The sequence below is a fragment of the Lolium perenne genome, chromosome 5 (genome assembly GCF_019359855.2).
Source record: "Lolium perenne isolate Kyuss_39 chromosome 5, Kyuss_2.0, whole genome shotgun sequence".
In the NCBI taxonomy this organism is placed as follows: domain Eukaryota; kingdom Viridiplantae; phylum Streptophyta; class Magnoliopsida; order Poales; family Poaceae; genus Lolium; species Lolium perenne.
The window spans coordinates 6325167-6397255 of NC_067248.2; the positions used below are offsets into that span (position 1 = coordinate 6325167).

Consider the following 72089-nt stretch of genomic DNA (forward strand, 5'->3'; position numbering starts at 1 on the left):
CCCACACATTCAACGATAACTTAGTGATCGATTGAACCATTTACATACGATACTGATTCCCTTTGTCACGCGATACTTTACTTGTCCGAGGTTCGATCATCGGTATCTCCATACCTTGTTCAACCTCGTTACCGACAAGTACTCTTTACTCGTACCGTGGTATGTCATCTCTTGTGATCTTAATCACATGCTTGCAAGCTAATCAGACGACATTCCACCGAGAGGGCCCAGAGTATATCTATCCGTCATCGGGATGGACAAATCCCACTCTTGATCCATATGCCTTAACTCACACTTTCCGAATACTTAATCCCATCTTTATAACCACCCATTTACGCAGTGGCGTTTGATGTAATCAAAGCATCCTTCCGGTGTAAGTGATTTACATGATCTCATGGTCGAATGACTTAGGTAACTATGTATCGAAAGCTTATAGCAAGTTTGAACTTAATGACGTGATCTTATGCTACGCTTATATGGGTGTGTGTCCATTACATCATTCATCTAATGACATAACCTTGTTATTAATAACATCCAATGTTCATGATCACGAAACCATGATCATCTATTAATCAACAAGCTAGTTATACAAGAGGCTTACTAGGGACTCCTTGTTGTTTACATAACACACATGTATCAATGTTTCAGTTAATACAATTATAGCATGGTATGCAAACATTTATCATAAACACAAAGATATATTATAATAACCACTTTATTATTGCCTCTTGGGCATATCTCCAACAGTCTCCCACTTGCACTAGAGTCAATAATCTAGATTACATTGTAAGGTACCTAACACCCATGGCATTCTGGTGTTGGTCATGCTTTGCCCTAGGGAGAGCTTTAGTCAACGGATCTGCCACATTCAGATCTGTGTGTACTTTGCAAATCTTTACTTCACCATCTTCGATGTACTCGCGAATCGAATGAAAACGCAGCTTGATATGCTTCAGCTTCTTGTGTGACCTTGGTTCTTGTGCATTGGCGATGGCACCCATGTTGTCACAATAAATGACTAATGGGTCCAATGCACTAGGAACCACACCAAGCTCAACAATGAACCTCTTCATCCATACCGCTTCCGATGAAGCCTCCGAAGCCGCTATGTATTCAGATTCAGTTGAAGACTTCGCCACCGTGCACTGCTTGGAACTCATCCAGCTAACTGCAGCACCATTCAATGTAAACACGTACCCAGACTGAGACTTAGAGTCATCAGGATCAGTGTTCCAACTTGCATCGGTGTAACTGGTTACAACGAGCTCTTGGTCACCGCCATAACAAAGAAACATATCCTTAGTCCTTTTCAAGTACTTCAGGATATTCTTGACCGCTGTCCAGTGTTCCATTCCTGGATCACTTTGATATATGCTGGTCAAACTAACAGCATGTGCGATATCCGGTCTAGTACACAGCATGGCATACATGATAGAGCCTACTGCCGAGGCATAGGGGATCTTGTTCATCCTCTCTCTTTCTTCTGCCGTAGCCGGACCTTGAGTTTTACTCAAGACCTTACCTGGCAACATAGGCAAGAACCCTTTCTTGCTTTCATCCATTCTAAACTTCTTTAGAATCTTGTCCATGTATGTACTATGTGAAAGCCCTATTAGGCGTCTTGATCTATCTCTATAAATCTTGATGCCTAAAATGTACGCTGCATCACCAAGGTCTTTCATTGAAAAACACTTATTCAAATAACCTTTAACACTGCTTAGTAGTTCTATATCATTCCCAATCAATAATATGTCATCTACATATAATATCAGGAATGCTACCGAGCTCCCACTCACTTTCTTGTAAATACAGGTCTCACCATGAGTCTGTATAAACCCGAAGTCTTTGATCACCTTATCAAAGCGTCGGTTCCAACTCCGGGATGCTTGCTTCAGTCCATAAATGGAAGCTGAAGTTTGCATACCTTGTCAGCATTTTTAGGATCGACAAAACCTTTGGGTTGTACCATATACAACTCTTCCTCAATGTCACCATTAAGGAACGCCGTTTTGACATCCATCTGCCAAATCTCATAATCGAAAAATGCAGCTATTGCTAACAAAATCCTCACAGACTTTAGCTTCGCTACAGGTGAGAAAGTCTCATCGTAGTCAACTCCTTGAATTTGTCGGAACCCCTTCGCGACAAGTCGAGCTTTATAGACAGTAATATTACCATCAACATCTGTTTTTCTCTTGAAGATCCATTTATTCTCGACAGCCTTGCGGCTATCAGGTAAGTCTACCAAAGTCCATACTTGGTTATCATACATGGATCCCATTTCAGATTACATGGCTTCTTGCCATTTGTTGGAATCTGGGCTCATCATTGATTCTTCATACGTCGCAGGGTCTTCATCATTGTTGTCCACAATCATGACATTTAGACAGGGATCATACCAATCAGGAGTGGTACGTTCCCTCGTCGATCTGCGAGGTTCATTAGCTTCCTCGTTCGAAGTTTTATGATCATCATCATTTGCTTCCTCTCCTGTCGGTGCAGGCTGCACAGGAACATCTTCCGGCACTGCGCTACTCTGATCTATGAGAGAAGGTTCAACAACCTCGTCGAGTTCTACTTTCCTTCCAGTCACTTCTTTAGTGAGAAACTCCTTCTCAAGAAAGGATCCGTTCTTGGCAACAAAGATTTTGCCTTCGGATCTGTGATAGAAAGTGTACCCAATTGTTTCTTTAGGGTATCCTATGAAGACGCATTTCTCCGCTTTGGGTTCTAGCTTGTCAGGTTGTAACTTTTTTACATAAGCTTTGCAACCCCAAACTTTAAGGAACGACAGCTTAGGTTTCTTACCAAACCATAATTCATACGGTGTCGTTTCAACGGATTTAGATGGTGCCCTATTTAAAGTGAATGCGGATGTCTCTAAAGCATAACCCCAAAACGATAACGGCAAATCGGTAAGAGACATCATAGATCGAACCATATCCAAGAGAGTTCGATTACGACGTTCGGACACACCATTGCGCTGTGGTGTTCCCGGCGGTGTCAATTGTGAAAGTATTCCGCATTTTTTTAAATGCATGCTAAACTCATAACTCAGATATTCGCCTCCGCGATCAGAACGCAGAAACTTAATCTTCTTGTTACGTTGATTTTCTACTTCACTTTGGAATTCCTTAAACTTCTCGAAAGTTTCGGACTTATGTTTCATAAAGTAAATATACCCATATCTACTCAGATCATCCGTGAAGGTTAGAACATAACGATAACCACCGCGCGATGCTACACTCATTGGTCCGCACACATCGGTATATATGATTTCCAACAAGTCTGTAGCTCGCTCCATTGTACCAGAGAATGGAGTCCTAGTCATTTTTCCCATTAGACATGCTTCGCATCTATCAAGTGACTCAAAGTCAAGTGACTCAAGAAGTCCATCGGAATGGAGTTTCTTCATGCGCTTCACTCCAATATGACCAAGACGACAGTGCCACATATAAGTAGAATTATCATTCAATTTAATTCGCTTAGCATCAATGTTATGAACTTGTGTATCACTACTATCGAGATTTAACAAGAATAAACCATTCAACTCAGGTGCATGACCATAAAAGAAATTATTCATATAAATAGAACAACCATTATTCTCTGACTTAAATGAATAACCGTCTTGCATTAAACAAGATCCAGATATAATGTTCATGCTCAACGCAGGCACCAAATAACAATTATTGAGGTTTAAAACTAATCCCGAAGGTAGATGTAGAGGGAGTGTGCCGACGGCGATCACATCGACCTTGGATCCATTTCCAACGCGCATCGTCACCTCATCCCTCGCTAGGCTTCGTTTATTCCGTAGTTCCTGTTTTGAGTTACAAATATGAGCAACCGAACCAGTATCAAATACCTAGGCACTACTACGAGAACCAGTAAGATAGACATCAATAACATGTATATCAGATATACCTTTCTTTTTGACAAGGCCGCTCTTCAGATCAGCCAAGTACTTGGGGCAATTACGCTTCCAGTGCCCCTTCTCCTTGCAGTAATAGCACACAGTATCAGGTTTAGGGCCAGCCTTAGGCTTCTCAGGAGGCGCAGCAACTTTCTTGCCGCCCTTCTTGAAGTTGCCCTTCTTAGGCTTGCCCTGCTTCTTGAAACTGGTGGTCTTGTTGACCATCAACACTTGGTGCTCTTTCTGTATCTCCACCTCAGCAGATTTCAGCATGGAGAAGAGTTCAGGTAACTCTTTGTTCATGTTCTGCATGTTGTAGTTCATCACAAAGTTCTTGTAACTAGGTGGCAGTGATTGGAGTACATGATGAATACCCAGCTTGTTAGGAATCACTATCCCCAAGTAACTGAGCTTCTTCGCATGCCCGGACATAGCGAGCACGTGCTCACTAACGGAGCTACCCTCTTCCATCATACAGCCAAAGAAGTGTTTCGAGGCCTCATAGCTTTCCACGGCCGCATGAGTTTCAAAGATAGCTTTTAGCTCATGGACCAGCTCATAAGGGTCGTGGTGCTCAAAACGCTTTTGGAGCTCCGCCTCTAGGCTGCACAGGATGGCACACTGAACTTGAGAGTACCGAGTTACCCGAGTCTCGTAAATATTCTTTTCTTCCTCGGATACTGCAGGTGGTGGTGGGGAACCTAGCGGTGCTTCAAACACAAATTGCAGATTTCCACCAGTGAGGAAAATCCTCACATGACGGAACCAGTCGGTGAAGTTGCTACCATTGCTTTTAAGCTTTTCTTTCTCTAGGAACTGGTTAAAATTGATGGAGGGGGGCGCCATGATCTACAACATATTTGCAAAGAGTTTAGACTAAGTTTATGATAAATTGAGTTCAAATTTTAATTCTTAAATTAACTAGGTGAACTCCCACTCAAAACAACATCCCTCGCATTGTCTTAGTGATCACACGAACCAAATCCACTACACCAATTCCGATCATCACGAGAAAAGATGTAGCTTCAAAGGCGAACACTCAAAGTGTTCATCATATCATTCATATGACTCATGCTCTACCTTTTGGTATCCCGTGTTCCGAGACCATGTCTGTACATGCTAGGCTCGTCAAGGCAACCTTAGTATCCGCGTGTGCAAAACTGGCTTGCACCCGTTGTATGCACATGTAGAATCTATCACACTCGATCATCACGTGATGCTTCGAAACGACAAGTCTTAGCAACGGTGCATACTAAGGATGAACACGTTATTATCTTGATATTTAGTGAGAGGGATCATCTTATAATGCTACCGTCACGATCTAAGCAATACAAGATGCATAAAAGGATTAACATCACATGCAATTCATATGTGATATGATATGGCCCTTTTGTCTTTGCGCCTTTGATCTTCATCTCCAAAGCACGGACATGATCTCCATCATCAACGGGCATGATCTCCATCATCGACGGCGTAGCGTCAAGGTCAATGGCGCCGTCTTCATGGTTGTTCTCCCATGTAGCAACTATTACAACTACTTTGAAATAATACCTCAACATGAAATATAAAGACAACCATAAGGCTCCTGCCGGTTGCCACAATACAATAATGATCATATCATACATATTCATCATCATATCATGGCCATATCACATCACCAAACCCTGCAAAAACAAGTTAGACGCCTCTAATTTGGTTTGCATATTTTACGTGGTTTAGGGTTTTCGAGTAAGATCCAATCTACCTACGAACATGAACCACAACGGTGATACTAGTGTTGTCAATAGAAAGAGTAGATTGAATCTTCACTATGGTGGGAGAGACAGACACCCGCAAAGCCACTTATGCAATACAAGTTGCATGTCAAGCGTGGAGCAAATCTCATAAACGCGGTCATGTAAAGTTAGCCCGAGCCGCTTCATCCCACCATCCCGCAAGATGCAAAGTACACGAACTAAAGACAACAAAAACATCAACGCCCACAAAACCATTGTGTTCTACTCGTGCAACCAATCTATGCATAGACACGGCTCTGATACCACTGATGGGATTCGTAGCATAGAAAACAAAAAATTTCCTACCGCAAGAACGAATAACAAGCCAAGATCCAATCAAGAAGATGGTAGCAACGAGAAGATCATGAGACTAACCCTCGAAGATTCCAAAGCCTACGAGATTAGATCTCGTTGTTGATGTAGTCGATCACTTGCCGCTTGCAAAAGCGCGTAGAAGATCTTGACGGTGCTAGAGTCGGGCAGCACCTCCGTACTCGGTCACACGTTCGGTGTTGATGACGACGTCCTTCTCCCCGTTCCAGCGGGCAGCGGAAGTAGTAGATCCTCCTCGGAATCCCGACAGCACGATGGCGTGGTGGGGGTGGTGGTGGAGATCTCCGGCAGGGCTTCGCCTAAGCGCTACGGGAGAGAGGTGGAGGAGGTAGTGGTGCTAGGGTTTGGGAGAGAGGGAGGGGTGCGGCCAAGGGCTGAATTGATGTGGCCGGCCAGCCCCCTGATTTCTACGCACGCTTCTATTCCTGTAGACAGTGTTGGGCCCCCAAGAGCAGAGGTTTGTAGAACAGCAGCAAGTTTCCCTTAAGTGAATCACCCAAGGTTTATCGAACTCAGGGAGGTAGAGGTCAAAGATATCCCTCTCAAGCAACCCTGCAATTAAGATACAAGAAGTCTCTTGTGTCCCCAACACACCTAATACACTTGTCAGATGTATAGGTGCACTAGTTCGGCGAAGAGATAGTGAAATACAAGTAATATGGATGATTATAAGTAGTAATTGCAATCTGAAATAAAAACGGCAGCAAGCGAACATGTAGCAGAACTTGTTGGAAACAGTGTTTCAATGCTTAGAAACAAGGCCTAGGGATCCTACTTTCACTAGTGGACACTCTCAACAATGATCACATAATTGAATAAATAAATGCTACTCTCAAACACTCTCTTGTTGGATAACAAACACCATTCATTGTGTAGGGCTACAAAAGCACACCTCAAGCCGGAGTAAACAAGCTCCACAACTTCATAAAGGAATCACACACGATGCGCACACTGTCACCATCACACCGTGGAGAGTGAATCCGGAGTTCATATTAAAGTAACCTCTAGAGTGCATAATAGACCGTTGCAATTTAGACCGAGTACTAACATAGCATACACACTGTCAACAATAGCTATGAAAGGGGGAATAGATCACATCAATACTATCATAGTAATAGTTAACTTCATAATCTACAAGAGATTACAATCATAACCTACGCTAAGTACTACATGATGCACACACTGTCAACTTTACATCATGGAGGAGGAATAGACTACTTTAATAACATCACTAGAGTAGCACATAGATTAATAGTGATACAAAGCTCATGATCACATAAAGATAACACCATGGGAGAGAGAGATGAACCACATAGCTACCGGTAGAGCCCTCAGCCTCGGGGGAGAACTACTCCCTCCTCATCATGGGAGACAGCAACGGCGATGAAGATGGCGATGGAGTTGGATTCCGGGGGCACTTCCCCGTCCCGGCGGCGTGCCGGAACAGAGACTTCTGTCCCCCGAACTTGGCTTCGCGATGGCGGCGGCTACGTAACTTTTCGTGGCGGAAGACCGATCGTGTTAGGGTTTTCGGAGACGGAGGAATATATAGGCGAAGGGGCGATGTCGGTGGAGTCCCGAGGGGCCCACCCCATATGGCGGCGCGGCCAGGGGTGGGGCCACGCCCCCCTATGGTGTGGCCGCCTCGTGGCCCCTCTTCGTCTCCTCTTCGGTGTTCTGGAAGACTCCGTGGAAAATAAGACCGTGGGCTTTTGTTTCGTCCAATTCCTAGAATATTTCCTGTGTAGGATTTCTGAAACCAAAAACAGCAGAAAACAGGAACTGGCGCTTCGGCATCTTGTTAATAGGTTAGTGCCGGAAAATGCATAAAAATGATATAAAGTGTATATAAAACATGTGAGTATTGTCATAAAACTAGCATGGAACATAAGAAATTATAGATACGTTTGAGACGTATCAAGCATCCCCAAGCTTAGTTCCTACTTGCCCTCGAGTAGGTAAACGATAACAAGGATAATTTCTGAAGTGACATGCTACTATCATAATCTTGATCAATACTATTGTAAAGCATATGAGATGAATGAAGTGATTCAAAGCAATGGTAAAGATAATGACTAAACAACTGAATCATATAGCAAAGACTTTTCATGAATAGTACTTTCAAGACAAGCATCAATAAGCCTTGCATAAGAGTTAACTCATAAAGCAATAGATTCTTAATAGAAGGTTTTGAAGCAACACAAAGGAAGATATAAGTTTCAGCAGTTGCTTTCAACTTTAACATGTATATCTCATGGATAATTGTCAACACAAAGTAATATGATGAGTGCAATAAGCAAGCATGTAGGAATCAATGCACACAGTTGACACAAGTGTTTGCTTCTAAGATGGAAAGAAGTAGGTAAACTGACTCAACATAAAGTAAAAGAAAGGCCCTTCGCAGAGGGAAGCAGGGATTACTCATGTGCTAGAGCTTTTTATTTTGAAAACATGTAAACAATTTTGTCAACGGTAGTAATAATTCATATGTGTTATGCATAAAACATCCTATAAGTTGCAAGCCTCATGCATCGAATACCAATAGTGCTCGCACCTTGTCCTAATTAGCTCGGATTTCCATGGATTATCATTGCATTACATATGTTTCAACCAAGTGTCACAAAGGGGTACCTCTATGTCACCTGTACAAAGGTCCAAGGAGATAGATCGCATTTGATTTCTCGTTTTTGATAAATCTCAACTTGAGGACATCCATACCGGGACAACATAGAAAACAGATAATGGACTCCTCTTTAATGCTTAAGCATTCAACAACAGATAATATTCTCATAAGAGATTGAGGATTAGTGTCCAAGCTGAAACTTCCACCATGATACATGGCTTTGGTTAGCGGCCCAATGTTCTTCTCTAGCAATATGCATACTCAAACCATTCAACTCATGGCAAATCACCCTTACTTCAGACAAGACGAACATGCATAGCAACTCACATGATATTCAACAAAAGAACAGCTGATGGCGTCCCCAGAAACATGGTTACCGCTCAACAAGCAACTTATAAGAAATAAGATACATAAGCGACATATTCTTTACCACAATAGTTTTTAAGCTACTTTCCCATGAGCTATATATTGCAAAGACAAGGAATGAAATTTTTAAAGGTAGCACGCAAGCAATTTACTTGGAATGGCAGAAAAATACCACATAGTAGGTAGTTATGGTGGACACAAATGGCATAAGTTTTGGCTCAAGGTTTTGGATGCACGAGAAGCATTCCCTCTCAGTACAAGGCTTTGGCTAGCAAGGTTGTTTGAAGCAAACACAAGTATGAACCGGTACAGTAAAACTTACATAAGAACATATTGCAAGCATTATAAGACTCTACACTGTCTTCCTTGTTGCTCAAACACTTTTACCAGAAAATATCTAGACCTTAGAGAGACCAATCATGCAAACCAAATTTCAACAAGCTCTACGGTAGTTCTCCACTAATAGGTTTTAACTACATGATGCAAGAGCTTAAACATGATCTACTTTGAGAGCTCAAAACAATTGCCAAGCATCAAATTATTCAAGACAATATACCAACTACCACTTGAAGCATTTTCTGTTTCCAACCAAATAGCAAGAAACTCTCAAAACAAATATAAGTGAAGTAAGAGAGTACTTTCTATAAAATAACTAATAGCTCTGAACAAGAGATACATGAAAACCAAGAGCTAGAAGCTACACAGTGCGAAAACTGAATACTCAACAAATATAAGTGAAGAATAGGAGTATTCAAATGAAAAAGCGGAGCGTGTCTCTCTCCCAAACAAGATAGATAGGATCCAATTTATTCAGAGAACTAAGATAACAAAACGAAAATAAAAGCACACAGACGCTTCAAGTAAAGCACATAAGATGTGACCGAATAAAAATATAGTTTCACTAGAGGTGACCTGATAAGTTGTTGATGAAGAAGGGGATGTCTTGGGCATCCCCAAGCTTAGACGCTTGAGTCTTCTTGAAATATGCAGGGATGAACCACGGGGGCATCCCCAAGCTTAAACTTTTCACTCTTGTTGATCATATTATATCATCCTCCTCTCTTGATCCTTGAAAACTTCCTTCACACCAAACTCAAAACAATTTCATTAGAGGGTTAGTGCGTAATCAAAAATTCACATGTTCAGCAAGGACACAATCATTCCCAACATTTCTGGACATTACCCAAGGTTACTGAAATTTAAAGGAGCAAAGAAACCCGCTCAAACACAGTAAAAGAGGCAATGCGAAATAAAATGCAGAATCTGTCAAAACAGAACAGTCCGTAAAGACGAATTTTTTCGAGGCACTTAACGTGCTCAGATGGAAAAGCTCCAGTTGAATGAAAGTTGCGTACATATCTGAGGATTACTCACGAATTTTTTCAAGATTTTTAGATTTTCCTACAGAGAGAACAACTCAAATTCGTGATAGCTAAAAATCTGTTCCTGCGCAGAAATCCAAATCTAGTATCAACTTTCTATCAAAGACTTTACTTGGCACAAAAATGCAATAAACATGATAAGGAGAGGTTGCTACAGTAGTAACAACTTCCAAGACACAACAAAACAGTAGCAAAATAAAACATGGGTTATCTTCCAAGAAGTGCTTTCTTTATAGCCATTAAGATGGGCTCAGTAATTTTAATGATGCTCTCGCAAGAAATAAGAGTTGAAGCAAAAGAGAGCATCAAAAGCAAATAAGAAACACTTTTAAGTCTAACCCACTTCCTATGAAAAGGAATCTTGTAATTAAATAAGTCATGTAAGCATAATGCAATAAGCATAGGAAAACAAGACAAGCGCAACTTCAAGATTTTCAGCAAAACGAGAGTTGTTTTAGTAACATGAAAATCCCTACAACCATATTGTCCTCTCTCATAAAGATTTTCAGTAGCATCATGAACAAACTCAACTATATAACTATCACATGAAACATTCTTATCATGAGCTACATGCATAAAATTATTACTCTCCACATAAGCATAGTCATTACTATTAATTGTAGTGGAAGCAAATTCAATAAAATAGCTATCATTATTATTCTCATCACCATAATCATCATATATAGGAGGCATATTGTAATCATAATTAATTTTCTCCTCAATGGTAGGTGGACTGAAAATATGATAGTCATCATTGTAATCATCATATATAGGAGGTAAAGTATCATCAAAGTAAATTTTCTCCTCCATGCTTGGGGGACTAAAAATATCATGCTCATCAAAACCAGCTTCCCCAAGCTTAGAATTTTCCATAGCATTAGCAACAATGGTGTTCAAAGCATTCATACTAATAACATTGCCATTAGCATGCATATAAAGTTCCATAGGTTTTTTAATTTTCTCTTCAAACACCTCATGTCCTAATTCAATATAAATTTCATAAAGATCTCTAATTTTTTTGTTGTTTTCCATTAAGCCTAACTAGTGAAATAAAAACAATAAACAAAAAGATGCAATTGCAGGATCTAAAGGAAATAACTTCGAGCACTCACACACCGGCAACAGTGCTAGGAAATAGCTTAGTAGTCGGAGGATGTGAATACCTTTTACCTTACCTCCCCGGCAACGGCGCCAGAAAATAGCTTGATGTCTACGCACGCTTCTATTCCTGTAGACAGTGTTGGGACTCCAAGAGCAGAGGTTTGTAGAACAGCAGCAAGTTTCCCTTAAGTGAATCACCCAAGGTTTATCGAACTCAGGGAGGTAGAGGTCAAAGATATCCCTCTCAAGCAACCCTGCAATTAAGATACAAGAAGTCTCTTGTGTCCCCAACACACCTAATACACTTGTCAGATGTATAGGTGCACTAGTTCGGCGAAGAGATAGTGAAATACAAGTAATATGGATGATTATAAGTAGTAATTGCAATCTGAAATAAAAATGGCAGCAAGCGAACGTGTAGCAGAACTTGTTGGAAACGGTGTTTCAATGCTTAGAAACAAGGCCTAGGGATCCTACTTTCACTAGTGGACACTCTCAACAATGATCACATAATTGAATAAATAAATGCTACTCTCAAACACTCTCTTGTTGGATAACAAACACCATTCATTGTGTAGGGCTACAAAAGCACACCTCAAGCCGGAGTAAACAAGCTCCACAACTTCATAAAGGAATCACACACGATGCGCACACTGTCACCATCACACCGTGGAGAGTGAATCCGGAGTTCATATTAAAGTAACCTCTAGAGTGCATAATAGACCGTTGCAATTTAGACCGAGTACTAGCATAGCATACACACTGTCAACAATAGCTATGAAAGGGGGAATAGATCACATCAATACTATCATAGTAATAGTTAACTTCATAATCTACAAGAGATTACAATCATAACCTACGCCAAGTACTACATGATGCACACACTGTCAACTTTACATCATGGAGGAGGAATAGACTACTTTAATAACATCACTAGAGTAGCACATAGATTAATAGTGATACAAAGCTCATGATCACATAAAGATCACACCATGGGAGAGAGAGATGAACCACATAGCTACCGGTAGAGCCCTCAGCCTCGGGGGAGAACTACTCCCTCCTCATCATGGGAGACAGCAACGGCGATGAAGATGGCGATGGAGTCGATGGAGATGGATTCCGGGGGCACTTCCCCATCCCGGCGGCGTGCCAGAACAGAGACTTCTGTCCCCCGAACTTGGCTTCGCGATGGCGGCGGCTACGTAACTTTTCGTGGCGGAAGACCGATCGTGTTAGGGTTTTCGGAGACGGAGGAATATATAGGCGAAGGGGCGATGTCGGTGGAGTCCCGAGGGGCCCACCCCATATGGCGGTGCGGCCAGGGGTGGGGCCGCGCCCCCCTATGGTGTGGCCGCCTCGTGGCCCCTCTTCGTCTCCTCTTCGGTGTTCTGGAAGACTCCGTGGAAAATAAGACCGTGGGCTTTTGTTTCGTCCAATTCCGAGAATATTTCCTGTGTAGGATTTCTGAAACCAAAAACAGCAGAAAACAGGAACTGGCGCTTCGGCATCTTGTTAATAGGTTAGTGCTGGAAAATGCATAAAAATGATATAAAGTGTATATAAAACATGTGAGTATTGTCATAAAACTAGCATGGAACATAAGAAATTATAGATACGTTTGAGACGTATCACCCCCCTCTCCTCCTCTTTATATAGGTGGAATCCCTAGGGTTTGCCCAAAAGATCTGAATAAGACCCCAATTCAAAAACTGCCATATGGACGAAACCTAGAGGGACAGGGACTCTCCCTTTCCCCCTTAGTTGGCCGGCCAAGGAGGTGGAGTCCATGGTGGACTCCACCTTCCCACTTGGTTGGCTGGTTAGGGTTGGTGGAGTCCTTCTGAGACTCCACCTTCCATGGTGATTTCTTCCGGAAGGTTCTAGAACATTCTAGCGCCTTCCATAAATGCACCGGATCATTTTCCAAACTTGGAAAGTGACTTCCTATATATGAATCTTATTCTCCGGACCATTCCGGACCTCCTCGTGATGTCCTGGATCCCATCCGAGACTCCGAACAACATTCGAACTCCATTCCATATTCCATATCCACTTAAAACGACATCAAACCTTAAGTGTGTCACCCTACGGTTCGTGAACTATGCAGACATGGTTGAGACTCTTCTCCGACCAATAACCAATAGCGGGATCTGGAGATCCATAATGGCTCCCACACATTCAACGATAACTTAGTGATCGATTGAACCATTTACATACGATACCGATTCCCTTTGTCACGCGATACTTTACTTGTCCGAGGTTCGATCATCGGTATCTCCATACCTTGTTCAACCTCGTTACCGACAAGTACTCTTTACTCGTACCGTGGTATGTCATCTCTTGTGATCTTAATCACATGCTTGCAAGCTAATCAGACGACATTCCACCGAGAGGGCCCAGAGTATATCTATCCGTCATCGGGATGGACAAATCCCACTCTTGATCCATATGCCTCAACTCACACTTTCCGAATACTTAATCCCATCTTTATAACCACCCATTTACGCAGTGGCGTTTGATGTAATCAAAGCATCCTTCCGGTGTAAGTGATTTACATGATCTCATGGTCGAAGGACTTAGGTAACTATGTATCGAAAGCTTATAGCAAGTTTGAACTTAATGACGTGATCTTATGCTACGCTTATATGGGTGTGTGTCCATTACATCATTCATCTAATGACATAACCTTGTTATTAATAACATCCAATGTTCATGATCACGAAACCATGATCATCTATTAATCAACAAGCTAGTTATACAAGAGGCTTACTAGGGACTCCTTGTTGTTTACATAACACACATGTATCAATGTTTCAGTTAATACAATTATAGCATGGTATGCAAACATTTATCATAAACACAAAGATATATTATAATAACCACTTTATTATTGCCTCTTGGGCATATCTCCAACATAGGTATACCTGGATCTCCAAGCTTCTTTGGAATCTTGCCATTAAAAGAATAGTTAGAAAGCATAGTGGAGATTTCCTCATTTCGAATCTTCCTTTTATTAGAGACAATATCTTTCATATATTCGGAATAAGGAGGCAATTTAATAGCATTAGTCAAAGGAATTTGCAAAAACAAAGGTTTCATCCATTCACAGAACTTGTTATAGTGTTCTTCCTCCTTTGATTTGTGTTTCTTATCAGGAAAATGCATTGGTTTTTGCACCCAAGGTTCTTTCTCACTACCATGTTTATTAGCAACGAAATCTTCCTTAGTGTACTTTCTATTCTTAGTATGTTTTTCAGGTTCCTTTTCACTTTCTTCTTTATCAGAAGCATCACTTTTATCATCACCACTTTCAGTTTCAGCATCAGAGATAGATATACTGTTAGGATCTTTAGCAGGTTCAGAGGGTTCTACAACGGTTTTATGCTTCTTCTTCTTTTTCTTAGATTTAGTCCTAGCATCATTAACTCGTTGAGAATCTTGTTCAATTCTTTTTGGATGTCCCTCAGGATATAGAGGATCCTGAGTAGAAGCACCACTTCTAGTGCTGATTTCATAAGCATGTTTTTCCCTAGAAGCATTAACTACCAAATCTTTTTGAACTTTAGTGAGCTGATCAATTTGTGTTTGAACCATTTGAAAATGTTTAACAAGCATTGTAACATCATTAGAGGTTCTTTCCACAATATCATGCAAATTATTAATAGCTCTAGAATTTTCCATTAGATGATTTTGCACTCTCTTATTAAAGTTATCTTGCTTAACAACATAATTATCAAATTCATCTAAGCATTGACCAGGAGGTTTGGAGTAGGGAATATCTCTACTATCAAAACGTTGGAGAGAGTGTACCTCAATAATGGAAGGACGAGGAGTTGGCTTACATAATTCTTCTATAGGTGGTAGATTCTTCACATCTTCAGATTTAATACCCTTCTCCTTAAGAGATTTCTTGGCTTCCCTCATCACTTCATCATTTAATTCAATCATTCCCCTTTTCTTCGGTGTTGGTGTTGGCGTAGGGGTCGGCTCAGGGGTAGTCCAATCATCATAATTTTAGCTTATTTTGGCCAATAATTTCTCAGCTTCAGCAGGAGTCCTTTTCCTGAAAACACAACCAGCACAACTATCCAGGTATCTCCTAGATTCAACAGTTAGCCCATTATAGAATATATCAAGGGGTTCATTCTTAGCTAATGGAACTCTAGGTAGTGCTCTAATTAGAGAACAAAATCTTGCCTAGGATTCAGGCAATTTTTCTCCTTCTATCTGCTCAAAGTCAAAGATTTTCTGCAAAGCAGCATGTTGAGCACTAGCAGGGAAATATTTCTGAAAGAAAGCATTAACCAAACCAATAGGACTATCAATAGATCTAGGAGACAAATTAGCATACCAAATTTTAGCTGCTTTTTTCAAAGAGAAAGGGAAAATTTTAGTGACAAAGTAAGTGCATTTCTTAATATCATCATAGAATAAATTGCTCAAAGTAGAAAGTTCATTCATATGTTTCATAGCACTTTCATTTTCAATACCACAGAAAGATTCTTTCTCAACAATAGATATATAAGATAAATCCAAAGAGAAATCATAATCCCTATCCCTAATGTTTATTGGGAGATGTGGCAAACTTAGCATCAGGAGACAGTTTATATCTAACAGCTCGTCTTGCAAGAAGACTTTTAATAGCACTTGCATCACTAGTAGCATGAAATTCATCAATGAAGTCATCATCAAGTTCAATAAAAGCTTCATCAAGATCATCACTAGGATCCCCTCTAGATTCAGGTGAACCAACATGTGTAATGGTATTATCAATTTGTTTAGCCCTATTAATTGTAGCATCTAGGAAAGGACCTAATGAACCACTCTCATCAAGCACAATAGAAGTATCATCAAAACTTTCAGATTCAGCAGAAGTAGCAGTATGTGTATGTGGTAAAGTAAGAATCTTACTCATAACAGATGGCGAATCAAGAGCAGCAGAGGTGTTCAGAGTTGTACCTCTTCTTGTAGTGGATGATCATATAGGGAATTTCTCACGAGGCTTCCCCATAATGAATGGATGGCGGCGAACAATATCACTTCCAAGTGGACTTATAAATAAAGCTATGCTCCCCAGCAATGGCGCCAGAAAATAGTCTTGATGACCCACAAGTATAGGGGATCGCAATAGTCTTCGAGGGAAGTAAAACCCAAATTTATTGATTAGACACAAGGGGAGCCAAAGAATATTTATAAGCTTTAACAACTGAGTTGTCAATTCATATGCACCTGGAAATAGACTTGCTCGCAACAGTTTATCAGTAGTAATAGTTTTATAGCAGTGGTAGTAGTAAAGTAACAACAATAATGAAATAAAAACAGCAGTAGAGATGATTGAAGTAGACAGCAGGATTAAAATACTGTAGGCATAGGGATGGATGAACGGGCGCTGCATGGATAAGAGAGTTCATATAATAAGCAAGACATGGGCATTACAAGTATAATGATAAAACCATCCTAGTATGAAGTAATCATAGGCGTGTGTTCCTATTTAGTCGTGTGTGCTCGTAACGAGAAACTTGCACACCATCTTTTGTCCTACCAGCCCGTTGCAGCGGGCCTCAAGGGAAACTACTGGTAATTAAGGTACTCCTTTTGATAGAGTACTGGAGCAAACCATTAACACTCCGTGAATACACGTGATCCTCACATCATAGCCATCCCCTCCGGTTATCCCAATTGTTGTCACTTTGGGGCCTCGGGTTCCGGACAACGATATGTGTATACAATTTGCAGATATGATCAAAAACAATAATTATCATAATGAATCAATAACATGTTCAGATCTGAGATCATGGCACTCAGGCCCAAAGTGACAAGCATTAAGCACAACAAGTTGCAACAATGTCATAAATACTAATAACGGATACTAGGCACTATGCCCATAACAATCTTATAGCTATTACATGAACGATCTCATCCAATCCCTACCATCCCCTATAACCTACAGCGGGGAATTACTCACACATGGATGGGGGAATCATGGATAGTTGATGGAGAGGCGTCGGTGATGGCGATGACGATGATCTCCTCCAATTCCCCGTCCCGGCAGGGTGACAGAACGGAGTTTTTGGTCCGCGGATTGGGGTTTCTGGTGGCGGCGGAGCAGCGGAACTCTTTCTGGAAAAACGTCGAACCCTCCGATGTTTTTAGGGTCAGAGGCTTAATATAGTCCGGAGGAGAGGTCGAGGGGGTGGCCGAGGTGGCCACACCACCCCTAGGCACGGCCTGGGCTGGCCCGCGCCTAGTCTAGGTGTGGGCCCCTCGTGCCCCTTCTCCGTCTCGTCTTCTGGCTCCGTGAGTCTTCAGGTGAAATATGGATTTTGCGATATTTTCTGGGAATTTTCCTGAAAGTTGGATTTCTGCACAAAAACGAGACACCAGGGCAATTCTGCTGAAAATAGCGTTAGTCCGCGTTAGTTGTATTCAAAACACACAAATTAGAGGGCAACCAATAGCAAAAGTGTTCGGGAAAATAGATACGTTTTGGACGTATCAACGAGCTGCTCCAGGATGACGAGATGGAGGCCACCATCCTCCTTCTCTTCGTGAAGGAGATGGAGGACCACGCGCAGCTGCTGAATCGGAGGTGCGGCTCAGTGATTGGCCGCAACTATATCTAACGGAATCGCCTCCTCGGCCACGAGCAGCTGATGGAGGACTATTTCGCTGAGGTACCTACCTATCTGCCTCATCTATTCCGTAAGAGGTATCGCATGCGCCGTAGTTTGTTCGTCAATATCGTCAAGGCCTGCGAAGCCAACTCGAATTACTTCAAGCAATGTAGAAATATTGTCGACGTGATGGGTTTCAGCCCGTTCTAAAAAATATCGGCTGCCATGAGGGTGATTGCGTATGGCATCCCTGCGGACTACACCGATGAGTATCTTTGAATTGGCAAAGATACAACCACAAAGTCCATTCGTAGGTTTGCTCGCATGATTATCAAGTTGTTTGGGCCAACCTATCTCCGAGCTCCCAATGAGGATGACACAAAAAATTGATGGAGATAAATGAGAAAAGAGGTTGGCCTGAAATACTTGGCAGTCTTGATTGTATGCATTGGACATGAAAGAATTGTCCCAAGGCATGGCATGTCATGTACCGTGGGAAGAGCAAAGATGATACCATTGTACTCGAGGCCGTCGCATCACAAGATTTGTGAATTTGGCATTGTTTTTTGGGTTGTCGGGAACACTCAATGACATCAACGTGCTTCAAAGATCCTCTTTGTTTGCCAAACTAGCAAATGAGGAAGCACCCACTTACAATTACAAGGTCATGAACAATGAATATACAATGGGATATTACCTAACCGATGGCATTTATCCGGATTGGATAACTTTTGTGAAGTCTATGAAGGATCCCCAAGACAGAATAGAAGCTGAATTTGCCAAAGCTCAAGAAGCAGCTCGCAAGGACATTGATAGAGCTTTTGGTGTTTTGCAAGCAAGGTTTGCCATTGTTCGTGGCCCAGTCCGATTTTGGGACAAAAAACCCTTGTGAACATCATGACATGTTGTGTGATTCTTTACAACATGATCATCGAGGATGAAAGAGAGTTGAGCCTGCCCTGCTTCTATGACAACGTTGGCACCCGAGTGCAACCCCAACGCAATCCGGATCGTATTGAAGCTTTCCTTGAAACGCATCCGAAGATTGAGAATGCCAATACCCATGTTCAGCTCATTTATGATCTGAAAATGCACCACTGGCAACGATATGACCGTCGCCGTTGATCCTACCATTCCATTCATTTATGTGTGAGATGTATCATTGTTGAGACATTTGTTCATTTGTTTGATTTTTTGAAAATTATTGTAATTTGGTTGAGACATTTCTTCATTTGTTCATTTTTCCCCAAACTGCTGTAATAATTTGGTTCAGACATTTGTTTATCTGTTGTAACAATTTGAATGATTATTTTATTAATTATGATCGATTGTTGTATATGTTGCATATGAATTATATGAAAATCCATATTTTTACGAGTTATTAAAACATAATATTCTGTTATACAGTTTTAGTTATGGATTCTGCTAACATGCTCTTAGAGCATCTCCAACAGGCGCACTAAAAATCGGCGCGCTAAACATCGCTTCCGCTGCGCTGTAAACGGATAGCGCGCGCTGCGCAGAAATTTGCCCCGCCGGATGCTCCATTTTGCAGTGCGCGTTGGCGCGGTAAAAAAGATCCTCCGCCGGGCGCTCCATTATGCAGCGCGCAGTGCGGCGCAAACAACAAACACACACAAGTATGCATCAAAGAAGATTAAACAACCACATAAATTCACAAACAAAATGTACCATACAAATACAACAAATTGTTCACAACAAATACAACAAGTACATGAAATTGTTCACACCAAATACAACAAGTATGCAACTATTGTTGTCCATTCCAATTCCACCATTCTTCCATGAGATCTTTTTGGAGCTCATCATGTGTGTCGTTGGAGCGAATGGCATGGTACGAGGCAATGAACCGGACAATCCTATGTGCGGACCTCCTCACTTGCACGGGAACCCCCATCAACTCGTAGTGGGTATGATCCACATCTTTCCCACGATCATCCTCTATAATCATGTTATGCATGATGACACAAGCGGTCCAAAATCTAGCCGGCCCTCTCACAATAGCAAATTGAGCTTGCAAAATTCCAAATGTTCTCTCTACATCTTTCCTAGCCGCCGCTTGTGCATTGTGGAATTGGGTTTGCTTCTTACCTCGTGGTTGAATAACCGGCTTCACAAATGTTTGCCACCTTGGATATATGCCATCGGCGAGGAAGTAGCCATAGTTGTACTTGTGGCCATTTGCTTCAAACTCCACCAATGGACATTCCCGCATTGCAAGTCTTGTCATTAGTGGTGACCGTTGAAGAACATTGATGTCATTGCAAAACCCGGGCATTCCAAAAAATGCATGCCATATCCAAGTCTCTTGATCGGCGACCGCTTCAAGGACTATGGTGGCATCCTTCTTGTACCATTTGAATTGTCCATGCCATGCTGCTGGACAATTCTTTCAACTCCAATGCATACAATCAATGGAACCAAGCATACCAGGAAACCCCCGGTTGGCGTTGATCTCCAAAAGCCTTGCCGTGTCTTGAGCATTGGGGGCTCTCAAGTATGTGGATCCGAAAACATTCACAATTGCAACGACAAAGCGCTTCACACACAAGATAGAAGTGCTCTCTCCTATGGCCAAATGATTATCAACTAGATCCACCGGTATACCATATGCCAACATACGCAAGGCGGCGGTCACCTTTTGATATGTGCTATGACCAAGTTCTCCGGCGGCATTTCTCCTTTGCTCAAAGAACCGATCATACTTGGTCACCTCCGTTGCGATGTGCTTGAACAAGTTGATGCTCATCCGAAAACGCCGCCGAAAATAGCTTTCAGGAAATATCGCATTATCATTAAAATACGACCGCATCAACTTCTCATGCCCTTCAATCCTTTCTCTCCACAACTTCTGTCTACCGAACACCGATCCACCAATTTTTGGCTTCTTGACGGCGCGGTATGCTAATAGTAGCGATATGTTCTCCTCTTCCTCTTGGTCGTACTCATCATCTGATGAATCGTACAATAAACTCTACAAATATACATATGAACTTACTTAACTACAACTATAGTAGCTAATGGGCGAGCAAAATCATGGCGGCCGGCCGGCCGGCGGAGGCGCATACCTTCCGAGCAAATCGGCGAGCATCTTGGCTGCGCCATGTCGCTAGCAACCTCGAAGACGACGACATGGCGACGGCGGCGCGGGGTCTGTAGAGGAGAAGGCGCGGGTGAGGCGGGGAGAAGCGCCGGCTTGTCCCCGTCGGTGGCGACATCGCTCGGTCGCTACAGCGCGGCGGAGCGGCCGCTACTGCCGGCAGGAGGCGCGGGCGAGGTGGATCTACGGCGCGGTGGCGAGCAACAGCGGGGCCGGCGGCGGAATCGACCGGAGGCGGCGCGGTGAGAAATGGAGGGCGCGGGGGGGGGGAGGAAGGGAATTTCCAGCCGTTGGGTATTCGCGCGTGCGCCAAGCGATGCCGCGCGCTGTAGCCGACGCGTCACATTTGACGCTCGTGATTAAGCAAAACGCCGCGCGTCCTAAATTTTTTGCAGCGTCGCGCCGTTTGGCGCGCCTGCAGGAGGAGCGATTCCGCCTCCGCGGGCTGCAAATCGGCGGCTAATACAGAGGGCGGCGTATATAGGGCGCCTGTTGGAGATTCGTTGGGTGGGTGATGGTGGACATCGGAAAGGAAACCGGGAAACGAAAACGTTGTCGCCGCCTCCCATCCCTCCAGCCGCCGCCATCAGGTACGAATCGATCTTCCGACAATGCAGACCTCTTGCCTCCCCGCCGCTCGTAACCCTAGTTCCGCTTTGCCCCTCCCCAACGATGGGATCCCAATCAGCCACCATAACAACAAATCTAGACACCCTAGTATGCGCGCGTATGTGCTCCCCCATGCCTAGTTTCGTCCCTGATCCCGTCCTGTCCACACGCGCTCTGTCTCTCGATCGAGCTCGCTTCTTCAGTTCAATTCAATCGGCTAAATATATACTACGGGTTTATTTTCCGCCTAGCTAGGTTGCAAAGATGCTGCCCGAGACAGGTGTTCCCGCGAGCAGGAAACGAAAAATCGGCACAGATGATGGAGGTGAGCGAGCCATTGTTTCTGCCACTTCTTCCCTGCTAATTTATTGCACGATTTGTACGGCTTTATAACCGCACCCGCCTTTGTGTTGTGTGCAATGCTCCCTGAACCAGGAGATCTGCATCTGGCAAGCCCTTGTGGAGAAGAAGAGGAAGTCGGCAGCTCGAACGATTCCGGTCAAGGAGTCAGTGAGCAAGTTGCTTCAAACTGGGCTGAAAGTGTTGTATCGCTCACTTCGTCTGATGAGGGTGATTACTTATGCACATCAGTTAACTTTGCATGTTTTTTTTATGTAATCACTCTGCATATAGTCCGTGACTGAAAATTAATTTCTTGTGCAGGTGGTTCCATACATCCTGCGTGCACAGGCATAGTATTTCACCACACCAAAACTAGAGCATGTCTTCTGACTTCATTGAGCTTGTTTAGATCTAGGGATGATGAGAGAGAGATCAGTTTCAGAACGGAGGTCGGTACTGCCAATATTTTCGTATTATCTATTGCTTGCCTATTTAAGATTAACGGTAATCATTCTGCTAACCTCTATTATACATGTTCTGTCGCTTCATCACCAGACTAAAGTGCGCCTTCCAAATGATTCAGTTGTCAATGGAATTCCGATTTTCCACGACGTAAAAAACAATCTTTCTGTTGTCAGTGTGTTGCCAAAAGGTGTTGTTCTTCGTGCCGCGTGTCTAGATCATCAGCAACAGTTTGAGTCTCACAGTCAACTAGTCTCTCTTCGGCGCTGCTTCATCTCAGGAGAATTAATGACTACAGCTACGATGTTGGCTGGCGATCCAACAAGTGCTGATCCTGAAGAGGTTGTGGTCTCAACATGTGAAATTTCTATGGTGCCCTGTTGATTTCTCTTTTACTTCTGTACATAGTGAAAATAAATATTGATATAGATGACTCAATTTACCATTATATGCACCAAAATTCATATTTTGTCACACCAAAACGTTACTCTCCATCAATTATGCAAACCTCGTTCAACAACACCGTTTTTAACGCTTGGCTGAGCATCACTTTATTCCTTTTCTAGGCTGCAGCTGAAGGACTCTTCGTTGATTCTTTTGGGAACTTTGTTGGGTTGAACTGCTATTCTAAAGAAGGGAATACTTTCATACCAAGGAGTACAATTCTGGAATTCGTGGCCAGGTTTCAGAAAGCATGCACCAAAAAGTATGTACTCCGCACTCTTTGCACTTACGAACTACATAGTCTCAAGTTGGCTTTCACATATGTAGGGAAATTTGTAATAGTAGGAATTCTAATTTAATTGTGCCTTGTTGTGATGTCATGCCATGATTTTGCTTTCCTTGTTTTCATTATTGGCACAGTACACAGCAGAGCACATTTAGTGTCTGATTCCAATTTCTCCTTTTGTCTTTGCAGTCCCTCTTTATCATTTCAGTTTGCACAGTTTTGTATTTATATGCACGTATGATGCATGGTCTACTTTTTCTGGAGTTACTCTTATGAGTTAACCAAATTCTGCAGGAGGGCTAGATCAGCTGATCTTAGACGTAAAATCGGCTCGCAGTATGAGCTCCCCATGAAAAAGTTTGGATTAAAAGGAAGAGCAATCAAGTTGAAAGCATGGTCCCCATCTCATATGTCTGGCTTAGAAGGTGAGAAGTGCACACTCGCTCCTTAAGTACTGCTAAATTATGAACTATCTGGATAACCATCACCATAATGGTAAATTTACAACGACATTTGTAGTTTCCTTGCCAGTGGTGGTGCAGATTTAACTAGTTTTATGATAGTATCACTCGATGTTAGTATGTTAATTAATAGTACTAAATTCAAGGATATGGAATGTGATAATATAATCATGTCCTGTACTTCATTGCACTTTTTAGTGGTTTAAATTCTGCTTACTCCTCTTTGTCTCTGTCTTTTCAATATTAGGCAGCTCAACACTGGAAAAGAAACAGTCTGCATGTCATTACTGTGATCCAGAAGGTCAATCAGGTTGGACCTATGCCACTTCTAATGTCACTATCATTGGTATTCCATTATAGTACATAGTTATTAATTGCTTTACGTTGTGGCACCAGCACCTGGAGACCGTTTGAAACGTTTATTCCCTGGTCCTAGTTGGCCAGCTGATGGTGATGGTGGTAAGTCTCTGCCTTCTTGCTACTCCATCCGTCTCAAAAAAAGCTGCTCAACTTTTACTAGATTTGAATATACAACTTTATCTAGATACGGATGTATATAGACAATTTTAGTTAATATGTCTATATACATCAGTATCTAGATAGTGTTGTACATTCAAATCTAGAAAAAGCTGAGCAGCTTTTTAAGGAACGGAGGGAGTAATAGTTACACATATATATGCGTGGTTAATCACTCCACCATGTTTCACCAGTATCCAAGGAGGCTGCTAGGAATAAGTTAAGGTCCAGAGGTTATCCTGTCCCAGTTAAGCACGATGGTGAGTTTTTCCTTTTCTCGTGCTGATTACTCTATTTCACTGCACACTTTCAGTTCACTACCTTAACTACTGCACCCTGATTCTGCAACCAGGTGGCATGCGTTTGCTTTGTAATTTTGAAGAGGAATTTGCCGAAGATAACTGGAGTAAACTCACAGAACGAGTTGCTTCGCATCTGTCTCAAAGTGTTGTCGCGCTGGCTTCATTCAGAGGTACTGAGTATATAATAAGCTCATCACTCTTCGCCCTTTATTCTTTTTCATGTGCCATTACTAACTACAGTAATCTCAATTATTCCTTTTGTAGGTGATAAAAGGTTTTTTGCTTGCACAGGCATATTTATAGACTGCAATGAGTTAACCACAAGAGTTCTGACCTCGGCAAGTTTGGTTAGAAATTCTGATGATGAAGATAAGGTTGCTGACAACTTGAAGGTAGGTACTGCTAATAATAGTTAACCTGTAATATACTAGTTTATTATGACACAGTTGGTCAATCTCACTAGCTTTATCGTATCAGATTGAAGTGTGTCTTCCAGATAATGAACATGCCACAGGCACGTTGCAATATCAGGATTTATGTTACAACATCGCCATCATTACCATTGTGGGTTCTCACTGTACTCAGACAGCGCAAATCTATGATCAGTTGCAAACTGAACCTCATGGGGAAGTAGCAGCTGTAGGGCGCGTCTACGAATCAGGCAATTTAATAGCCACAGGTGGCACTTTGATTGACAAGCCAAGTGAACTCGATTGCAAAGAGCTTAAGATGTCCACTTGCAAAATCACAAAGGTGCTAGATGCGTTAATTTGTACATCCTGAATCAGTTACGGTTTGTAAATATCATCTTTCTTTACTTGCTACTTTTGTTTTTGTGCTAGGCTGGGATTGGAGGGCCTCTTATTGATTTTGATGGGAATTTTATTGGCATGGACTTCTACGGCTTGGAAGAAACTCCGTACCTTCCCAGAAATGTAGTGCTCGAAGTCTTGAGGAGTTTCGATGCAAAGTATGTTAATTTCTTTATCCATGTAGATTTTTTTATGGTTTGCAACTGCTTTTTTCTGCACCATAGTATTCAAGCTGGAGGGAAGCATTTGCCTTCACTAGAATTTTGTCATATTTTTAGTCACTCTAAATGAATTTTGTGATCTTCTTAGTGTTCCTGTAAATGAATTTTGGGTCATTACAACCTAAAATCAGAATTTAGACATATGAACTTTTGTGCATGCTTTTGATCTTTTCATGATATTTATTGTTCAAGCCTTTTGAAATTAAAGAAATTATGTTCTTTCTGCAGGTCTGGCGCTACTGATTTGATCAACGATCATAACCCAAACAGGTATTACTCCTTCAGTGATACATACTACCTCCGATTCAAGGAATAAGGCGCCCTCGCTTTACGTGCTTTTCGTTTGACCAAGAATTACTTCAAATATATAAAGATTATTTGTATGAAATTAGCATCATTAGAAAGTGCTTTTCAATACGAATCTAACAATACTAATTACATACAATATAATCAAGATTTTGTTGCTCAATTTTTATGGTCAAAGTTCGTCTTGAAATACGCGTGCGCCTTATTCCTTGGGACGGAGGTAGTATTTCATATGTATGTTTAAATGCTATTACCTCCGTTCCGAAATGTAAGCCTTTTTAAAAAGGCTTACATTTCGGAACGGAGGTAGTGTTATTAAACATCTTATTTTTGCTTCTAACTTGTTAACAGATGGCCTGTGCCTAAGCCTTTTTGGTGCTATCCGATATGGCACATCTTATTTTCATATGATATCTATATAAGATTATGGTTGTTGATAGTTTTTTCTAAAAGTTTGGTCAAATTTTACTTAGCTTGACTTTCTGAAAATAATATAGCCCTTATTCATTGGAATGGAGGTAGTAGTAGTATTCAACATCTTATTTTTGCTTCCAACTTGTTAACAGATGGCCTGTTCCTAAGCCCTTTTGGTGCTATCCGATATGGCACATCTATATGGGGGAAGGTGTAGATGACCAGGACCTACCCCGGCCTATATGGACGTGATTATCGTAACCATCTGTTCTCCTAAGTGTGAGATTTTGTGGGGGTGGAAGATACCAGACCGTACTGCTATATACGTATGTTTATATTGCATATTTTAGTTTCATATGGAAGTTGGTTTGTCAATCAAGATACGGAGTAGTATATTTATGTATAGGCTTGTTGCTAGATCAATGTCTGGTTGTCAAATACACTTTCGTGTTTTGTACTTCTATAGGTATGATTTTGTGAATATATTAAGAAGACATCCACAGAATCCACGAGTGTGCGCCATAGCCGTCTCAAGTCTCCATACTCCAGAATCTGTCTAGTCTGTGTTCGGCTGGTAAGGACAAAAGACAGACATGGCTGTGCGCTTAGATAGGCTGTAAAACTGAGATACATGTATGGGCCTGTATGAGGTCCAAGAAAGGAGTGCGGGAATCCTTCGGATATCTCTGATTAAAAATGGGTCCTATTCTGGGGGTTGCTTTACACCGACCTGGTCGGTGGCGAGCGAGGAGCCGCACACCTCCCGGGTCGTTGTTTGGCCCGGTCCACGATCCTGACCGTCTGTTTTCAGTTCCGCTGGTCCGACGTGGCTTGCTGGGCCCGGCCCAACAGCATCAGGTAAACGTTTTTCTTTTTTCGTTTCTTTTCTTTCTGTTAATTTTTTAAAATTTGAATATTTTTAAAAATTGAAAATTATCAAAATCTGAACTTTTAAATTTTAAAATCGAGCATTTCTGATTTGACAATTTTATTAAGTTTTTCGTTTTTTTTTTAAATTTGAACAATTTTCAAAGTTGAACAAATTTTAAATTTGAACAATTTTAAGTTTGAACCATTTTTTTAATCTGAATAATTTTTATGTTTAAACAATTTTCAAATTTGAACAATTTTTTAATTTGAACAATTTTCAAATTTGAACATTTTTCAAATTTGAACAAATTTTAAATTTGAACTGTCACGCCCCGAGACCGGGCTTGGACGAGACAGCCGCCGCGCGCCTATAAACCGAGAGGCTTATACTCGCGCAAGACTAAAAATGCAAGCAAAAAACCAGCACAGTGGATCTCGAGAAACTCACATACAACATATTATACATTTCTTTTACATTTACACAAGAATTACAACTAAGTTCTCTAATTCGCTTCCCACCCACTGGTTCATAGGGGTAGGGTGTGCGTGCGTGCGTTCATAGAGGTGTTTGTACGTGCGTGTTTGTGAGCGTCTGCGTTGTACCGTGTTCTCAAAAAAAAAAAAATAGTTGTGAGCACCGTCTACCACAGACAAAATATCAAGCCGCAAAGGCAGCTGCCGCTTGCCTCTTCAGTGAAATAGACGGTCTCATGCACGTGGCAAAAGCGGACAGGCTAATTATCATGCAAATCTCCACGTAGATGTCCTAGTTGGTATTGTGCTGCCGACATGCCTCAACACTCAACCTGGTTCCAATTAAGGCCGTACGTATAAAAATTCCAAAGCTAATTCTGGTTTGGCACTATTACGCTAATTAGCTCCATCGACATGCATGTGGCAAAGCTCCACTTAGATCGTTTCTCATGTAGTACAAATGTCTGTACTACTACAAGTTGACATGCAGAAACAAGTAAGGTTCTAACCTATTCACCTCCGATTTATAAACTTTAGACATTGATTAAAATGAAACATTTAGAAGCTAATTAACGTTTAAACTCAAATTAATTAATAACTTAAAAATTTGGGTTACTACATCCTCCCTACCTTATTAGAATTTCGTCCCTGAAATTCAACAAACAAACTTATACCGATTTATTTGTATAAGCTTAAAACATGATTTGAACTAAGCTTACGAATTAATAAGTACAACAGTACAACAGAAAATATAAGCAAACATTTTGGGCAATCATACAATGACCAAAAAATAATGCAAGTTCACAGAAGGAGTCATGCAAGTATTATTTTTCCCACGCCAAACAACTATGCTTATGACAACACAAATTTAGTCAAAGCAAATTTAGAAATCAAACAACAACAAGGATCTATTTTTTCATTACTCGCACCAAAATAAGAAAGTACTACCCATGGATATTAGTCGCAAAATCTACGATCTACCCATTTTACCGTTTCCTAAGCCTAGAGCTCTGATACCACTTTAACTGTCACGTCCCGAGACCGGGCCTGGACGAGACAGCCGCCGCGCGCCTATAAACCGAGAGGCTTATACTCGCGCAAGGCTAAAAATGCGAGCAAAAAACCAGCATAGTGGATCTCGAGAAGCTCACATACAACATATTATACATTTCTTTTACATTTACACAAGAATTACAGCTAAGTTCTCTAATTCGCTTCCCACCCGCTAGTTCCGCCTAAACCTCCGACGACGAGGTCTTCTGCTAACGTCATCTGTGTCTAAAAAAACATAGGGGGGCTGATGAGTACGACATGTCATACTCAGCAAACCGGTTATACACAATCATATACAACGTAAAATAGAAATGCTTTTCCGAAAAACAAAAGGTGGTTAATATAATTAGGTAATTTAAAAATGCATGGTGCCACACATGAAAGTAAGTTTCCCTACCCGGGAATCATAGGGGTGAAATTCACACTTTTACACTCTGCAGAGGGGTACTCCGACATCGACAGCCTCAACTAGCACCACACAGGCGCTAGAAGAGCAGAGCCCTTTTGCCCACTAGAACCCGGATACCTGAACATACTGATGTTGATTGCTCCTACGTATCTATCATCGACACGTTCCACAACAGGGCCGTCCCCAGCGGAGAACTCAGTCAGTCCCATACATGAACTGTGACCGGTACAATATGTTTACCTTCGTAGCACCAAGTTTTCTCTTAATAAAACATGTATATTCACTTCCCGATGTTCACTTCCCAAAATCTATACTCGTGCTAAATACCCGGCTCATATTGGTGGCTCCAGCGGATCCATCACCACATACCGACACCGGCGTATTAATCCACAAATACTTCATCAGAGTGTTTCACATAGTTGCAAAACGTATTCTACAAAATAGATGAGAGAGTATAAAACAGCTTGCCTGAATCATCACATCTGATGATATATATTCTCCAGCAGAAACTTAGAAATATAACCGAACGGTATACTGGTATCGTCATGCATGTCTACGTGCCAAACTCTCTCCTCTACGATGTCAAGAATACTACTCAACTCTCATCTTTATTTCGGCAGCATCTCCCTAGACTCTCTCCTCTACGTCGATGTCAAGAATGCTTTTGGCAGCATCTCCTTCTGTATCTCATAGGTGTTTCACCTCTCAGCGTAACCTCTCTGTGTCTATTCTTCTCAAAGAACGTTAGGTGTGTGCGTGTGTGAAGTGAAGCACAGTACAGTGTAAAATCTTCAGCTATTTATAGTTGTGAGCACCGTCTACCAGAGACAAAATATCAAGCCGCAAAGGCAGCTGCCGCTTGCCTCTTCAGTGAAATAGACGGTCTCATGCACGTGGCAAAAGCGGACAGGCTAATTATCATGCAAATCTCCACGTAGATGTCCTAGTTGGTATTGTGCTGCCGACATGCCTCAACACTCAACCTGGTTCCATGGATAGCAGGCTAGAGGAAGAAAAGGCCCTGCCCCAACGCCGACGGAGCACGCCGGGACGAAGCTCAAAACCAGCACAAGGCCGAAGACAACAACAAACCGTAGACTAGACCTACAACTACAACTAGTATTGACAGCCCCGTCCTCGCTCCGGCCGGCAACGCCGGTGAAGGAGAAGGGGAAAGGAAGCGGAGCTCTCGATACGACTCTCAACAGGGGCGGCTCTCCCTGTACTACTGCAGAAAAAGTAAGGTTCTAACCTATTGACCTCCGATTTATAAACTTTAGACATTGATTAAAATGAAACATTTAGAAGCTAATTAACGTTTAAACTTAAATTAATTAATAACTTAAAATTTTGGGTTACTACATGAACATTTTTCAAATTTGGACAAATTATAAATTTGAACATTTTTAAAATTTAAACAATTTTTTAATTTATTTTTTTCGGAATTTGAAAATAAAAGAAAAGAAACACAAAAGAAAAGAAAAGAAAACAGAAAAACAAACAAAAAAGAAAGAAAACGAATAAACAGAAAACTAAAATAAAATGAAAAAACGAAAATGGGCCGGGCCCTATACCCGACCAGGGTGTGCGGTGCTTGGTAAGCACCGACCTGGTCGGTGTATAGGATTCACCTCCTATTCTAACATTAGGGGAACTCCTTTTAAAAATGGGAGAAATTATTTCTTAGTGGGAAAATTCATGGGAGGGCACCCTACCATAGAGTCATCAATACTTGGTTCTTCGTGAACACTACATCTGTGTTAATATCTAGGGCCGTGCTAGGCGTCCGTCCGTCGCCCAACAAGGGGGCAAAAGATCGGTTGCTTTCCGTGCCGTACGATCAGAATCGTACGCTTATCAATAAATTGCTCTCCTCTCTCCCCGCACGTGGGCTGGTTGATTTCTTTGCTGCTATGCTGCGTCTGCGTCGGGTACTGCACCAGCTGCATGAAAGCGGCCTAGGTAGGTACGGGTGGAGATGGAGCTTGCGTGTTTTTCTTGGTCAGCAGAGTGGAGCCCACCATGTGTTGCCCTTGGGGATTCAGAACAATAGGATTTCAACAAAATATTATGTGTTTACAACAATAGTTGACAACAATTTCACTAGAAAACAATAAAATTAGCACTAATAATAATCCGTGCCAAAAAATATCTTTACAACAGACCACTGCTATATTTGCTACAATAAAAACAACTAATTCAACCAAAAATAACTGGGTGTTTACAACAATAATCAATAATGAACATCAATTACATCAAGAATAATTCCCCTCCAATTATATTTACAACAAAATCGCTCACTCGACGTACAAAAAGATTACCATTACAACAAATTTTCACAAGTTCAAAAAAAGTAATGTTACAAAAAATGATTAAACAACATTTTTTCTGCGGATGGATTGCAACAAAAATCAGTAGTAATTTCTACAAAAGTAAGAAATAGTTACAACAAAAATACCACTAATTTTATAGCAAATAAAAAAGTTAAGCAACAATTTTTTGATGCAGGATCATTTACAACAAAAGTTATTAACTATTTCGACAAAAAAATACAAATGATTACAATAAAAATAAATAGCTCAGCTATTGCCAATGATTATCAATACCTACAAATATTTTGGCAATTTACAACAATAATTAAAATCAATATTAATATTTCTTTTGGCCGTTTACAACAATAGCTAGCAACAAATTTCGACAAGTTATCAGCTGAGGCTGGAGAATTAATCCATGAGAGATATCGCTTTCACCTCACCGTACTGCCATTGTGTCAGGTAGCTGTTCAGGCTGTGGTGGAGGCTAGCGTGGTGTTGGCCTCTTATTGCTGCAGCCATGGTGTAGGCTCGCATGCATGACTTGCACGAACAGTACAAGCTAGTGACGTGCGCGGAACCACTAAAGAAAGTGAGCTATGTGCGGGAGAAAAGGCAGCTTAGCAGAAGCGCGCGCCGAGAGTGCGAGCGACCGATCCGCGCGACCCAATCGGTCGCCCGATTAGGAACGTTTTTGCTAATATCTAATTATTTTGCAAGGCAACTCATCTGCAATTTTTTTTTGAATGAGTACTTGAAATAATTACCCTTATGTTGCTCGAATAGTTGATTGTACTTGAATTACTTGCCAAGGCCGCCCTAGCGGATCTACTGGAACATCATGGATATTTGTTAGGAGCGATTCAATGCTCTATGGAAGCACTGCCCACCTTCAATCTTCCAACAACTGCATCATGGATTTGTTTGGGGAAGCTGCTCCTAGGAATCTTCTTCGGAAGCTTTATGGCGTGGGGTGCTGCATCCCTGATCTTTCAACTTCTTCAAATATATTGCCCCAGGCTGCCCACTTGGTCGTGTTGTCAACCTCCCTGGGTGATTGGTCCACGTGCTTTGAATTTTGATACAGATGCAGAAGAAGTTCCAGTAGGGTGTTGATCAGAGCTGGAACCAGGGCTTATTCCATTCTTCCCCCTTTTCAGTCAGGACGAGAGACTCTCTTCATCTTCATTAGAAATGTCTGAGTGTGGACCATTTCCTGCCAAACAACTTATTTGGCCTTTCTTTGGCGGACTCGACGACTGGACCTTTAGTTTAGCAAGAGGAGGATCGGAGACAAACACCTTGAGGCCATGCAGTGCAGGGTTGCCGATGAAGAATTCAGGACCGTTCAGGATATGTTGGTAATGGGGGGTTGACCCGATCTTCTGGCCGGGATCTTGTCCCATCCTCGTGGACCGTCACGAGTGAGGCGACTTGAGAGTTGTGTGGAGCGAAACTCGTTTCTTCACTTTTGACTTCGTCGTCTACTGCCTTCCTTGTTAGTCTGGCGGGGACGATCTCGCTCTTGAGTGAAGTGTCAGTGTTGGTAGGAACTTGCTCTGGTGAGGCCATATAGCTTCGCCGGCTTTCAACGAGGGACGGCTTGCCCACAACACTGTTGTTATCATAGAATTAAGAGGTAATTGCACCACCCATACAAAAACTTGTTCTTTATGTGCAAAATCATACAAAAACTTGCAAAGTGCGTTCCCGTGGTACACAAAGTTGCATAGCATGTGCAAATTCATACAAAATCGCTCTGAGGTTGACACTTGGCGTTGCCATGATTGAAAAATGCACGGGCCCAGCTTTAAACATTTAGCAAAAAGCCTCCTCTGCTTATTTCAATTTCAAAAAAAACCTCAGCTCATCTAGGTGAGAATATCCCCAAATCCTTTCTTTGGGCACCGGCATCGGATGAGGTTCACCACGCGACGACCACGTCCCGGTCACGGCAGTTGTGCGGTCAGGGCGCGGCTGATGGCGAACCGGCCGCCACTCAAAGGCCATGCCGTAGGAGAAGATGAGGTTCTAGATGTGTCTCTCTGAGGGGTTCCCCATGTAGCTAGTACAGCTATATGACTGTGTCTGTTTCGTACCTTGACATCTCACGTCCACCGGGTTGTTCGGGCGCGTCGGGCACCGAGACGTGGTCGTCGCGTGGCGCTGCATGATGGCAGTGGAGGAGTGGCTCATGAACCTGAAGACTGGCGACGCCGACGACGGAAGGGACAAGGGCACCATGGTGGTCAAGGGGTTCCACGCCATGTGCGTGTCCAAGAACGCAGGAACAAGTACGACGCGAGGAGCACGCGCGAGCAGGTTGCCGGCGAGCTCGACCGGCTGCTTCACCACTTCAGGGCACCCGACGAGGAGGTCCGGTTCACTTTCACGGGGCGCAACATCGGCGGCGTGCTGGCCCTGCTCACCACCAGGGGTGCCGCGGCCCGCACACCCGGACGTGTTGGTCCGCGCCGTAACCTTATCGGCCCCGTGCGTCGGCAACAGGGCCTTCTGCGACGGCCTCACGTGGCGTGGCGTCGGCGTCCTACGCCTTGTGCACGACACTGTGACATTGGTGCCGAGCGTCCCGCAGAGCTGTGCTTGACGCCCCGGTCTCCGATGTGCTGGGAAAGCTGTGTGCGCTGGCCGGCCGCAGGATGCACGTCGGCGACGGGTAGTCCTCGACGTTTCCAATTCGGCACACCTCAACTCCTTAAGCCCTCCTACGACGCGCTTGGTATCCTCAACCTAGAGTTGCGCCTACACCTGCTGGACGGCCATGAGGGCACCGACGGCGCGTTCTGGCAGGACGGCATGCCTCGGCGTGACGTGGCGCTCAAGAACAAGCGATGCGGAATGCTGCGCAAAGAGGAACGCTTCCTGGAGTCGTGGTGCGAGCCGGCGGTGAACAAGGGGCTCGTGCGTGATGATTTATCTATGCGGTGGGATCTGCCAGAACGGGAGCGCGAAGATCTGCCAATGGCTGACGATTGGCTTCCACTTTTGGAGCTGAACTAAGGCGAGCACATAGAAGGCCAGAACGGGCAGGAGCACGTAGAGCCGTAGAGGAGGATGCCGTACAGGAAGAAGTAAGATCACATCGGAGGACATGAGAACACTGGCATCCTTACTGCGATTGATCGACAGATCGCCTCCTCCTTTCTTGCAACCGAAAAATGTCAGCTCGATGGCACGGGCAGGGTTGATGAGTTGCTGGAAGTGCAGAGCGATCCGCGATGGCGGCATGGTTTAATATAGCAGTGATTCACTCGCGTGTGTTTGCTGCCTTGGTGGTTTGTAGACCCCAGGTGCTCACGGTGCCTTGATTTGGCTCGATTCTTCTATGTATGGTATGGTACGAGATGCGCCAGCGGCCGGCATCTCTGCGGGAGTTCACGCCGCCGGCCAAAAAAAAAGACGCGACTTTTCTTTCCCTGGGGCCTCACGGAACTGAGGACCTATTTGCTAATACTCTGTTTTTTACAGACTTTGTTGCAAAGTTTCTGATCGAACATGGTACACCATGTGTCAGGCTCCTAGCGTTTTGTATGAATTTGCACCTGAAATACAAGTTGTTGTACCGCGGGAACACGTTTTGCAAGTTTTTGTATGATTTTCCACTGAAAAGACAAGTTATTGTATGAGCGGTGCAATTACCTCTAGAATTAATGACATAGTACGGGTACGACGGTCTTGAAGAGAAGGTCGTTAAACACTAACAAGCATTGATGCAACAAACAATGGTATTTGAATAGGTTAATCACTTTGTCGGAGCATAACTTAGTCCTATGTTAGGCCATGTCCAACGCGGTGACCCAAACGGACGCGCTGGGCCGTCCATTTTGGACCGTTTGGGTGGCCGCACGAACACCCGGACAGCGGCTCGCGTCCGTGTGTCTGTTTGGGTCGCACGCTGCGCCCAACGCACGGACGCAGCGCAAATATGAAGAAAATCGAAAAGAAATAAAAAATGTAAATTTAAACGAAATTTCATTAAGCATATGCCCTATTTTGGGCAAATTTGTACATAGCCCTATTTTGGGCAAATTTAACTACCAAAAGAAGCCCTCTATGTGGGCTTTAAAATTTAAAACAAATATAAAAAACCCTCTATTAGGGTTTGACGAGGACGCGGTGGCCGCCTAGTCCCTGTGGGCGTCGTCGGCGTCGGCGTTGACGACGTCCCCGAGCGGCGAGACGCTGTTGTGGCTCGACCGCGCCGGGGACTCCGGCCACGGAGACCACAGGGCCTCCTCCCAGGCGGAGTGCGGGTCCGGAGCCGCCCGCTGCTCCGCCGCAGCAGCCCGGAGCTGCGCCTCCTCCCTGAGGCGCTGCTCCCTCTCTGCCGAGCGAGGCGCACAGCCTTCGGCGCCTCTCCTCCTCCGCGCGGCGCCCGGCCTCCTGCCGCATCTGCTCCTCGCGGCGGAGCACTGGCCTCCTCTGCCGCCGCGCGCCGCCTCCTCCTCCGCGCGGACCTGGTCGAAGAAGGCCCGGGCCTCGGCGTCCTCGACCTTTGCCGGGCCTCCTCCTCCATCGCGGAGGTGCGAATGGCCGCTTGGAGATGCGGCCGCTTCGCCTCCTCCACCGCCGCCGACAGCGCCGGAGCGGCGCGGAGGTCGGGGTCTTCTTCGGGGACTCCGGCTTCGGCTGCAGCAGCAACGGCGCGGGTTGCGCCAATGCCGCGCCGCCGCGGGCGGCCTCTCCGATGTGGAAACCGCCGAGGTTTCATCCGGCCCGCAGCGCCAGCGGCGGACGGCGGCTGCTGCTCGCCTCGCCGTCGTTGGCTCCGGGAGCGAAGCGTCTCTTCGGGGCCATGGCGGCGGTTGCGCGTGCGTGCGGAACCGTCGAGTGGAGTGGGCAGTGGACTGGACAGGGACAGATCCCTCCAGTCCACATTTATTAAAGACGCGCGCCGTCACCGACAGATGGGCCCAATGGAGACGAGCAGGCGAGCATCCGAACGCGACCGGACGCCACGTGCCATCCGCGGCCGCGCAAACCTAGCCCAGATTTGGGCCGGGTTTGCGTCGTTCCGGACGCCGCGGCCATCCGCATTTGCGGTGCGTCGCCGCGTTGGGCCGCGAATTTGTCCGGTTGGACCCATCCGGACGCGCGGGCGCGGAACAGACTTATAAACTAAAACTAAAATACCGAATATTCAAAAAGTCATCTTCTTCGTGAGAACTGTCTGCGCCGTTGCCTAGGTCTTCCCGCCCGCGCCCCTGGGCTGCAGCCACGAGCTTGAGGGTCAAGCAAGAACGGTCGTGCAAGAACGGTCGTGCACAGAAAAGAGCCGAGAGTGAGAGGAGCCGATGGGACGCAGGTTCGGGCGGCGCGGCCAGACGCGGCCATGGTTGATGCTGCTGCGCGTTGCTGCTCATTTGCGCTCCTGCTGTCGCGCACATGGTGTCTGTTGCTTGCCCGCTCCTAGCTGACGTTGCTTGGCCGCTGCTCATGCGAGCACGCATGCTTGCTGCCATGTTGTTTTTGCCCACCTGCCATGCTCGCATGCCACCGCGCCGCGCGCCTGCCCGCCATCGCGTCGCGCCATTACCTGCCGTGCCCGCCTGCTGCGCGCCCGCCTACAGCCGCGAGCTTAGCCGTGGTTGCATAATTTTAGGCGGTTGTACGGACGGCGGTGCTGGAGGAGTGGTGAGAAATCCGTTTAGTTTTAGGCCTGTAAACCGTTATTCGGTTTGTATTAATAGGGCAAGTGCGAAATTTTTCGGGCCCCTGAGAAAAATTTTCAGGCTAGGCAGCAAGTTCAGTCTCTATTATGCGCCACTTTTATCCCGAATCCATAAATCGACCAGAAAAATTCGGTTCCGACGTGATTTATGGGCTCTGTTAAAGTTGCTCTTAGGAAGTCGCTGAGTGAGGCTTGGTAGAAAGATCAGGCTGTACTAGAGGCTGACTTTCTAGACACTTACTCAACGTAGATCAGAGTCGTACTCAACTTCTCGGATTCAACCCTCGAGTTCATCTAGTGAGATTGAGTACATGTCCATAGGGAGCTGTACTTATATGCTAGGGGTTCTTGACACATCATCAAGGCTACCCTTGAGATGGTATACAGAAAGGGGTAGCCGAGGTAATACTTCATGCACTCGACCGCACTGGACTAGGGAGGTGTTGTGTTGTTGATAATGGTGTAGCCCTCATATCCCCCATAAAGAATCTGGGTAAAATCAGCTAATCCCGCGATAAAAAGGTAATCCAAGCATAGTACATTTAAGAAACTATAATAAATAGCAGATGAATAGCTAATGGCGAAATAAGTATAACAAAGGATGTAGGGTTGATATCCAACCAGGTTTTTAATAGTTCTAGGGTAAGGTGCTCTCACAGGATTTTTCCCGGAAAGAATTATTTCTCTCATTATTTTGGAGAATATCCCTCTTATATCAGAATAGGACAGTTGACAATCCCGTCCTCATTTCTTGGAAATCAAACGACCATGGCGGCAGCTTCACATAAGAGCAATTCCAATAGTACAGCCGGGTGCTGGCTATAAGGTCAGCTATAGTCAGCTTATAGCTAACTTGTACAATAGTTGGCTTTCAGGATTGATAACTTTATGTGTAAAAGGCCCACCACACATACTCACAAAGTGCCTAGGAGCACGTGCAAGAGCTGGCTCTTGCATGAGAGCCCATCTCTCTTCTCTCTCCACTTCTCTCTCATCCACCTAAGCAAAACAACACTATTTTACTTCTTATAGCATGCTGAGTCAGCCTTATTGTACTTGCTCTAACTGGCCCATGTTCACGGATTCTGTGCATATCTATCTTCCACACATCGACAAATGCGGTATTCGCATGGTGATCTCAACGAATTGCTTCTGAAATAAATTCAGAAAAACATACTAATATGGCAATATCGCCAGGCAAACGAGAAGTACGTACTTTAAAACTGAAACAACAAATAAACAACACGAAAGAAAGTTGCATGGGTTCGACAACCAGAGACTGATCTAGCGACAATCCCGTTACATAAATTACACTAGTACTAATATCTGGAGTGACGAACCAACTTCCATACAAAACTTACATATGGAATATAATCATAGTCTCTTGGTACCTTCCACCTCTAAAGTATGACACATGGTTTTGATAAGCATGCGCTTATGTTGCTAGGTTACATAGGCTGGGGTCGATGATCCACATTTACTCCTTCGCCCAGACACTGGTGCCATGTCGGATAGCACCAACAAGGCTTAGGCACAGGCCATCTGTTAATTTTACAAGCAAATTAAAGACGTTGAAAAATACTCCCTCCACCCCAATACCATATACACTGGTGGAAAAACAGGCTTCGGGTGAGCCCCATAAGTCGCGATGCTGCAGGAACCGCGACTAATGGTACCTTTAGTCGCGGTTCGGGAGGAGAACCGCGACCAAAGGCCTGGGCCCAGGCGCTCGGTGGCCAGCCGGTGCACGTGGGGGGTCTTTAGTCGCGGTTGGCCTGGCCAACCGCGACTAAAGGTGCCCGAAGGCCTTTAGTCGCGGTTGGCCAGGCCAACCGGGACTAAAGCCCCTCCCCTATATATACCCATCCAGCAGCCAACACTTAGCCATTTGGTGCCATTCTCTTCACAAGCTTCACAAGTGGGTGTTAGGTTTGCTTTTGGTTCCTCTTATGCACATAAGGTGTTTGATGAAATGCCCCAAGAGCATGAAACAAACATGATATGAAGTGTTGGAGCCACACTTGAGCTTTCTCATTTATTTTTTCCTCCTCGATCGCGGTTAGCAACTTGAACCTTTGATGTGTCGTTGATAAAATGTGCATGTGTGTGTAGTTCATTGTTTAATTTATATTGTTTGTAGCTAGTTAGTTTAACAAATGCATGATGGTTAATTATATATTTTATATTATAATAATGCAGATGAATCGACAATGGATGTACGGTAACCGACTCTCCGGCGAGTTCGGTGCGGGTTTGAAAGATTTCCTCGTAGTGGCTAATGCGAACAAGCGGGGGTTTTGTTATCTGTCCATGTGTTAAATGTAAGAATCGAAGGGTTACTCTTCCTCAAGAGATGTTCACATGCACCTGCTTCGGCACGGTTTCATGCCAAGCTATAATTGTTGGACCAAGCATGGAGAAAGAGGGGTTATAATGGAAGAAGATGAAGAAGGGGATGATTTCATCGATAAAAGCTATCTTGCTCATTTCGGTGATACTTTCATGGAGGATGCTGAAGGTGAAGGGGAAGGTGAAGGGGAAGGTGAAGAAGAGGCACGTGATGATCCCGTTGATGATCTTGGTCGGACCATTGCTGATGCGCGGAGACGCTGCGAAACTGAAAAAGAGAGGGAGAATTTGGATCGCATGTTAGAGGATCACGGAAAGGCGCTGTACCCCGGATGCGATGATGGTCTGAAAAAGCTGGGCTGCACTGCTTGGATTTGCTGAGATGGAAGGCACGAGGCAGGTGTAGCTGACTCGGCATTTGAAAACTTGCTGAAAATGTTGAAGAATATGTTTCCAAAGAATAACGAGTTGCCCGCCACTACGTACGAAGCAAAGAAGGTTGTGCCCTCTAGGTTTAGAGGTTCGAAGATACATGCATGCATCAACGATCGCATCCTCTACCGCGGTGAATACGAGAATTTGAATGAATGCCCGGTATGCACCGCATTGCGTTATAAGATCGAGGCGATGACCCTGGTGACGATGTTGAGGGCCGTAAACCCGGGAAGAGGGTTCCCGCCAAGGTGATGTGGTATGCTCCTATAATACCACGGTTGAAACGTCTGTTCGGGAACAAAGAGCATGCCAAGTTGTTGCGATGGCACAAAGAGGACCGTAAGTCGGACGGGGAGTTGAGACACCCCGCAGATGGAACGCAATGGAGAAAGATCGACAGAGAGTTCAAAGATTTTGCAGCTGACGCAAGGAACATAAGATTTGGTCTAAGTACGGATGGCATGAATCCTTTTGGCGAGCAGAGCTCCAGCCATAGCACCTGGCCCGTGACTCTATGCATCTACAACCTTCCTCCTTGGTTGTGCATGAAGCGGAAGTTCATTATGATGCCAGTGCTCATCCAAGGTCCGAAGCAACCCGGCAACGACATCGATGTGTACCTAAGGCCATTAGTTGATGAACTTTTACAGCTGTGGGGCAGACCTGGTGTCCGTGTGTGGGATGAGCACAAAGAAGAGGAATTTGACCTACGAGCGTTGCTTTTCGTAACCATCAACGATTGGCCTGCTCTTAGTAACCTTTCGGGACTGTCAAATAAGGGATACAATGCATGCACGCACTGCTTACATGAGACTGAAAGTGTACATTTGCCAAATTGTAAGAAGAATGTGTACCTTGGGCATCGTCGATTTCTTCCGAAAGGTCATCCAGTAAGAAAGAAAGGCAAGCATTACAACGGCAAGGCAGATCACCGACCGAAGCCTGCGGAACACACTGGTGCTGAGGTATTTGATATGGTCAAGGATTTGAAAGTCATCTTTGGAAAGGGTCCTGGCGGACAATCAGTTCCGAAGGGAGCTGACGGGCACGTAGCCATGTGGAAGAAGAAATCTATATTCTGGGAGCTAGAATATTGGAAAGTCCTAGAAGTCCGCTCTGCAATCGACGTGATGCACGTTACGAAGAATATTTGCGTGAACATCCTAAGCTTCTTGGGCGTGTATGGGAAGTCAAATGATACAAAGGAAGCACGGCAGGACCAGCAAAGTTTGAAAGACCCTGATGACCGGCGCGAACCATTCGTCCTAGCGAAAGATTCGTCCTAGCGAAAGATGTCGCTCAGGTTTTCTATGTGAAGGACATGAGTATCAAACCGAGGAAACGGAAAGATAAGAAAACGATCAGTACATCATGCGATGATCCAAAGCGCCACATTGTTCTTTCAGGGAAAAGAAACATCGTGGGAGTGGAGGACAAGACAGACATGTCAGAAGATTATAATATGTTTGCTGAAATTCCGCCCTTCAAAGTGAACACCGACCCAAGCATTAAGTTAAATGATGAGGATGCTCCATGGATACGGCACAATCGTAAGCAAGCAGGGACACAAGGGAAGAAATGATGTGTAATAATTTATTGTACCAAACTTTGTTGAATGAATCATGTGAATTATATTACCCGTGATGTGTTTGGTGTCCATTTTCGAATGATTCAATTGACTCGAGATAGCACTGATGATACATGAAATTTGGAGTGACTAAGTCATACTCCTTCATACAGGAAATTTGGAGTGACTAAGTCATACTCCTTCATACAGGAAATTTGGAGTGACTAAGTCATACTCCTGCATACATGAAATTTGGAGTGATTTAGTCATACTCCTGCCTAGGCGTATAATATGCATACTCGTAGTCTTCATAGCCGCCGCCGTTGTACTGGTAGTCGTCGCCTTCTAAGTTGCCGGCGTCGTCGTCGCTGCTGTCGTCGGGCGGCGCTCGTGGCTCGAACTGAGGGTAGCGCAGGCGGGGGATATCGCCGGCCGTGATGTAGTCCATGACGCTCTGCAGAGTCCGGCCGTACCACCATAGCCGACGGCCGGCCTCGTGGAAGTTTCCAGGAGGCAGACCGTCCTCCTCATACCTGGCGAGCGCCCTCTCACGCCGATTGATGAAGAAGGCGTCCCAAGTATGCTGGTTATCGGGATGCCAATGGGGATTCATCCGCTGCTCCGGCGTGAGGTCGAGGTAGTAGTGGTTCGTGATGGCCGCCCGGCGCGCAGTACCCTGAGGGACGGGAGGGACCGGCACGCCGCCGGCGCTTAGGCTCCAGCCGGCAGGGACGCGGTAGCCCGGTGGGCAAGGGTAGTTCGAGGCGCAAAGCTCCTCCACCTGCTGGTAGGTTAGAGTGGGTGCGGTGGAAGCCATGAGAGAGTGATGAGAGATTGTAGAGATGTGATAATGCTGGCCAAGCCGGGCTACCTATATGTAGTGACAAATGGCGGGAAAAATGGGAGCGGGAAGACAGGAGGCGGGAAGAAAGAGGAGGGAAGAAAGTGGCGGGAAGAAAGAGGCGGGAAGAAAGAGGCGGGAAGAAAGTGGCGGGAAGAAAGTGGCGGGAAGAAAGAATTTTTTGATATATTATTTTTCTGATTTTTTTGATATATTATTTGTATTTTTTAGAATTTGAATTGAATTAGTTTTATTTTTTTGATTTTTTTGATATATTATTTGTATTTTTAAGAATTTGAATTGAATTAGTTTTATTTTTCTGATTTTTTTGATATATTATTTGTATTTTTAAGAATTTGAATTGAATAAGTTTTATTTTTCTGATTTTTTTGATATATTATTTGTATTTTTAAGAATTTGAATTGTATTAGTTTTATTTTTCTGATTTTTTTGATATATTATTTGTATTTTTAAGAATTTGAATTGAATTAGTTTTATTTTTCTGATTTTGAAAAAGAAAAGTATTTTCAAAAATACCTTTAGTCGCGGTTGGCCAGGCCAACCGCGACTAAAGGTGGCTGCGCGCGGGAACTGAAAAAACCCGCCGAAATACCCTTTAGTCGCGGTTGTTATGGCCAACCGCGACTAAAGGGTACCCTTTAGTCGCGGGTTGCCTCCCCAACCGCGACTAAAGGGGGGGGGCTATAAATACTGGCGCGGCGCGAACCGCCGCGCCAGTTCTTCTTCTCCTCGTCGCGTCCGCTCGTCTCTGCCGCGCCCGAACGCCGTCAGGCTGCCCTCGCCCGCCGCCGACCATCGCCCGCCGCCGACCATCGCCGGCCAAAAGCTGGTGGTACGGGCATGGGGGATCGCTGAACCCGGAGACAGGGGAGTGTGTTTATCAGGGCAAAATAATTACACCCACCCAAAAGCTTATTGAGGCAATGAGGGAGGCTCAAGAGGGGAGGATCGGAGTTCAACGGAGAGAACGACGCCCGACAAAAGCCCTCGGGAATCCCTGAACACGGAGGACGTATACGAGGCATGGGGCCCATTCCGTGGAAAATAGGGTTCCCAGAACGATGACCCGTACGGTTACAGAAGCCGTAAGAGAAAGATGGATCGGGATGCAGATGTTGTGGCGAAGTTGGTAACGGAAATGGATGTGATGAAGAAAACCGTGAGTGTACTAGTCGCCGAAAGAGATGCAGCTCGGGCGCAGCATGCTGAAGATCATCCAATGGATCTCGGAAGCCAGCAGCGGAGAAGAAGCAGCGTGGCTTCCACGGAGGCCTCACCGGCTGGTGCACCGACGATAGAAATTACTGCACCGGAGCCTCTGGTGGTCGAAATTACTGCACCGGAGCCTCCTCGCTACCCCGTGGACGATATAAAGGAGATGAAAGCATGTCATCTGTATTATCCTATCGGGAACATGTCCATGAAGGTAGCCATCGGCGATGCTTTACCACAGAGCACTCCACCACAACAACCCCATTCAAGATGGCTATGCTCGTGTCACGGTGGAGGAGATAGTCCAAGGGTTTGAGGACACCTGGACATTGACATTGCTACACCTGAAGGGGTGAAAAGACTTGGAGATGTCAAGCGCCGGTTCATTCTATGGCAGAAGAAATTTATCTAGTTTCCAGGCGAGGCGCGAACAAGTCCACCCGCGTACGGTGGTGGTGGTGGGGGTGGGGGTGTCGGTGGCGGTGGCGGTGGCGGTGAGGGGGGCGGTGGCGGTGTCGGTGGCGGGGGTGCTTCACCTAATACACCTCATTCACGTCGGCCGACGCCGCCCCCGATCCTCGTCCGGCGGGTGATCGGACACCGGTACCGCCCCCAATCCACCTCCGCGAAGAAGCGAAGCAGTCCTGGGTTATTAACCCGGACCCTTACGTACCTAAGAAAACAAAGGTACCGGAGGTATCACTGAAGCCTCTCCCCAGGAGGTCTTGGGAAAGTAGTGCCGAGGAAGTCGAGGCGGGCGCGGCTGCTGATTTAGAGAAATGGAAGGCGAGCGTCAAGAAGAAAATAGAGGGCGAGCCCAAGCCGGTATATTACGACAAGCAAAAGCGATGGGCTAAGTCATTTTTGAACACACCGTCCCAAGCCGCGAAGAATCTGCCTGACGACTATTTACGTGAACTTCGTAGGCAAGCACTCGCGTTCAAGAACAGGAAAGAGTTGGCGGAGAAGAAAGCCTTGAAGGACGAGGCCGAGTCAAAATTAGAAAGGGGGAAAGAAGTTGCCCAGCTCGGGGAACAAAGTAAACAATCGATCGCCCCGCTCATAGTGCAAGCCGCCGATCCGGATGCCCCCAATATCATAGCAGCTGCGGCAGCACATGGATTGACTGTAACGAGTGCCAGAGAACAAGCGGCCGAGTTAGGTATCACTCTTCGTGCACTGCTAGGCCTTGATGAGGCGCCAATGAAGGACGTAGTATTTACATATGTGAAGAATGGCCCTCTCGTCGAGCCTGCGCAGGAAGAGGATCTACCTCGACAAATGCTAGGTCTGCTAAATTGGTACAAGGGTTACATAAAACATAAAAACGCCAAAGAGTATATCTATGCGGAAGTTAGATATGAGCATCACTTCAAACATTACTGGGTACAAATTCCTCTGAGTGAATTGTTCCAGCTGTTCAATCTGCGCGACCTCGACAAATCTATCATCAGTTGCTACGTTCTGTAAGTGATTTATTAATTTCTACCCCATCTCGTTCATTGCCGGCCTGCACTATATATATATATATATATTGTCCTAACTATCTTGTTGTGTACGTTATATATTATGCAGAATGAAGAAGCGGGAAATGCGAATAAGGAACATCCATGATGTTGGGTTCATTGACCCACACATCGTTAATTCATATGTGTTAGAACACCACCCCGCCGACGTGGAGGATGACCTGTGGCGGTTTATTAGAAAACAGCAACAGAAAAGTGATATTCTATTTCCTTACCATTTTGGGTGAGTGTTTCTGTCTTGAGCACATTCTCTTTTGTTTATGGTATGTGGCTAATCGATGAGTTATGCATGACTGTGCATGTATCGTGTCCGCAGGTTCCACTGGATTCTTATGGTAATTAAAGTTCAGACCTCCTCAGTTCTCGTCCACGACTCTCTGAATATGGATCCGGCGCTTTGGGGCGACATGAGAAAAATGATGCAAACGTAATTATTTTCATTCATTTGCGCTCTATATCGATCGGCCTATTTCGTTCATCATTTCCTAATATCAAGTAACTAATTAATAACTCTCTTGTTTATTTAATTTTCTTTGCCTCGTAGGGTTTGGAGACGGTTCGTAGATACCAAGGTCGGTGAATTCAAAAAGGAGCTACATTTTAAAATGGCAGTGCGGACGACTGGGGATATTCAGCCACCGGGGACCAATCTATGTGGATACTATGTTTGTGAGAGGATCCGGAGATACTGCAATGAGCGGGACCAGACGTGTGAGAACAACATCCTGAGGAATAACCTCCGGAAGACGCTTAGTCCAGAAGCTCGCTTCCGACCACTTCAAGAGGAACTAGCTGGATGGTTGGCGAGGGAAGTCATCGATCCTAGAGGAGAACACTATTACGATGACGTAGAACTTTATATGCACCAGAATTTGTAACTAACTTGTTCAAAATTGTATATGGTCATCCGATATTGAATATATATTGTATATGGTCATCCGATATTGAATATATATTGTATATTCCTCTTGAATTCTTTTTGGTTCTAATTTCAAATTTGTTTGAAATTGTACATTCATATGCATGTATGTATACAGTACCGTAGAATATGTGAAACTCCTTCAAAATTAAAACCCAAAAGAAATAAAACAATACAAATTAAAAAGAAACCAGATTTAGGGGGAGGGGGGCTAAAACCCTAAACCCTGCGGAGGCCTTTAGTCGCGGTTGGCCAGAAGAACCGCGACTAAAGGTCCTCCGCCCTGGCGCTCCCCTGCGGCCCACGTGGACGGGCCTTTAGTCGCGGTTCGTAAGGAACCGCGACTAAAGGGGGGGGCCTTTAGTCGCGCTGCTTTGGTCGCGGTTGGGCCACCGCGACTAATGGCAGTTGCCAACCGCGACCAAAGCCCTTTTTTCCACCAGTGATAACTGTTTGGTGCGCTGTAGCTTGCCAAAAATGTCTTATGTTATGGGACGGAGGGAGTAGCATATAAACATACATATGAAAGGTGTGTCACTGAAGGTACATACCTGTTTGCGTTTTGATCTTTGATAAAAACGGTAGCATCACTCCTACAGATAGAACACAATTTCTTTAATTTGAAATGGCTTTACCAATAAACACCATGAAAAGATCATGAAAAGATCAAAAGCATGCACAACGGTTGGTATATCTAAGTGAGAGGGAACAAATTGTTCAAGTGAAAGCAAGTTGGGAATTTTACAAATGGTTCAAGTTTTAACTTAACCTGAAAAACTAAGATAAACTCACCCAGAATTAATTTTTTTGCATTCTGAATTCAGGTTGTAATGATGACTCGAAATTCAGTTAGAAACACTAAAAGGATGACACATGTCTTATTGAAGGCACACGCATCCCTCCAATTTGAATGCTGTGGTGCATAAAAAGCACTTGCAGTCTTTTGCATATGCGTCTCGTGCATGTGATCAGTGACCACCATCAAAACAGAACCAGCAGCACTAACAGGTTCATAAGTGGCAAATCATGCATTAATCTACATGAATATAGAAATTATCATACTTTGTATCGAAACTCCTCAAGACTTCGAGCACAACATTCATGTGTAGGTATGGAGTTTCTTCCAAGCCGTAGAAATCCATGCCAATAAAATTCCCATGACAATCAATAAGAGGCCCTCCAATCCCAGCCTAGAACGAAAACAAAAGTAGTTTGTAAACAAAGATGACATTTGTTACCCTTAATGGATCCAAAATGTAGAAATTAACGCAAGTAACATACCTTTGTGATTTTACAAGTGGACATCATAAGCTCTTTGCAATCGAGTTCACTTGGCTTGTCAATCAAAGTCCCACCTGTCACTACGGGAAAGACGCGGTGGGCCGACGGCCCCGCACCGTCGGCGCAGTACTTTCCACCGTCGGCACAGGCTGTCACCGTCGGCACATCACGGTCGGCACAGATCCGGTCGGCGTAGACACGGGCACCGTCGGCACACGCTGCACCGACGGCTGGGAAGGTGGCCGTCGGCCGTGCCACCATCGGCACGGTGCGCTCCTCGTCCGCCACGGCGTGACGGCGCCGGCAAAGCACGTTAGGCTGTGCCGACGATGTCACCGTCGGCACAGTCGCTCACTTTTTTCCCAGAAACGGCGCGAAACTGGGCACTTTCAAACTGGAAAAAAATTGGCGCGCGCTGGGCCGGCTGTCACCGTCGGCACAGACCCTGCCATTTGGCACAGCTGTGGGTCTGTGCCGACGGTGACCCAGATTTTCCTGATTTTCCCAATTTGGGTTCAATTAGCTCAGAAAATCACAAAAAATGCACAAAAAATAACATTGAATGTTCCAGTAACATATATAGCACAAATATATCACCATAGAGCACAAATATATCACCATATAGCACCAAATCCCACAAATAGCACAAATATAGCATACAAGACCATCGTACGTACACGGGATCCACTACAAAGATGGAATGTGTCATCATGTAGCTAGTACAATGTAGCAACTATGATGATCTACCACCCGGAGGGTAGTACTCACGCAGCTCGTCTGAGTTGAAGCGAGGGAAAGGTACTTCGACGGTGCTCGGGGAGGTAGAACCACGACGAGAGCCACCGGAAGTAGAACCATGCCGAGCTGTGCCAGAAGCACCAGGAGAACAGCGACCGGGGTGCATCGGTGTACCATCAGCAGTGACGTTCCCGAATTCTCCCAATCCCTACATGTTTGAGGGAGTTAGCAACTTAGCCATGTATCACCAAGTTAGCAACTTAGCCAAGTTAGGAACTTACCGGGGTCAACTGACGCTGACGCTTGTACATGCAATAGAACTCGTCCTTCGATGGGAACACTGGCGTCGGCCCCGGATGAGGTGGCTCTGGCTGTGTTTCCTCTCGCACTCCAGTCATCATAAACCGAGTCAAAGTCTGCAAGAAAGGAGAGAGATATGTCAGGTTCAAACAAGGGGGCTTATTATGTTTTGCAACCATAGAGATTGAAACTTACCGCCATCTGGTTGCTCGACCACTGGAAGTAGGTTTCTTTCACAAGGTCATGCTCCTGAACCTTCTCAAGATACTCCTCATAAGCTGCTGCATAGGCCTCCTCGAGATGAGCCTACAATTTCATAAATAATGCGTCTCATCAACATAGCCATTCAGGAACAAGACTCAAAACAGAGGATGAAAATGTGGATGACTTACATCTACCTCTGCCCAAGAACGGCATGTAGTCCGCGAGGAGGTACCGTAGCTGCCGGAGGGGAGGGTAGCCTTGATCTGCGTGAAGTTCCTCTGAGGCTTGAAACCCCCAGCAAGGCAGGCAGGATGGCCATGCGGCTGGCCGGACCCCGCCAGCATCATCGCCACCTCATCGATCGGCTCGCTCATAGGGTCCTCCACATCTGGATGGAGCTTGGCGAACTCCTCGCAGTATTTTTCCTTGTTCTCTTTGGCCTTGCCGAAGTACTTGGCAGGCGCGGGCCGAGGCTCGCTCGAACCGGGCGTCACCAGCATCATGTGCTCCCACGCTTCCATCTCACCAAGATCCCTCCCGAGCTTCTTCCCCTGCATCACAAAACAAATGTTATGCCTATCATCAAAAAACAAATAAATGTAGCTTGTTCCATTTTTATATGTACCAGACGCTCCCGATAGCGATCGGTGCTGCTGCTCCCCGCACTGTGTGTTCCCTCATGCCCGCGGTTTGCCTTGTTCCGGTCGCTCACGGCCTTGAAATCGGGGTTTTCGCCGACCCAATTCTTGACCAACTCCATGAAGGCGTCCCTCTTATTATTATCAGCCCAACGTGGTACAACCTGCAAAATCAAAACTCATTTGAAGAACAAACAATATAATTGCAAATTAGCCGCAGTACATAGAATCTCATTGACAATTACTTACCGACATGAAGTCCTCTATCTTCATAGGCGGGGCGAGTCCCTGCACAATCTCAGGCTTTGTGTACCTTACGCCCTGCTCAGCATAGAAGTGGCTGATGCACGTGATCCTCTGGTTGTACCACTGCTGCCGTGTCAACTTTCGACACATGGCACGGAGGATCACGTCTGCCCTCTCCTTATGCTCAGTCGCCACCCTATAATTGCGCTGCAATCAAGCATAACAGAAAGTGTGAGAGGCATGAGTTATCACGGTGGGGTTATCAACTATGAACGAAACCCAAAGAGTATGCATTACGTCCCCAAAACTTCTTGATCACGGCGTCGGCCGCGGAAGTAAAGCCCGGGTAAGGCGCTATCTCGTAGTCTTCCCAAGTGTAGGCTAGCTTGGACTCGCCCCCAGGGACCGGAGTGTACATGCCCGGCCAGTACTTCCTAATAGCAGCTCCAATCATGCTCCCTGGCACGCGGATATTCTTCCCTGTATATGTGAAATTGCTGCACAATTATCAAACATTAGAAAATGCTAAGTGTCATAACCAAAATGAAATTACTTTACTACTTACTCTATCTTTCCTGGGACAAGGAGCCATTTCTCATCATCCGTAGCAGGTTCCTTACTCTCATCGGGAACCTGCGCTTCCCCACGAATCCGCAACTTCTTCAGAGCCATCTCCGTCGAAGCCTCCTCGTCCCTAGGCTCCTCCACCTCTGTCTCCTCCTCCTCCTCCTCCCTAGTCTCCTCGTCCTCGTTCCTAGACTGGGAAGCCACTGAGCCAGAAGCAGAGGGAATGTCAGCCAGAAGGAGCTGTGCACCCCCCTTGTCCTCCAGCTCGTCCTCCCCCTCGTCCTCCAGCTCGTCCCCCCCCTCGTCCCCCAGCTCGTCCTCCCCGTCCTCCTTGTGCCTCTTCGTAACGCCGGGTGGGAACAATGGATCTTCCACTCCTGGAAGCACCCCCCGGCTTCCGCTGATGCATCTGATCAAGCAAGGAGCTCGGTGATGCCTTCCGTTGGCTCATATTGGGCAATTACCTGCATCAAAAAAGAGTTAACAATTAATAAGCATGTTGAAAAAGAGTAAACACTAAGCATAATGACAATGTAGATACTAAGCATAATGACAAATGTAGGTACTAAGCATAATGACAATGTAGATACTAAGCATAATGACAATGTAGACACTAAGCATAATAACAATGTAGATACTAAGCATAAAAGACCCTCACCATTCATCACCACTCTCATCTCTAGGCATTGGGTTCTCAGCTTCACTATCACTATCAGTATCATGTGAGTATTCAGGGTCGGCATTGGGTTCCGGTTGAGTCTCGACAATGTTGTCTTTGTTCGCATGGCGCTTGGTGAGCATAGCTATGTCCTTTGGGTCCACCACGGTCTCACCACGCATTTGTACATCGTTGTGGAGATCCTGAAGACCTATGTCTATTTGAAGGTCCCCGAACTGCTCTTCCTCTTGATAGAAAATTCCCTCATATGTTACCGGGTCAATGTCGTTGTAATCGTCGTCGGAGGGGATGGGTAGCTTACCATGTGGCGATACCTGGAACACGACTTCCCAGCCCATGAGTTCCTCATTCTGACATGGGTAGGACAAATAATAAACTTGCTTGGCTTGGTGAGCCACAATATAGGCGTCGGCTCCGCTGTAGGTGGTTGAAGGCCTAACTTCAACTAACCCAATGGAGGGGGTGCTTCTCATTCCACCGTGTGGGTCGAACCAGTGGCATTTGAACACAAAGAGCTTGAGTTCTATGTTTGCATTGTTGAACGTCAACTCGTATACCTTTTGTAACCTTCCGTAGTAATCAGTGGCATCGGCTCCGCCGGTGTAGACCCCAGTATTTATTGTTTTTGCATTAGGCCGGTTCTTCTGGTGAAACTCCGTATGGAAGCGATACCCATTTATATCATACTTCTCATGCGTATATACTCTACGGTTAAAACCCTGGGAAACGCATCTCAACTCGTCCGTCATCTCAACGTTGGGATCAGCTCCCTACTGAAAGGATCGTATGCCGCACCTAGAGGGGGGGGGGGTGAATAGGTGCTAACCAATTTTTAGTTCTTTTTCAATTTAGGCTTGACACAAAGGTAAATTCTCTAGATATGCAACTAAGTGAATTTACCTATATGACAAGACTAACAACAAAGCACGAAATAGCTACACAATATATAGGAGATAGAATAGGATAGAGGTAACCGAGAGTGGAGCACGCGATGACACGGAGATGATTCCCGTAGTTCCCTTCCTTTGCAAGAAGGTACGTCTACGTTTGGAGGAGTGTGGTTGCTACGAAAGCCAAACCAACAGCCACGAAGGCTTCACTCAGATCTCCTGTGAGCAACGCCACGAAGGCCTAGCCCACTTCCACTAAGGGATTTCCTCGAGGCGGAAACCGGGCCTTTACAAGGTTCTTGGGGCACACATCCACAACCGAATTGGAGGCTCCCAAATCTGTCACAACACAACAATACATCAACAACAATCAACTAGGGATCCAAAGAGGAACACTAGCAAGGGGGCCCTCAAACAAATGAGGGGGAAATGTAAATCGCTTCGGTGAGGATGTAGATCGGTGTCTTCTCCTTCGAATCTCCAAAGATCAAGAGCTTTGGTTGGGGGAGGAAGGAGATCTTGCAAATCTTGAGTTCTTGAGGTGGCTCTAATGGTGGTGAGGCTTGGCAGAATTTTAGTCAATGATTGAGCAAGGAGCAAGGTGGAAGAAGGGGGGGGTATAAATACCCTCCTCCAAAATCCAGCCGTTGGAGCTTCCGGGGGGCCGGATAATCCGGCCTAAGTTAGGGCCGGATAATCCGGCCCCCCCGGAAAATCCGGCCACAGGTACAAAACCTGGCAAATATCCGGCCAAAAGTCCGGCCCCTGTCCAGAGCTGCTTTGCTTCAAGTCCTTAGCCGATTTTGGGGGGGCCGGATATTTTGGAAATATCCGGCCCGGAATATCCGGCCCTGGGGCAAATCCGGGGAAATCTCCGGGCAAATGTCCGGCCCCTGTCCAGAGCTGCTTTGCTTCAAGTCCTTAGCCGATTTTGGGGGGCCCAGATATTTTGGAAATATCCGGCCCGGAATATCCGGCCCTGGGGCAAATCCGGGCAAATGTCCGGGCAAATGTCCGGCCCCTGTCCAGAGCTACTTTGCTTCAAGTCCTTAGCCGATTTTGGGGGGGCCGGATATTTTGGAAATATCCGGCCCGGATTATCCGGCCTGGTGATCCTGTTACAGCTTCTTTTTGACACGACTAACCACATCCAACACACATATATATATATCTATATAATCCCTGTACCACTTAAACAAACATTAGTGTATCACATACATTGACATCAAACACACAAAACATAATATGAGAGATGTTCTTTCAATCTCTCCCTTTTTGGTGTTTGATGACAATATACGGATTTGCAAGAGAATCACTATAGAGATCAAGCATGTTGGCAAAACATAGAGGCACTCCCCCTACATGTGTGCATACAAGTAATTTGCATTTGAATACAAATACACAACACATAGGTGCGAGGTGCCTCAACACAAGAGGTATCCAACATGAGCTCTAACAAGTGACATAGACATATATGAAGTTGAGATAAGGTGATAGAAATCATACCCATATGTAGATATATAATACGGAGATATAGCATCACACATAATATAATAACCTTGATCTCAACATATAGAAATCCGAAAACCGAAACAATGTCTCACACCACATAGCACATAGTTTTAAACGGAACACAACCAGACCAAATAGTTCAAATAAGAGGAACACAAGCAAAAGGAATGATAAACGCATATGCTTGTGCCCAAACCATGCAAATCCCCGAGAGAAGTCCTAATAGAACACTTCTCCCCCTTTGGCATCGAGACGCCAAAAAGGGAAAAGCGCGATGCTACTCGCCCCATGGAGATCACTCGGAGCCATCTTCGTCATCGGACTGGTACTCTTCTTCCTCTTCATCTTCAGTGTCAGGGGCATCCGGAGAGCGGCGAGTGTAGTTGGCCCTTTGAATGCAGTCCTCAAGATCATTCCACGGAACCTGTGAAGAATGCCATCCACTGTAACCTGGGTGAACTGGAGGCTGAGGCGGGGGTCCTTGCTCACCACTGAGCTTGTGCAGAATGACCGCCTGAGTATGCTGAATCTCAGAACGCTCTCGGCTGGCCGCATAGTTCTCCTTATGGATCTCAATATTCATGCAAAGGATGTGACGCTGAAACCAACTAAGCCTCTTCACTTGCTTCTTCATGGCAGGAAGATCAGCATGGCGAGCAGGAGCAAAACCACTAGTGCGAGCATCACCCATAAAGGAGTCAGGAGCAGGTGCAGCATGGGGAACCGGCTTAAGCTTGTAAGCCTTCTTGACAGTGTGCTTCACTTTTGGGAACCGACTCAAGTCTTCATTCATAGCCACAGAGTTGTTGATGAGGAGCTGGATATATGGTGCATAAGGCAAAGTAGTCCGGGAGACCACGGTATCATGAATCTCATTAAAGATGAAGTCCATGACATCAAGAGAGAAGTCATGTTCCTCATTACCATCACGAGCACACTTAAGACTGAGGTGCATAAGATCCACAAGAGCTCCACGGAGTGCATCATTGTTTCCACCACTTGGAGCAATGGTGGCTCGAAGGAAACGGAGCACCTGACTGTAGATGGGAAGCAGCCCCTTGGTAGAACCAACCACTCCAGACGAGTCATAGAGATCAAACAGCACATTTTTATTTGTCTTCTGAGGACCATGGAGGCGAAGGCCTCCTTCTGCAGGAAGACCAAGAATAGAAGCAAACCGGCGCAAGGTTGCCTCACAATGAGTGGTGCCAGACATCCATTCCATAGTGCGCTCATCATCTTTCTTGAAGGCCAGAGTAGCAAAGAATTGCTTAATCAACTCTGGACTGAAGTCACACTGAATCTTCATCAGATCCTGCAAACCCATCCTACCAGTCACCCAGATGGCATCCTCAAAATGATTATTGACAGCCAGATCATCCACATTGATTGCTTGCATGGGTCGCACTTTCTTCATGGGCTCATAAATATCCTTGTAGATGAACTCCTGCTCCAAGCACCAGAAACGCCTGTCCTCTATCTCATCATCCCTTGCAACGTCTTCATACCAGTTCTTCATACGGATTGCTGCATAAGAGACACTGTCCATTGTCTTGTAGTTCTCCCTTGGTTCCTTGTTCTTCCGCCTTGAAGCGGTGGACTTGCGAGGAGCATTCGGTGCAAATTCATCACTTGACCGATCATGCCTTGGGCGTCTCCGACTACCCCGAGAAACATTACCTGTGAGAAGAAAAGACGGATAGCAAAGAGAAGATAATGCTCATAAGTCATGTATGATACAGTAATGTACTCTAAAAACATACTATAAGTCGGTAGAAGTCTAGACATGATAGATTGAATCGATACTGCAGCAGCGATGAAGCTCCAGGCCGGATAATCCGGTGACCCCGAGGGGCGGATAATCCGGCCAGGCCGGATAATCCGGCCAGCGCGGGGGCCGGATAATCCGGCCCTGCGAATTTGCAGAAATCTCAAGCAAAACTTGTCTAAAACCAGATCGGCCTCATGGCATGCAAATGTAGTACACTACACATGATTTGGAACAACTAGACAACATCTCCACCAAGAAAATAGCACATATAAATCACAACACCTAGGGTTAGGGATTGTGAGTCATACCCGCATCCATTGGGGAAGCCGCTTGGAGGAGATGATAGCTAGGGAGGAGAGGCACCCGATCCACCCAAAAATTCCGAGAGGGAGCGGACGGGGCGGCTCCGGCGAGGAGGAGGAGCTCCGGCGATCTTGAGGGGAGAGAGAGGAGAGAGAGGCGCGTGGGGGCTGGTTGTGAACCGTTTGCCCCCGCGGCCTCATCCTCAACCCCTTCAAGACCTGCCCAGGCCGGATAATCCGGCCCAAGTTTAGGGCGGATAATCCGGCCGGGCCGGAGTTTCCGGGTTGCCCTGGGGCCGGATTATCCGGTTTTCTGGAAATTTCCAGAACACCGGAAATCCTGCCTATCTTTTGTTGGTTATTTGCATAAACCCATATGTGATGCAATAATGTATCACGTCACATATAAGATGCATATTTACCAATAAGATGGGGCAACCTAGATCATCCGACGGAAAATCCTTGACCTCCAAGTTTTTTACCAAAACATGACATATGAGCAAGATGGAAATGGCTTATAGATGAGTGTAGGCTTAGGTTTAGAAGGTTCAAACTGTTAATGGTACATGATCACTCAAGTTTGCAAGATATGAGCAAATAAGGCCAAACTAGAGTGATTTCCCATAAGAACAAGGAGTTGTCAAATAAGAGGCAATAAGTTCCAAATAACTCCAACTCTTCACAAAGAAGAGTGTGGTGGCCTAGGCCACCATATATGAGTATTATGGCATGGCACCGCGAAGATATATCTTGGGTCCAAACCACTACTCATCATTGAAGCTCACATATCAACATATGATATAAAGAGAATGATTTCTTAATGTTGGCATTATGGGGGGAGGGATAGCTCAATAATTTAAACCGCACTCCCCCTATTTCCATGCCCACATCTAAACCAAATAACGTTTTGAGACAAAGGTGTGTTTGCAAGATGGTCAAGCTATACTCCTTGAATCAATGATATTTAGCTCATTCCTCAAATAAGAGAACCTTGCTTCATCAAGAGGCTTCGTGAATATATCGGCAAGTTGATCTTTGGTAGGTACATAGATAAGCTCAATATCACCACGGGCAACATGATCCCTAATGAAATGATTCCGGATCTCAATATGCTTCGTTCTTGAATGTTGCACCGGATTATAGGCAATCTTGATGGCACTTTCATTGTCACATAAAAGAGGCACTTTGTCACAAATGACACCGTATTCCTTTAAAGTTTGCCTCATCCATAACAATTGAGTGCATCCACTTGCGGCGGCAACATATTCGGCTTCGGTGGTGGAGAGAGATATACAATTTTGCTTCTTAGAAGACCAACACACCAAGGACCTACCAAGGAATTGGCAAGCCCCGGAAGTTGATTTCCGATCATCCTTGTCTCCCGCCCAATCCGCATCGGTGTATCCATTGAGAAAAAACTTGAGCCTTTAGGGTACCAAATACCATATCTTGGGGTATCAACTAAATATCGAAAGATTCTTTTGAGAGCCAACATGTGACTCTCCTTAGGAGAAGCTTGATACCTTGCACACAGACCAACACTCAACACAATGTCCGGTCTAGATGCACAAAGGTAAAGCAAGGATCCAATCATGGAGCGATATACCTTTTGATCCACCTCTTTACCATTGGGATCTAGTGCAAGATGACATTTAGTAACCATAGGAGTGGCCACACCCTTCATCTCGGTCATCTTGAACCTCTTGAGCATGTCTTGGAGATATTTTGCTTGATTGATGAAGGTTCCTTCTCTCAATTGCTTGATCTCAAACCCAAGGAAGAACTTCATCTCTCCCATCATAGACATCTCAAACCTATCGGTCATAAGCTTTGAGAATTCATCATTAAAGGCTTTGTTAGTCGAGCCAAAGATAATATCATCAACATATAATTGGCAAACGAAAAGCTCCCCATTGACTCTCTTAGTAAAAAGAGTGGGATCGATTAGCCCAACATCAAACCCACGGTCTACCAACAATTCTTTAAGGTGCTCGTACCAAGCTCTAGGAGCTTGTTTGAGACCATAAAGTGCTTTATCAAGCTTATAGACATGGTTAGGAAAGTTGAGATCCTCAAACCCCGGGGGTTGCTTAACATAAACCTCTTCATGCAAGGGACCATTAAGAAATGCACTTTTCACATCCATTTGTTGTAACTTAAAGTTATGATGCGATGCATAAGCAAGAAGGATACGGATGGACTCAAGGCGAGCCACGGGAGCATAAGTTTCTCCAAAGTCAATTCCTTCAACTTGAGAGAAACCTTGAGCCACCAATCTTGCCTTGTTCCTCACAACATTTCCAAACTCATCTTGCTTGTTCTTGAAAATCCATTTAGTGCCTATAACATTGCGGCACCCCTTTGGCTTCTCAACTAAGGTCCACACTTTGTTGCGCTTGAAGTTGTTGAGTTCCTCGTGCATAGCTTCCAACCAATCCGAATCTTCAAGGGCTTCAAAAACTTTCTTGGGTTCCACTAAGGAGATATAAGCATGATGATTGCTAAAGTTAGCCAATTGCCTTCTTGTGGTAACACTTGCCCTTAAATCACCAAGGACCTTGTCATGTGTGTGTTCACGAATTTCAAGGTTCCTTTCTCTTCTTGCAAGACGACGGGCCTCGATCTCCTCCTTGGTTCTTCTTGGCCTTGGAGGTATCACTTGATCAACTTGATCATTTGGGTCCCCGTCTTGACCTTCAACATGAGCTTCCTCAGTTTCTTGAGAGTGCTCAACATCATGTGCTTGATCTTGGACATTATGCGGTGAATGACACAAATTGAAAGGATCCTCATTGGAGCCATAATGAACGCTTGGTTGATCTTGCCCTTGATCTTGCACACGAGAGGGAGGGTCTTGTTCTTGTTCTTGGGTTGGTGCATCATTAGCTTCACTAGATGAGGTTTGTTGATGTTGAGAAGATGAGGGCTCCACCGTGGTAGAGCATAGTTCTTCCCGAGACGCCACACCGTGTCCCTCAATGGGGCGGAAAAATCCCACACCCATTCTTACTATGGCATCTTGAGGTATTTCATCACCTGCACAAACATCAACTTGCCCCACTTGGGAGCCATCATTTTCCTCGAACTTCACACTACAAGATTCAATGATAATCCCGGAGGATATGTCAAAGACTCTATAAGTGTGAGATTCGGCACCGTAACCAACAAATATACCCTCCAAAGCTTTAGGAGCAAATTTAGATAAACGAACTCCTTTGATTTTATAGAAACACTTACACCCGAACACCTTGAAGTATGAGATGTTAGGCTTGTTACCGGTGAGTATTTCATATGGAGTCTTGTTCAAGCCCTTACGGAGATAGAGCCGGTTAGAGGAGTGGCAAGCGGTGGAGATGGCTTCGGCCCAAAAGTTATAGCGGGATTTGTACTCCGCCATCATAGATCTTGCCATATCCATAAGAGTCCGGTTCTTCCTTTCCGCAACACCATTTTGTTGAGGGGTGTATGCAGCGGAATATTGATGTCGAATCCCCTCATCACTAAGAAAATCATTGAGTGTATAGTTCTTGAACTCGGAGCCGTTGTCACTTCTTATTGCCATTATAAGGAGGTTGTGTTGACGTTGCACCTCGGTGGCAAAGTCAATGAAGATTTGTTGAGTCTCATCTTTCTTCTTGAGAAAGTATACCCAAGTATATCTTGAATAGTCATCAACAATCACCAAGCAATGTTTCTTCGCACCAAGACTTGCATGAGTGGTAGGACCAAAGAGATCCACATGAAGGAGCTCCAAGATCCTCTTGGAAGAGATAATAGTCTTGCTTGGGTGCGGAGAGTCATGCATTTTGCCTTCAACACAAGCCCTACAAACACGATCTTTGGCAAAAGACACATTTTCCATTAGTCCCACAATATGGTTCCCCTTGTGAACACTTTGCAAAGTTCTCATGTTGACATGGGCTAGGCGGCGATGCCACAACCAACCCACATCCGCCTTTCCGAATAGGCACAACGCACTTGTCGTGGTGGTCCCCGAAAAGTCCACCACATACAAGTTATGTTCGCGATACCCAACGAAAGCGACTTTTAGAGTCTTGCTCCACAAGAGGACCACAATATCATTATCAATAAAGACGGCGAAACCCATCTTGCCAAGGGCGGAAACGGATAACAAATTGTAACCAAGGGTTTTGACAAGCATGACATCCACAAGAGTAACGTTGTGTGCAACCACAACCTTGCCAAAACCCAATACCTCGGATGTAGAATTATCGCCAAAGGAGACGGTGATATGATTTATGTTGGGCCTCAACTCCTTGACGAGGTTCTTGCCGCCGGTCATATGACTTGTACATCCACTATCAAGTACCCATTTTGACCCTCCGGCGGCATAGTCCTACATGAGATCAATTCTTGGATTTAGGTACCCATTTTCCAATGGGTCCTCTTTTGTTAGCAACAAGGGTCTTTGGGACCCAAATAGACCAAGCAACATAACCATCATATGGACCAACATATTTTGCATAAACATCACCATAATAATCTTTGAATAAAACATAGTGAGGGTTAGTAATTCCCGCATCATCATCATTAATGATGTTGGCCTTAGGGGCTTCATCATTCGTGATAACTTTCTTTTGTGCGGGCTTGGTTTTCTTCTTATTTACCTTCTTTGCCTTGCCAATATAACCAATACCCTCCTTCCCATTGTTTGACCTTTGCTTACTCAAAAGGTCATCCAAAGAAAGTTTACTTTGAGGAGAGGAGGCCATAGCAAGTTCATCCTTCAACCTAGCATTTTCCTCAACAAGATTTTCATGACCACAAGAAGAGGTAGAAGAGCTAGGCACATCATACGTAGCTAGCCTAATTTGAAGTTGCTCATAAGACTTGGAGAGGAGAGAGTATTCACTCTTCAAGGCTTTGTGAGCCTTGTCTAGTTCATCTAGATCCTTCACAAGTTTCTCATGATCAACACCAAATTTGGCCTTTTCCTTTATAAGCACTTTAGTCTTAGCTCTAGCAAGATCTCTAGCTTTAGTGAGCTTGTTAATTTTATCTTGAGGCTCTTCAAGATTTTCTAGCCTCTCTTCAAGGGAAGCTATGGTTTCTTGACTTTCCTCAAGAGCATTTTTAAGAGCATGAATTTCAAGAGAGTCTTCTCTCTCTATTTGACATTTTTTCTCAAGGGTATCATCTAGTTGAGCTAGACGAATCATGAGATTTGAAACATGCTTTTTAGTGACACCTTCCAAGTTAAGAATGAACTCATCAAAGTCAAGCATTTCTTGTTTCACTTTTAGACTAGCATGATCAACCCCTAGGTCATTAGATATGATAGGCATAGAGGGGTTGGGGAATGATACCTCGGAAGATTTAGCCATGAGGCAACTTTCTTCCTTCAAGTGAATGTCTTCATTGGGGAATTCATTTGGTGATGAAGAGTTGTTGGAGAGAGAAGCAAGAGCAACCAATCCATTTGAAGATTCATCTTCTTCATCATCATCATCACCGGAGGTATATTCTTCTTGAGTTGATAGCACAATAGATGTGTCCAAGGAGGACCTAGCCATGAAGCAATGTGCATTCTTGATATGAGGGTTCTGATTGGGGGATTCAAAGAGAGATGAAGAGGGAATATTGGTGGTGGCAATGGCGGCCACTTCCTTTGAGCTTTCTTCATCTTCATCATCACTAGAACTTTCAACTTCATCGGAAGAATATTCTTCCTTAGTCACTAGCACAATCCTTGAGGGCCTCTTGCCCTTCTTGCTCTTGTTATAGAATTTCTTGTTGGGGGCCTTTGAATCTTTGCCCTTTGAATCTTTGCTCTTGTCCTTGGGAATGAGCCTTCCACCATTAGTTTCCCTATGCTCATAGGGGCATTGAGCGATGAAATGGCGCTTGTCACCACAATTGTAGCATGATCTTGTTTTTGGCCCCGAGCTCTTGAATCCACTTGAGTTGCTTCTCTTGATGTTGTCTTCCTTGGCCTTGGACGGATCCACCCAAAAGGTTTTTGCATGGAATGCCATGTGGTCGTTGTAGTGGTATTCCAAATCATCCGGATAGGACATACTCCAAGATGTCCTATATGGTTCTTGAGGGTTCACTTCTTCTACGGAGTTGACCGTCAAGGCAAGATTGTTCCCTCTTGACATTCCGATGGCACGATTGCGAGAATCATGAGAGTTTTGCTCGAGCACTTTGAGGGCTTGCATCTCGTGCACGGCTTGTTGAGAAGTGAGAGAGGAAAAGCATTCTCTCCCAACAAGAGTCTTGACATCAATGGGTTCAAACGACATCATGCAATCGATGTACTTATCTTTGATCCAAGAGTCATTGATGTGGGTGGCACCCACATTCCGGAAAGCATCGGCAACGGTGAGAAGTCTTCCATACATGACTTCATGATCTTCATCCGGTAGCCTCATGAATCCTTCGGCTTGATTCCGAAGAGAATTGTACTTGTTCCTTCTCATGCTATCACTTCCAATGCAACTAGCGGCCAAACCATCCCAAGCTTCCTTGGCGGTGGTGAAATTCCGAACACGAGACAATTCCTTTGTCCCCACGCTAGTTTGAATCATGTGCAAAGCAGTGTCATTGAGTTGACTATCAACCGCTTCTCTTCTAGTCAACTTGTCGGGGTTGTAGGGCTTGAAGCCTTCCACAATGATTCTCCAAAGTTCATTGGAGGCACTGCGAACATGAGAACGAAACTCAAATTTCCACGTATCGAAATCTTTAACATTAAACTTAGGTGGGTCGCCCCGAATATTTATATGAGGATGGGGAACCGGTATATCGGGAGATAGGAAAGGCGGAGCCACTCGATTGTAGCTCTCACCTCCACTAGTTCCCCTAGGAGATGCAATGGGTGTTTTGATAGTGGTTAAGTTATCACCATCCACGGGTTTGGTAGAGGAGGGTAATGCCGAAGCATCTCCCTCTTCTAACCCACCCGTGTCCTTTACCTCTACGGTGGGGATGATGGGGGGAGCCGCGGGAAGGCGGTCGTTAAACATTTTCATCAAGGTTTCCATTTGGGTTTGCATGGCGGACCTCAAGGATGTTTCCACCGACTTGAGATCATCCATGGAGACCGGCTTTGCGGCCCCCTCCGATTGATCATCATCCGGCATACTCTTAGGCGGTTAAGCCCGAAAAAAGAGCCGAGGCTTTGATACCAATTGAAAGGATCGTATGCCGCACCTAGAGGGGGGGGGGGGGTGAATAAGTGCTAACCAATTTTTAGTTCTTTTTCAATTTAGGCTTGACACAAAGGTAAATTCTCTAGATATGCAACTAAGTGAATTTACCTATATGACAAGACTAACAACAAAGCACGAAATAGCTACACAATATATAGGAGATAGAATAGGATAGAGGTAACCGAGAGTGGAGCACGCGATGACACGGAGATGATTCCCGTAGTTCCCTTCCTTTGCAAGAAGGTACGTCTACGTTTGGAGGAGTGTGGTTGCTACGAAAGCCAAACCAACAGCCACGAAGGCTTCACTCAGATCTCCTGTGAGCAACGCCACGAAGGCCTAGCCCACTTCCACTAAGGGATTTCCTCGAGGCGAAAACCGGGCCTTTACAAGGTTCTTGGGGGCACACATCCACAACCGAATTGGAGGCTCCCAAATCTGTCACAACACAACAATCAACAACAATACATCAACAACAATCAACTAGGGATCCAAAGAGGAACACTAGCAAGGGGGCCCTCAAACAAATGAGGGGGAAATGTAAATCGCTTCGGTGAGGATGTAGATCGGTGTCTTCTCCTTCGAATCTCCAAAGATCAAGAGCTTTGGTTGGGGGAGGAAGGAGATCTTGCAAATCTTGAGTTCTTGAGGTGGCTCTAATGGTGGTGAGGCTTGGCAGAATTTTAGTCAATGATTGAGCAAGGAGCAAGGTGGAAGAAGGGGGGGTATAAATACCCTCCTCCAAAATCCAGCCGTTGGAGCTTCCGGGGGGGCGGATAATCCGGCCTAAGTTAGGTCCGGATAATCCGCCCCCCCCGGAAAATCCGGCCACAGGTACAAAACCTGGCAAATATCCGGCCAAAAGTCCGGCCCCTGTCCAGAGCTGCTTTGCTTCAAGTCCTTAGCCGATTTTTGGGGGGCCGGATATTTTGGAAATATCCGGCCCGGAATATCCGGCCCTGGGGCAAATCCGGGCAAATGTCCGGGCAAATGTCCGGCCCCTGTCCAGAGCTGCTTTGCTTCAAGTCCTTAGCCGATTTTGGGGGGGCCGGATATTTTGGAAATATCCGGCCCGGAATATCCGGCCCTGGGGCAAATCCGGGCAAATGTCCGGCCCCTGTCCAGAGCTGCTTTGCTTCAAGTCCTTAGCCGATTTTGGGGGGGGGGGGGGGGGCGGATATTTTGGAAATATCCGGCCCGGATTATCCGGCCTGGTGATCCTGTTACAGCTTCTTTTTGACACGACTAACCACATCCAACACACATATATATATATATATCTATATAATCCATGTACCACTTAAACAAACATTAGTGTATCACATACATTGACATCAAACACACAAAACAATATATGAGAGATGTTCTTTCACCTACAAGTTCAGTTCAGATTATTTTGTACATTAGTTACGTGTAATAAGACAAGTCACGGATTGCAAAGTAAGAGGGACATTTTAGAAATTACTTTTTCATGGAACCAGTTCACGAAGTTTTTATTTAAGGGCGGGGCACCCTCTTTCAGAAGAGTGTACCACTGCGTGGGAGTGGGACCATTCCTTCCTGACCACATTTCATCCTTGAATTGGCTGAAAGGAGAAAATACGTATTAGACCAAAACCAAGTTACTGGTTGCAAAGTAATTGCTTCACCATTTTACCTCGCGAAATCGACCACTTCCACCATGTTCATAAGCACGTAAAGCATTATGCAATCCTTCTCTTCTGGCGAAATGTTCTCCACTTTTGAGGCACCGGCCTTGCCACCGGGATATTGGAAGAGCAAGAGATTTGGGTCACGCTTGGGCTCGTCGGCATTGTACCGAGCGACCGGGTTATGCTTAGTGGACACATCATTGGCATAGTACAATGTCGTGGCGTCTGCCATCTCCTCGAGGAGAGTTGCCTCAGCTATGCATGCTTCAATCTTATTTTTGTTTCCACATTTGTACCGAATATACTTGAACTCCCTCTCAATACAAAACTGCCAACGATACTGCACCGGTCCCCCCAAGAGTGCCTCGTTGGCGAGATGCAAAATGAGATGTAACATCGGAGTGAAGAAGCCTGGGGGAAATATCATCTCTAACTTCCATAGCATGTCCGGCACTTGCTCCTGCAGCTTCTCAATCACCTCGGTACATATCTGCTTAGCACAGACCGTGCGGAAAAAATGGCTCACCTCCGCAAACACTCGCCAGACATGATCGGGGAGATACCCTCGAAGCATCACCGGCATCAGCCGCTCAATCCATATATGATAGTCGTGACTCTTGAGCCCGTTTATTTTTCCTGTAGTAAGATTGACTCCCTTACTCATATTCGAACAATAACCATCAGGGAACATCACGTCATATTTGAGCCACTTAAATGCCTCCTTCTTGTCGGCACTATCAAGGCAGTACTTGGCATGCGGCTTTAACCAACCTTTTCGATTGCCCTCAGGAGGCTGCATGTGTAGAGCCACCCTGTCACATATCTCCTCAATATCGACTCTAGCCAAAACATTATCCCTTGACTTGCCTAGTATGTTGCAGCAGGTGTTAAGGAATGCCTCCCCGCAATTCTTTTCGGTGTGCATCATATCGATGTTATGGGGAAGTTCAAGGTCCTTGTAATACTCGAGCTCCGTTATGCCTGCTTTGTGAGTCCAGTTGTGCGTTACACCATATCCCTCAAATTGATGGCCGGGTTCCTTACTAGGCCGGAGAGCACGTAGCTCAGCATCAACAGTTGCACCATTGAACTTTGGTATCTGTTTTTGTTCAAGCACAACTACGCCTTTCGTGAAGTTCTTCTTGTCAGATCTGAACCGATGCCCTGGTCTGAGGAACTTGCGGTGTTTGTCAAAGGCAACATATTTGTGTCCAGCTTTTAGGCGCCTGAACTCTAGTTCGTGCCTGCACACTGGGCATGGAAACTTACCAGCTGTACTATGCCCACAGAATAGGGCGTACCCGGTGACAAGGGATTAACTTATCAATGCCTACAGATTGTAGACTAGGGTTTAGTTGGAAGTAGAGGGCAAGTAGATCTCGAAGGTTTCGGCCGAAAAGTACTCGACGACGTAAAAACTAGGGTTGCGTGAAACAATGAATCGATCCTTTCTTTGTCCCTCGACTCCCCCTTATATAGGAGGCGGAGCCGAGGGTTTCGTAATACACAAGTTACAGAGTCCGGGAGGGTTTCTAACCCGTCCCGTAAAATTACAAGTCTATATTTCCTAATACAACTCTAGCTTTCCTTAACACTATCTTGGGCTTCCGAACTTTATATTCTTCGAGTCATGGGCCTTCAGTAAACCCCGGGTACCACCTTTGGCAGGCCCATTGGGGATGCCTATGTCAGTAGCCCCCGAGATTTTACTTGAATCGAAGAATCAGGGAAAATCTCCAAATTTATAAGCATTCAATAACTTTGCCAAGCTTATCATATATCTTTGGATATACAATTCTATATTGTACAGGGATAATGGTAGTTGGGGCTAGTTCATCTGACGGATCAGGTACTAGTTAACTGCTCTAGTGGCAATCCGCAAAAACCTACTTCAAAATCACGTCCCTGGACATGATTTCGGGATACTGGTGTTAACTCGACAGGTGCCGCTTAAGGTCTTACCATTCTGTCGAGTCCCAGTCATATTTTATCGGGTACCTAACGCGTCCGTTAGGATTTTTCTTCGTATCTGTTGATACGGAAAAAGTAGCAAACCGACGTCAGAGACGGTGCCACGCCGCTCAGAACGGATCTGGGGTCTTACCTTCGCAAAGTTTTGCGGCATTCAGAGATCGTTCGCGACTTTTAGCGCTCTGAGAATATATTGTCGAGTGCTTTTTCGGCTGTTGGAATAGCACATTTTATTGAGTCACGGATGACTTATCTTGCTTCCCGATGGGAGTATATGTAGAGTTATTTGTATAACTCGAAATATGCTCACTTTCTTTTTACAATTTCATCGGGCACGCGAACAGCGTTCCCGATGGGAGTAGCCCCCGAGGCTACAGCCAAGGACTTGTGCTTGGTTGTAGGCTCAACGCTTTATGCCGCTATATTGTCATTCTTTCTCGAGCTCTTCACATCTATCGGGTGCGCGACCAGCGCTCCCGATGGGAATAGCCCCCGAGGCTATGAACAAAATGCTTGCGTTTGATCATAGGCTCCCGCAATTTCTATTTTGTCATAGTCGAATATTTCTTTTTCCAAAGTAGCCCCCGAGCATTTGGGCAAAAACTTGTATTTGATCAAAGGCTCTCGAAATAGTCAATAATTTTTCCTGCCGCCAATTTCCTGAATCTTCACTGTCGAGATTTTCCCCTTAGTCAAAGTAACACCATTACTGACAACAACCACAATTGTTGTATCCAGAAGACGCGAGTGCTGCTCTCTCTCTGTCTTGTGGGCCCAAATTTCTCGCCAATTTGACACGTCGTGCAAGTGGGGAACACACGTCCTCCGCTTTTCCTGGCGCACGTACTGTAGCGCCTGTTCCGTTCCTTCTCAATCAAAATACCATTTTACCCTTAACCATATCTGCAATATCCACCGCAAGATTATTGCATCCAACGGTGCATTGATTCGCCAAATCTCTATATAAGATCTTCTTCTTCCTTCGTTCACCTCTTCGCTTGCGCCGCACCTCTTCTCTCTTCTGCATAAAATCCCCGTCGCGCCCTAACACCTCCTGAGCTCATCCACGCTCGTACTTCGCACTTTCACCATTGTTGATGCCACCGCGCTCGCGGCTCACTCGCCACAGCACACCGGAATCGAAAATGGCAGCTGAGGATCTGGAGTGGGAGAGATCCAAAATCTCCAACCAAGACCTGAACTTGATGAAGAAGCTTGGGCTCATGCAGAAGAAGGACGCACTGCGCTTCCCCAGCGAAGAAAGCTATCCATCTCCTCCAATCGAGTATCGGGTCAGTTTCGTCGACCACCTCATTCGCGGCCTTTCTACCCCCATTCATGATTTCGTCCGCGGTCTTCTCTTTGTTTATGGGGTACAGCTGCATCAGCTAACTCCTAACTCTATCCTCCACATCGCAATTTTCATCACTCTTTGCGAGTGCTTCCTCGGAATCCCTCCTAACTGGGCTCTGTGGAAGCGCATCTTCTACCTCCTCGGTAATGGCTCCCACAACATCGCCTACAACATAGGCGGTGTTGTTATCTGCGTTCGCCCTGACGTCGAGTATTTTGACGTCAAATTCCCTGATTCCGTCCAAGGGTGGCGCAAAAGATGGCTCTATGTGCGCGCAGAAAGCGCTAACTCAGTGGAGTACAACATAGCTCCTTTTGATGGAAGCGCCAAGATTCTTCGCCGCCGTTCCTGGGACGCTGAAGCTACCGAAGAAGAGAAAAAAGCGACAGAGGCGCTAATGTCTCGTATCCATGAGCTTCAGAATACCCGCGGCAAGGAACTGTCGGGTATCCAAATCACAGCTTACTTCCTTAGGATTAGGGTACAGCCTCTGCAGGCTCGCAAAAATCCCCTTTGGACGTATGCTGGCGAAAAAGATGCTAACAGGCTCTCCAAGGACCTTTCTGTAAAGGACTTGGAGAAACTTATCCGAAGAATTTCATCGCTCAGCAAGAAAGATCCTATTCCATCTTCTTGCCGTGTGGAGCCATATAGTGTCTCCAACCCTCTCCCCAAGGTATTTTCTTCCTCTCGACGTTTTTGTCTTCTCGATGATTTTACTATTTGTCGAGTGCCATTTTTACTGATGTCCCCTGCATAACTTTCTTGTCGACATTCTTTGTATTTGTAGAATCATCCAGTTCTAGCTTCTCTTCCTCCTCTTCCTGAAGATGGAGAAGTCGAAGAACAAGCTGTTGTCAGTGACGACAACCAGGGTACTTCTCGCCCTGAGAGTGAAGTCGCGAGTTCTCAGAAATCCGCAGCTTCTTCTGAAAGAGAAGATTCTGAGGCTACCGCATCGACACACTCCCTCCCCTCCGCTGTCTCTCCAAGGAACACGAGAAAAAGGGGCGAAGTTGACGATTCCGGCACCTCCAAAGCCGGCGCACCTCCTGCCGAAGAAATTGTTCCTACTGAGGGAAGGACAACTTTCAATCCTTACGAGGATGCCCTTGTCAGCTCGTAAGTTCCTTGCTGCTTTTTGTTGCTTGCTCTCGATATTTTGTCTATGTTGATTCTTACTTTGTCGCATTTTTATTGTAGTGGTGACGAGGATGAAAATCCACCTTTTGACGCGACTGCTCGAACGAGTACGTCGCATACTTTAGTTGTCTCCGAAACTCAGCCTGATGGAGAGGAAACTTCGCCTCCTCAGCAGGACATTGAGCATCCAACTCCAATTGCAAGTCCCCGTGCCCCTTCACCCAAGAGGGCTAGGGTTGAACCGGCCAAGGAGCCTACCTTGCCAATTGGTAATTCCACAACTCCTTCACTGGATGATGTAAGTTCTTTACTTCTTTTCTGTGTTCCGAAAATTTCAATACTATTGACTCCCCTCTATTTTTGCTTCTTTTGCTTGTTACTGTCGAACTTTTCAATTCCTATATTGATTTTTCTTCCTCGACGTTTCTTTTGCAGCCTTTGATGAAGGAGTTTATTCGTCTCGGTACCCAATTCGTCGGGTATCGTGACCATGCTAAAGAACTTGAAGGTACCCCTTTTTTTTTACTGCTTCGCCTGCTAAATAAATTCTCCTTCATTTTTGCCATGACACTTGTTTATTGTCAATTGTGTTGCCAGCCAATCTTGCGGAAGCTAACAAACGTGCTGATGCTCTTGCTCTTAAATTGGAGCAAAGCGAAAAAGCTCGCGAGAAAGCTGAATCAGATGCTGCCGCTGTCAAAGATCTTCGAAAAAGACTTCATGACGCGGAAAATTCCTTAAGCGAACATATTACTCAGCAATCTGTTCGTGAAGAGGAAATCGTCACTCGTTTGGAGTCGCAGAGTCGATGTTTTGTCAGTAAGTACTTGGATCAATGTGATTTCCTCGGGTAGCCATAGGATTCCTTTGCTTGTTTTCTGACGAGCTATATTTTTGCTTTATTAGGGAGAACGCAGCAAGATTATGATCTAGAAAATCCTGAAGGTGATCGCCTCCTCGACGCACTCTCCCTTCTTGAGATTCATGGAGATGAAGCACGCCAAGGTCTTACTGACGCTAGAATAGTTCTATCCCGGCTTTTTCCATTCTACTTCGTGAGAAAGAAGAACCCGAGACTTTTACTGCTCTCGCCAATTGCTTCAAGTCCAAAGAAGATCTTGGACCCAGTCTTCGACAAGAAGGCCTAAAGATTGGTGTTGAAGGCACCATAGCTTTGGTTGCTAATAGCCAACAGGATGTCGACTGGGCCAAAGTTAGCGATGTAAAGGATATGGAGACGAAGAAATGGCAGTCTTTGATTAAGGCTGCCAAGCCAAACTCGAAGAAAATCCTTGCTTTCCTTGGATTCAAGCCAACTCCAGCTCCTAGTTCATCGAAGCCGGAGGTCAAGTAGACCACCTTGTCTCTATTTTGTTTTGCTTCTCTTTTGATGCTGTCGCCAAAGTAGCTTTGGTGACAACTTCCCCAATAGTTCAATAGGAACCTTTTGTAATAGCCTTGTAGACATTTGACCTTATTAATGAAAAAGCTATGTTGCCGAGGTATTGATATCGAATTATTTTCTCTCCAGTTAATTTTTGACAACTATACCACTGGGCCTCATTCCTTGGCTGCCTTGCCTGCTACGTCTTGCTCTAAAAGGTCCTCCGCTGTCGAGTATATTGGAGGTTTGTCGAGTGCTGCACAAAATGAGGACTTAGACGAACTCCGTCAACAACTGCAGTCGAAGAAAAAACAAATTCTCGTGATCATGGAACAGTCTCGAAGATCATCTGAGAATGAAAAACGAGCTGTTCAAAAAGCTCAAGAAGCCATAGCGTTGAAGGAAACTGCGATTGCTGAGGCTGCCGAAGCTACGCGCCGAGAGAATCATATGCTTGATCTGATGAATGATGCTAGCTTGGATATGACGGGTATGCTCCGCAAAACTTGGTCATTTGTTAATTTAACCTTACTATCTTTTACTCCTTGCTGAGGTTTCCGGTAAAACAGGTTCTTTCTTGGATACTGCGGCCGAAGATCAGCGTGTTGAAGCTCGAACCAATGTGCTTGTCAGGCTTGCTCGTGAGCACGGTGCCAATTTCTGGGTCACTCCTGAGCGTACTCGCCAAATAGTCAGATTTCAAGATCGCGCCAGTCAGGTCCGCGATTTTCTCGACTTCTGCACGAAAACTTTGTCTTTAGTCTACAGTACCATGTTTCCTCGCAACAGAATCCCAGACACCCTTTCTGCTTTAATGGAGAAATTTCGAGATGCTCCTCGTATTCATCAATTTGTGCGGGCTCAGCTAGAAGCTGGGGCAAGATTCACCATGATTATGATACAGATCTGCTACCCGAAGTTAGATCTTACTCAAATTGTCACCAAGTGTCTGGCCAAACAGGCGAAGCGGAGGAGGAACATTGACAAAATCGACAACATTGTGCGCTCTGTAGCAGAAGAGATGATGGACGAACTGCTTCGGATGGATGCAGAATTCTTTGTGAGGGGTAGTTATGCTGAACATAGTACTGGTGCTGCAAATAACGAGGGTACCAATATAGACGCTATACTGAATGCTGATTGAAGAATTTCTTTGTTGTTCTTTCTCTGTCGAAGAACGCCTGTATATTGTAACTAATATATATGTTGTCAAATATCTCGAACTATTTTTGTTTCAACAAGCCCCCGAGCTTGTTATTGGTTCTTCCTGTGTGTCTATATTGTTTTGCGAGGTGTTTTGCACCAAGGCGAAGTTTACTGTTTTGCAAGTTCTATTTTGTCGGCAGTTCATATGTATACTGTAGCTGCTGGGTGCAAGCCCCCGAGCGTGTCGATAAAGAAGATGTATATCACCAATATCTTTTCTATATTGCAGCGCCGCGAGCCCGCCTCATTAAAAACCTTTCCAGCCCCACTCGGTGCCCTGAAAAGGAAAAGAGTGCGTCTGAAAGCTCGCGGGCGTTTCAGTACATTGTATTTTTACAAAGGAGTTCTATATTTCGACTCTAAGCGTAGAACCGCCTGAGTTGCGCCACGTTCCAGGGATTTGGCTCTGCAACCCCTGTCTTCTTGTCCTTTATCCTGTATGCTCCTCCTTCGATTACTTCTGTGATGATGTAAGGGCCAAGCCATGGCGACTCGAGTTTTTCATGACTTTTTTGAGTGAGCCGAAGAACTAAGTCACCGACCTGAAAGGATCTCGGGCGCAAACGTCGACTGTGGTAGTTTTTCAAGTCTTGCTGGTACTTGGTAACCCTTGATAACACTTCATCTCGAGCTTCATCCAATGCGTCGACACCATCCTCCAATTCTCTTTTTGAAGCTTCCTCGTCATACTCTGTTATTCTCGGAGAATCGTGCTCTATTTCTATCGGCAATACTGCCTCAGCTCCATGGACCAGAAAAAACGGAGTTTCTTGTGTCGCTGTATTTGGTGTTGTTCGTATACTCCACAACACACTGGGCAACTCCTCTGGCCAAGTATGTCGAGCTTTTTCCAGTGGTGCCAACAGACGCTTCTTGATACCATTGCAGATGATACCATTGGCTTTCTCGACTTGGCCATTGGTCTGCGGGTGAGCGACTGACGCAAAGTGTAGTTTGATGCCTACCTCTGCACAATATGCCTTGAATTCCTTG

At 45.1% G+C, this 72089-nt stretch overlaps 1 protein-coding gene and 1 pseudogene across 1 annotated transcript; both read left to right on the top strand.

Annotated features, from left to right (window-relative positions):
* The first annotated feature begins 22156 nt into the window (after positions 1–22156).
* Positions 22157–25999, top strand: LOC127326320 (uncharacterized). Its single transcript, XM_071820654.1, has 14 exons — positions 22157–22162; positions 22273–22407; positions 22501–22527; positions 22735–22983; positions 23208–23347; positions 23666–23796; positions 24080–24142; positions 24229–24291; positions 24543–24608; positions 24701–24820; positions 24915–25042; positions 25128–25403; positions 25493–25620; positions 25912–25999. The coding sequence occupies exons 1-14, from the start codon at positions 22157–22159 to the stop codon at positions 25997–25999; spliced, it is 1620 nt and encodes a 539-aa protein (XP_071676755.1).
* Positions 26000–33694: 7695 nt separating this feature from the next.
* On the top strand, positions 33695–34542 carry LOC127326340 (phospholipase A1-Igamma3, chloroplastic-like; annotated as a pseudogene).
* The last annotated feature ends 37547 nt before the right edge of the window (positions 34543–72089 follow it).

Bases quoted from the DNA above. Each gene is read 5' to 3' on its own strand.
- LOC127326320 (XM_071820654.1), top strand. The intron at 23,348-23,665 runs GTATGTACTCCG...CAAATTCTGCAG, and splicing joins CAGAAAGCATGCACCAAAAA to GAGGGCTAGATCAGCTGATC. The intron at 25,043-25,127 runs GTAGGTACTGCT...TTATCGTATCAG, and splicing joins AGGTTGCTGACAACTTGAAG to ATTGAAGTGTGTCTTCCAGA.